The sequence below is a fragment of the Vitis vinifera genome, chromosome 3, assembly GCF_030704535.1.
Source record: "Vitis vinifera cultivar Pinot Noir 40024 chromosome 3, ASM3070453v1".
In the NCBI taxonomy this organism is placed as follows: Eukaryota; Viridiplantae; Streptophyta; class Magnoliopsida; order Vitales; family Vitaceae; genus Vitis; species Vitis vinifera.
This window is the reverse complement of record NC_081807.1, coordinates 10,545,075-10,617,163: the sequence shown is the minus strand read 5'-3', so window position 1 is coordinate 10,617,163 and position 72,089 is coordinate 10,545,075. Positions and strand designations below refer to the sequence as shown.

At 31.1% G+C, this 72,089-nt stretch overlaps 2 long non-coding RNA genes across 7 annotated transcripts; both read left to right on the top strand.

Moving 5' to 3' along the window:
- Positions 1 to 38,580: 38,580 nt before the first annotated feature.
- On the top strand, positions 38,581 to 48,838 carry LOC104878858 (uncharacterized). 6 transcript variants are annotated; one of them, XR_009465407.1, is made up of 10 exons: positions 38,581 to 38,733; positions 39,251 to 39,359; positions 40,337 to 40,409; positions 44,425 to 44,656; positions 44,789 to 44,829; positions 44,911 to 46,125; positions 46,366 to 46,454; positions 46,610 to 46,705; positions 47,275 to 47,425; positions 48,326 to 48,838. It is a non-coding gene; the product is annotated as an uncharacterized LOC104878858 (long non-coding RNA). The 6 variants fall into 6 exon arrangements; XR_009465408.1 differs by having other exon boundaries at positions 44,425 to 44,829; positions 44,911 to 45,458; positions 46,037 to 46,125; XR_009465404.1 differs by having other exon boundaries at positions 44,425 to 44,829.
- A 2,308-nt stretch (positions 48,839 to 51,146) lies between these two features.
- LOC104878859 (uncharacterized) lies at positions 51,147 to 52,305 on the top strand. The gene is made up of 3 exons (XR_785485.3): positions 51,147 to 51,274; positions 51,406 to 51,525; positions 51,854 to 52,305. It is a non-coding gene; the product is annotated as an uncharacterized LOC104878859 (long non-coding RNA).
- The last annotated feature ends 19,784 nt before the right edge of the window (positions 52,306 to 72,089 follow it).

The following is a 72,089-nucleotide window of genomic DNA, read 5'->3' as shown; positions in this document are numbered from 1 at the left end:
TTGTAAAAAATTGGTTAGAAAGAGAATGTGTAAGCATAGGAGAAAGAAGTCAGATAAAGAAACAAGACATAAATCAACAACTTTGTAGAAAATTACATATAGGAGAAAATCTAGATATAGGATGCAGAGAATATAAGTTTAGAAAACCTAAGAGATATAATAAAATTTTTAAGAAGAAAGTCAAGAACCTTTTATAAAAAACGACCATATCAGACAAGGTATAAAAAACCTGGAAAGTTTTGGATAAAAAGAAAAAGAACCTCAGAAAGAAAAAGACAGTGTAAATGTTATTTGTGTGGTCAGGAAGGCCATATAAGACCCGAATGTCCTGAACTTAAAAAACCATTAAATGAACGAAATAGAAAAACCCAAGTAAAAATAAACCTAATAAATGAGTATCAGCTAGATAGTGAAGAAGAAGAACTTATCAGTGAATTAGACTTTGAAAGTGAAAATTCAAGTGTATATAGTGTAGAAGATAGTGAAAATGAAAAAGAAGAAATTTGTATGATTATTGAAAAAGAGGAAAATCAAGCTAAGAAAACCCCTTTAAATTTAGAAAACCTTGTACAACCTTTAGAAAGTAAAATAAAACCTTATAATATATGGAAAGATTTACAAATAATAATCAAAGGAAAATTTTCAAAAGAAGAAGAAGATAGTAGTTCAAAACCTAAGGACACAGAAGAACCAAAAAGTCCTGTAAAAGAACCAATGAATCCTGAAAAAATAATCATACAAACAATAGAACAAGTAAATATGGCAAATAAAGTTAAATCTATTATTTTTCCAACAACAATTAAATTAAAAACCATAGAATTAAAGGTAGACGCAATGTTAGATACTGGAGCCAGTAAAAACCTTTTATTTGAAACCTTAGTACCTCAAGAAGATCAACAAACATTAGTTCAACTAGTAGAGTTAATCCAATACAATCAACAAAAACTAATACTAACCAAGTATATTTCAAACGTACCAATCATAATTAATAACATAACCTTAGTATTACCCCAAACTTATCTTGTACCTACTATAAGTTTATATCCTTTTATTTTAGGTTTAAATTTTGTACATTCTTTATAAGGAGGGATAACAATACAAAATAACCAAATTAGTTTTCATCCTAAAACCACAACAATTGTTTATAAAAACATGGAAAATGTATTAAACAAAAATCATAATGTAACATCTCATCAAATTAGCAAAGTGGAGGCACAAAAGGATAGCATAATTAATGACTACTCAGAACAATTAAGAAATGCAAATAGATTAAAAAACCTTATATTAGAAGCATAAAAAATAGGAATTATAGGAGAAGACCCATAAAAACATTGGAATAAAAATAAGACAACCTGCAAAATACCAATTAAAAACCCAGACTTAACAATAAAAACAGCAGATATAGCATGCAATCTTATAGATACAAAGGAATTCAAAATTCAAATAGAAGAACTGTTACAGAATAACCTCATAAAACCAAGTTTCAGTCCCCATAGATCCTCAGCCTTTTTAGTTAGGAACCATAATGAAGAAAAATGAGGAAAAGCTAGGATGGTTATTAATTATAAAAGATTGAATGATAATACATATGATGATGCCTATAAAATTCCGAACAAAGATTCTTTAATTAATTCTATTCAAGGATGTAAATATTTTTCTCAGTTAGACTGTAAAAGTGGATTTTGGCAAATCAGATTAGAAGAGGATAGTAAACCATGGATAGCGTTTTCATGTCCTTGTGGATTATATGAATGGAATGTAATACCATTTGGACTAAAAAATGCTCCTCAAATATTCCAACGAATGATGGATAATATTTTTGGAAAATATTCTTTTGTTCTTGTATATATTGATGATATTCTTGTCTTTTCATATACTCTTCAAGACCACATAAAGCATTTAGAATTGATTTTTGAAAAATTAATTAGTCATGGATTAATAGTAAGTAAAAAGAAATTGAAATTATTTAAGACTCAAATAGAATTTTTAGGATTAGAATTAGAGGATGGACAAATAAAATTACAAGAACATATAGTGCAAAAAATAAATAATTTTCCAGACAAACTCGAAGACTTAAAAACCCTTCAAAGTTTTTTAGGATTATTAAATTATGCTAGGCCATATATTAAAAACCTTAGTAGATTAGCTGGACCCCTTTATAGTAAAACAAAAAACACAGGGCAAAGATATTTTAACCAAGAAGATATTAAACTTATACAAAAAATAAAAGAACTTGTGAAACATCTCCCAACCTTACATTTACCCTTAGAAAATGAATATAAAATAGTCCAAACTGATGCTAATCAAACAGGATGGGGAGGTATACTTTTAGCAGTAACTAATATAGGAGAAGAAAAACTTTGTAGATATTGTAGTGGAACTTTTAATGATTATCAAAAGAACCTTAGCTCTATGGACTTAGAAATTGAAGCAATAATATTAGTCTTAGAAAAATTTCAATTATTTTTGAACCAAGAACAATTTACTTTAAGAACCGATTGTGAGAATATTAAAAAATTCTTTGAAAACAAAAATTCTTCAAAACTGTCCACCAAAAGATGGATAAAGTTTCAAAACTCTTTAATTGGTTTCAAACCTAAATTTGAACATATTAAAGGAAAAGATAATATATTAGCAGACTGGTTAAGTAGACAAATAATTAATAATGTCGATAATACTAATGATTGATTTCATGATTACAGGAACATGGCTCAAAGAAAACCTACGAAAGCTAGAACCTTTCAATATGGAACCATATGTCTAAACGAAGTGTTGAATCCAAACCTAAGGTTTAACTCTTTATTTTCTCAAAACCTTTTTGAAGAACATAAGGTTATTGTAGATAATTTTTGGTCTCTAAAACCACAGAGTTTTTTGAACCAAAATTTAGAATACGCTTATGGAAAAACAGTGTCAGCTTTAGCCCAACATTTATAAAACCTTCAAAACCAACTGATTGCTTTAGAAACCCAAAAATTCCAAAACCTCAAAATCCAAGAAAATCAAGAAAAAATGATAGAAGATTTGAAAACCAGTACAGTTTGTTCCTCTGATATTACTATATTTCTTTGTTCTAAAAGTTTATCTACTTTTTGGTTAATTTTTTCTAAAGTTTCTTTTAAATTTTGTTGTTCAAATTTTATTTGTTCTATTTCTTTTCTAACAAATTTTTCTTCTCTAGCTAATTGTTCTTTAATATAATCTAGGTTATTTCTTAGCAAGTTATGGTTCTTAAAGTCTTCCAGCTTCTTTTCTAATTCCTAAGACTGTGTTTAGTTTTTCTACAGATTTTATTTGTCTTTTCTGGATTTCTTTTAAAATATCTATATTATTTTGGTTTTCTTTCTGAATTTGTTCTTGTAATACTTCGTTTGTTATTTTTAATTGTGTCTCTACTAAAAATTTTAACTACTTTACCTCTTGGGTTTGTAGATGAGGGTTCATTATCTCTAATATGTTTTAATTAGATGAGCTAGCATATAAATTATCAATATAATATTTTATAATTTCTCTTCTAATTATGGTTTCTGTAGCAAAAAGTTCGTCAAAAGCTTCTTGTATAGCTACTTCGTATTCATTCAAATATTTAAGAGAAGTTAAGTTTTTAATATATGTGGTTAAATCTTTTACAGTAGTTCTTAAATTATGTAATTTATCACAAGTTTCTCTAAATTCTTTACGTTGAGCATACAACCTATTATTAAGTTCTTTTACACGATCATAATCTATATTATATATACCAGGAGGATAAGGAATAAAAGACATTAATTCTTATGACACTAAATAAACAGAGCAAATAAAGATTCAGAATAAATTGAGCAAAATTAATCAGACTTTATATGGGGTAAGATAAAGTTCGGTACTCTGAAAATTAATTTGAATCTACAGTCTCCTTTCCTAATTAATATACTGCAATACACAGAGAGGGGCTCTGATACCAACTTTTCCCATCACCAGTTTCAACAACAGTTTGTTAGTCAAGGTTCTTAAAATCTCTGTTAGCAATGAGAGTTTAATTAAAAAATTTTATTGAATTAAAGTGTGAACACATTTATTGCTAGCATTAAAATAATATAAACATTTCCCATATATGATAATGCAACACTGCAATCCTGTAGAAGTAAAAAATAGTAAATAAAATAAAATAAAAATAATAATATAACACGGATTCGAACATAAGTCTATCATTTCAAAAGAGTCTCTTATTACCATTAAAGTACCAACACTTGATATGATATAAAATACCATTTATTAGTGTTATGTTGTTTATTTCAAATTATGAATGTTGATTTGTGTATAAAATAATAATAAAAATTTGAGGGATAATAAAAGACTTTTTTTTTAATAATTATGTCTTTCTAATTAAATTTTGATTTGTTCAAATATGTAATTAAAGTATGAGTATATGTTACTCACTAAAATTAAATTAAATTCTTTTGGTCAAGTGCAAAATGGTACGAATGAAGAGAACTAAGAGAGTACTAAGGGGTAGAAGACTCTGGTCGTGTTTGGATACACTTATGGATTATAAGAGGGACCCTAACCATTCTATAAATGAACATGTGAATCATGTGGTTAATATGATCAAGTGTTTGAAAGTGGAATATATTTTTCAGTCAAACTATAAAAAGCGAATTTTACAAATGTCATTAACGGAACCTAAGGATAGTTTTAAAAAATATGTGGGAATTCGTTCAAGAAGAGCCTCATGGTTTGACAAATAGGTCTTTTGATGACTTAGTAGCTCTTTTCAAGGAACATTGGCAAATATGCTTCACGAAGAATGTCATTAGATGAACAACAGTGCTTTTTATTTCTCCTAACTTGCGAAATGCAAGTTTTTTGAATTCTATTAGGCATAAAAATCTTAGAGGGTTATGGTTATTGAAAACAACTTCTAGAGTTATAGAAGACACTATGTATAATCCTAACATTTTTTTTTCTTAGTTTTAAGGGAGAAAATTAGTTTTTCTTTTATATATTACATTTTCTTTTATGCTTTGTACATAAAATGTAAATAATTTGATATGTAAGACATGACATGTATATTTATCTTGTTGATGTGGCCTGGAAGAAAAAAAAATTCTTTAGCTCGCATTACATTGTTAAGTTGTATGCAAGATGATCTCATATTGAGTATAGGTATACCAAACTCCTCATGAGATGTGGGAAGCTTTAAAAGAAAAGTATGGTGGACTTTCAGCTACGAAGCAGAGAGAAATTGTAATGAACTTTGGAAATTACAAAATACGACTTAACCATATGATGAAACAACATCTTAGGGAGATGAAAAGAGTGATAAGAGAGCTTAAGACATCTGAACATGTCCTCACTGATGACCAACAAGTTGAGGTAGTCCATTATAGACATCTCTTTTTAAGTGATAGAAGTCCATGCTGACTTGTGAACTGAACCTTATAGGTTGACAAGATGTGTAGAAATAGAGCGTTGGCTATCAAAAATGATTGGATCATCACTTCTCATTTTATATATATATTATGGAAATTTTTTTTAAAGATAAAAAAATTTTAAATAGCATACTCTAAATTTAACTTTTTATTTTATTTTCTATTTCTAATCCAAATAGTCTCCACATCCAGTGTGCCCTATGAATTCACCCACAACAAAAAAACATCAAAGGGCGTAAGATTTGATTTTATAACTAACCCGTTTTTTTTTAACTCTTTAAAAAGAATAAAAACACAGATATGCAAGATATTTCCACCAAATTCAAACTTTCATTCTATGGTTATTTTATGTTTCTCAAATTCTCATAAAAAAAACTCAAGGTTTAAGATTGTCAATTTTATATTCATCTACACGCTGATTTATTTATTTGCATATTTTTCTATTAATTATTTCTTTTTCTTTTTCTATTTCTTTGTGAAACCAAAATAACAATTATATTATATGGAGAAGGAATATAAGTTGAAATGAAACTTTTACCTGAAGTTTTCTTTGGAAAAAGAGAGATAACTTCTCCTCTTCACTTTAGATCTAAAATCTCAATTTTTCTCTAAACTTTATTCCCTATAGTATTTAAAAGTGTATCCAAAACGTAGTTTAGGCTTTATGTATATATATATATATATAGCCTATAGTTCAAAATTTAAGCCCATAAGGTCTAAAATTTAAGCTTTTGGACCCAAAGTTATATGTTTGGGCAAACCCAACCGTTAGGTATGTATAATTACTTAAATAGATAAAAATATTTATTGAGGTATTGTTTACGTAAATTTATTATTTTCTATTTTTAAAAACAACAAAATAGTAATAACTCTCACATAAAACACATAAAATATTAGAACTTTTGACATTTATTTTGAAAGGGTAATGATTTTTATTTTTATTTTTTTACATTAAGGTATCAAAACTTTTTTACTTCCTCCAATTTTAAACCTTTTAAAAATATTTTTTAAGAACATAAGTTTAGATATAAAATATGGTGTTATGTGATAATATATTTGGATTGTTTTCACTTATTTTTTACTCTTTTAAAAATATAATTTTACAAATATAAAAAATAATTAAAAATAAAATACTACGAACTACTTTTAAGAAATATTTAAAAATGTGAAAAGTATGTTAAAAATATTTTAAGTTCTCAAATAAATTTTTATTTTGAAAATATTATAGAATTATTTTTAAAAACTGTTATTATAAATTATTTAAAAATAAATACTCTCAAATAAACCCTATGTTACACCTTATTCTTTTCTTTACTTTTATTACATCATTAAATTGATGTACAATAATTGTGCTCCGAAATCAAACATTTAAGTTTAATTACATGGGTTTATATGATGACCGAATTTGGAGGTTAGGATACTACAATCATTTCATATATGAAACCTAAAGGCTTGAAATGAAAATGACTTGATAAGCTGAAATAATTAAGTTTACCAAAAAGTCTTAACTAGAAATTTAATTTCACATAGAAAATTCATATGACAATTCTCTCAAAAGTAGTAGTAACTAGTTTCAAAACTGAACAAATAAAAGAACTTCTCAAGCCCTTCCTACTTATGTCACTAATCCTTCCTAGAATCAAGTGTACCTAAAAACATTTAATAGAAGGAGTGAGCTCGAAAGCCCAATAAAGGGAAGAGATCAAGTACATTTATTTTTTTTTTATTTAAAAAAATGAAATATAGAATGCTTGTAACATGAGTACAATCATAAGAACCAAACTTATATTACATATGTTATCTTCGAAAATGTATCAAATTGAAGTTCTTAATAAACCTGCATATATTCAATAAAAAAATTTGGTTTTTAATAGAAGTGTCCATCATAGTGGGACTTACAAAAGTACCCATCATAGTGGGACTTACAGAGGTGCCTATTATAGCGGGATTTACATAAGTGACTAGCCATATTCCTTATATGTTGGTGGGCAAAACCAAAACCAATTTAATGATACACTATACATTAGTAACTACCTTACTCGCTAGGTTTTTAAATCATTGTGAACCCCACCAAAGGTCACAAAGGTCAATATCTTTTTCCCTGGTTGACTAGGGCTAGATAACTAGAATGCATATGTAAAGTAAAAATATAATCAAATCAAAACAATTCTCAATATCAATATTTCAAACTTATCTAAACATTTTTCAAATTCACTAATCAAATATAACAATAAAAGTAAGAATTTCATGTTTTAATTATTATTCTAATTTTCTCTTTGTTATTTATTTATTTGAATTTTTATTTTAACTCATAAGGGGTACAAGGGATAAAATATAAAGAAGGGAAATGAAATTTATTTGAGTCATATTTTTATTTTTTACTAATTAATATCTATAATATACATACATCCTATATATAAATCTTAAAATAAAATAAAAATAAAAAGATTGGGTTATAGTAAAAAAAAAATTGCTTTAAAATCATGTTTTAAAACTAGTCTTTAGCTTTAACCCTTGACCTGTAACTCGTTTTTGCTGAAAAATCGACATGTTTTTAGGAGACTTTGTCTAGTCTAAGGGGGGGTGCTACCTTTACACGAAGTGATGTTTTAAAATTCTGGTTTTATTCAAAAAAATTCTACAGAAATTTGATCTTCAAATAAACTATTTATCTTCTTTTCCCTTGTTTTTGAATCACCTGAGAGATTTAAAGAAATCCTTCATATTAAAGTTTTAATAAATATTATTTCAAAATATATTTATTTATTTATTAACCCTATACCAAAATCAAGTAAAATCAATTCATATAGGGAAATATCTAATTTCCATTACTTAGGTTGACTTAACTTGTTTTTCTTAAACAATTACTCAAAAATTTTTCTTAAGGAATTTTAGCCTAATATTTTCTGGCATCCAACCATTTAAATGATTTATTAAACCTTTTATTAAGATTAATTCTTCTATACCTCAAAATCACATTGGAAATACTTCTACAACCTCCATGGTACAAAGAAAAAAAAAACCTTTTACTTTCAATCAACATCATATTATTTTCCAACCCAAAATACACTAACAAAATTTTTCATAACCACTTGTACTAATTTTAATGTTTTCCTATGATAGTTCTATAGTCTCCACATGCAGTGTGCCCTATGAATTCACCCAGAACAATAAAATATCAAAGAGCATGAAATTTGATCTTGTCACTAACACCTCTTTTTTGACTCTCTAAAATGAATAAAAGTATAGATCTACAATATATTTCCACCGGATTCAAACTTCAATCCTAGAATTACCTTATGTTTCTTAAATCCTCACAAAAAAAAACTCTAGATTTAAAATTTATGAATTTTATATTCATCACCGATTTATTTATTTACATTCTTTTTTATTAAATATTTTTTTTATTTCTTTGTGAAACCAAAATAACAATTATATTCTAAGGAGAAGGGAAGGAATATAAGTTGAAATGAAACTCTTTGAAGTTTTCTCAGGCTCCTCTTAATGTGGTTTAGGGTTTATTATTATTATTATTGTTAATTATATATATGATATAGTCCAAAATTTAAGCTTATAGACCCAAAATTATATTTTTGCCCAAACCTAACCCTTATGTGTTACAATTTACATGTATAATTACTTAAATGGATAAAAATATTTATTAAGGTGTCGTTTATATAAATTTATATAAATCTATACATTTTATGTAAAAGTTCTTAGTTTATATAAATATAAGATGGTACTATTTTTTATTTTGCAAATATAAGAAATAAGATGTGTACCCAAACCATCACTAATTAAGTAATTTAATTGTTCTAAAAGAGAAATAAGAAAATAAGAAAGTTTTTTTTCTTCTTAAAAAGCTTTATAAAAAATAAGGAATATATAATTTTAGGAAAAAAAAAATTATGTATATATATATGTTAATGTCTAGAAGTTATTTAACTCTTAAAAAAATTTGAGTGTAGAAAGCTAGATAAGAAATGTTGAGAAATAAAGCTATTAATAGAATTTATGATAAGAACTGTTGAGAAATTTTTGCTTATTTCCCTTTTTTGTTTGTTTGTTTTTATGTGGACCAGCTTGTAGAGATTTAAAGATCTTATGATAAGGAGCAGTCAATGGTATTCAATTGATGTACATTCAACTGTGAATTTGAAGAATGAGATGAATGATAAAATCTAAATTATTGCATGAAAGTATAAATATAAAGGAATATGATATAAATAAATAAACTTAAAATAAAAATAGGATCATAATATAAAACAATAAGACTACAAAATAATGAAATTTGATTAGAAAACAATAAAATCAAAATGAAATGTATGGCAACTATGGAAAAGTTGCTCAACTATAATATCGTAAGTACATGTAATAATTCTCTTTATGATATTTGGGATATGAAAAAATATATTTTTTCTTTACTCATTTCTTTTTCTGGTCATTTTATTAAGAAAAATGCTAATATATTGTAGTGGTGTTTCTTAAAATCCAAATCTAGATGTGGACCCCGCATTTCGACTCATGCGTTTCCCACTCGATGGCGAGCTCGATTTTAATTTGAAAAATGATTTTTATTGATTAAGAAAATGACTTGGAGTCGCCACTTATTTTTGTTTTATTTTTGAAAGGGTAAACAAAATAAGAAAGAAAACCCTAAGTGCGACTCCTTATTTTGGAAAAGGTGATCTACAAAAAATCGGATCGGGCTTGGGGGTCAAGTTACTTATCGAGAAGGTACGGTAAAAGACCATAGCACCCCTCTAAGTCCCTAAAGTCGGGTCTCTACTAATAAAATGAAGCTGACGTGGCAATTGACGAGTAAATCAATGAATATCCTGAATGATCATGCATACATAAGAGTCAAGACATGCATAGACAACGATTAGAGGGAAAATGGGTACATACCTGGGGCAACGAGCCGACATGCGCTATCAATAGAGAGGGTTAGTGCACAATTTAGGAATAATCGCATGTATGTCAGAGAGTAGGGTAAATCAATCACGTATGATAATCAAAACAAGCGATCAATCAATCAATCATAAAGTCACCCATGTTGAGCACCCACCAAAGCCCGTTTATTTAGCATGACTTAATGTCACAGATTCCATTATTCTGGAATTATGAAAAATTCGTTCACGCTTATTAAAATCAAGAGGAGTGGAAGATCGTTTGAAAACCAGAGCGAAATTAAAACTATTTGAGAGAAAATTAGACTTTTGAAATTTAATTGAAAAATTGGAATCTCGAAGATCACTAGAAAATTGGAGTTTTAGAGTTTATTTGAAGATCAGACTCTTAGAGGTTGAATGTGAGAATGTGAATTTTAGAAATCGAATTTGAAAGAGATTGGAATTTTGAAAATGATTTGAGGGTTCGGGATTTTAAAAAAAGATTAAGTTACGAAAATTGGGATTATGGGAGTTAAATTTTGAAAAGGATCAGAATTGTAAGTTATTTAAGAAGTAGAAATTATGAAAGTTGATTTATAAAAAATTGGAAATCTTAGAAGTCATTCGAAGGCAGAATTTATAGAAATAATGAATAAAATAATAGTGATAATGATAATAATAAGTAGTGGGATAAATACGGGGATTGGAGCATGGGAAATTGAAAATTGAGTTCAATGATTGAGATTTTTAAAAGAAACAAATAGATAAACATAGAATAATGTTACTAATTAATCAAAACGATATTTGGACGGATGAAAATGAACAGTGAGATTTGTGAGATTAAAAATTAAATTAAGAAGTCAGGTTTTTGAAGAATTGGACTTTGAATAAATAAATAAATCTAGGATGACAATTCTGCTTAAGGAAAATAACATTTAAATGAATAAAGAAGAATAGTGGAATTTTTAGGGTTGAAAATTAAGTTAGGACATCGGATTTTTGAAGGGGTAGACTTTAAATAACTAGATAAAAACGGGATTGTAATTCTAATTGATGAAAATAAGATTTAAACAAATTATTGAAAAATTAAGTTAAGGCATGGGATTTTCGAAGGATTAGACTTTAAATAAATAGGTAAATAAGGGAGGATAATCCTAATTGATGAAAATAAGATTTAAACGAATTGTGGAATTTTTAGAATTGAAAAATTAAATTAGGGAGTTGGATCTTCGAAGGATTAGACTTTAAATAAGTAAATGAATATGGGATACTAATTCTAATTAAAGAAAATAACATTTAGACCCATAGTAGAATTTTAGGATTGAAAATTAAATTATGACATTGGATCTTTTTAAAGGATTGGATTTTAAATAGATAAATTAATATAGGATGATAATACTAATTAACGAAAATAACATTTAAACCGAATAAAAAGAATAGTGGAATTTTTAGGGGTTTGAAAATTAAGTTCAATGATTGAGATTTTTAAAAGAGATAAACAAGTGTGGAGTTTTCTAATTGACGAAAATAACATTTAGGCGAATAGTGGAATTTTTAGGATTGAAAATTAAATTATGACATTGGATTTTTGAAGGATTAGACTTTGAATAAATAAATATGAGACAATAATTCCTAATTAACAAAAATGACATTTAGACGAATAAGGTTTGAACGGACTATTGAAAAATTGAATTAAGACATGGGACATTGTAGGGTTAGACTTTGAATAATTAGGTAAATATAGGATAATGATTCTAATTGATGAAAATAAGATTTAGGCGAATTATTGAATAATTTAAATTAAGATATGATTTCCTTGAAAGATTTAGACTTTAAATAGCTAGATAATGTGGGATAAATAATTCTAATGGATGAAAATGAGATTTAAACAAATATTTTGAAGAATTAAATTAAAACATAGGATTTTTGAAGGATTAGACTGGATAGATGGATGAATATAGGATAATAATTCTAATTAATGAACATAAGATTTAAACGAATATTTGAAGAATTAAATTAAGGCGTAGGGTTTTCGAAGGATTAGACTTTAAATAACTAGATAAATACATGATGATAATTCTTAATTGATGAAAATGAGATTTAAACGGATTATTGAAGGATTAGAATTATCTTTATTAAATATAAAATAAATCCAGGGACCCATGCTATTCATACCTCCCCTTCCTTCTTCCCAAAGCTCTTTGCCCTCTCCGGGTGTTTGGCTTCCTCCAGAAAAAAAAAACTCCCTCCAGCTCTCCACCCTTCTCCCCTTTTTTTTTGCTTCCTGCTGCTATCTTCCTTGGCAAGCCATCACCAACTTTGCTGTTCACCCATCAGCAAACATGGCTAGCCATCCTCCCTGCTACTTCACGTCCCATGCAGCCGGGATTCATGGTAAGAGAGGGGGTCCCCCTCACACTTCAAAAGGAATGCAATGAAAAATAATAAAAAGAAACTACATCCACTCTCTTCAGGTCCTCACCCAGGGGTCTACACTAGACTATTAAATACATATTGTGAGATTTGAATTGTTAAACGATAGTGCAAATAAATGAAATTAAGGTATTAAAATATAAATAAATGAGAATAAAGCATAAACAATATGACTTAAAAATGTATATTATATATATATATATATATATATATATATATATATATATATATATATATATAGTTTTAGGTAAATACAACTAACCTTAATTGATTTGAAAATTCGTCAAATATCTCACTTATTTTGAATTAAAAGAAAAATGCATAAAAATATCAAATAAGAAGAAAAAAAAAAAAGAGGTATGTCATGAAATTTAAAACCAATAAAAATTAGATATATTTAACCAAAATTTCAAGAGCAATTAATGAAATTAACCCAATATATTTTTGTATTGTAGGTAAACCTTTTTATTAAATGGTTGGAGGCTATAGGGGTTGCATTAATTTATGAAATAAAAAGGGTTTTTCCAAAAAACATAAAAAGTATTCAGTGTAGGCTTCTTTGCTTTCTTCGAAAACTTTAATTACATAATTTTTAATCCCTCTATTAGTAATTATATTAATATAATTACTCTAATTTAAAACCAAATTCATTTAAAAAAAGATTAATTTCATTGAAACCCTTTAAGGTTTGGTGTAAATATATTCTATCATTATTGGTTTTAAATTTCGTCAATTAATATTCCTAAAAAGATTTTAATTAAGTAAAAATATTTTAGATTAGAGTGTTTAACAGTTTTTTAAAAATAAAATATTATTTTTTAAAAATTAATATTTATATATCAAATATGTTTATAAGAATGTTAATTGATAAAATTGAAACCTAAGATAGCTTAGCATATTTATACTAAATGGGCTATCAACGAAATTAACCCTTTAAATAAAAAGAAAAACCTAAAAGTTATTAACTTGAAGAGCTTCAGACCAATATCACAAAAGGCTAACCAAATTAACAAAAAGTCTATAAATCAAAGATGGTGAAACTTAAGCTAATCCAAATTAGAAAAAATAAAAAATAAAAAAACCATTTTTCGAAGATCTGCAGCTAGGTATCATTTCCCATGCAATAGTAAATGTACATGTCCAGTACCCTGACTCAGTCATCCCTTCTAGTTTAAAGTTCCAATAAATACAAAATCAACAAAATCTTTTTCTTAAGTTTCCAATAAAGCTGTTTGAAGCCTGATATGTCCTTCCAGCTTAAAGTTCCAATAAATCGTTGCGTGTTGGGAGGACAAAATTAATTTCTTGGTTTCCAATACGGCTCTTCAAATGCACTCCAGTCAATTCTGAAAATGCCTATGTCCATAAGTGTGACTCTTTCCTATTACATCTTCTCATTTATGGGAATGCGAAAAATTTGTTGTTAGAAGTATATATTAGTTGGTGTCTAGATTGAAAGTAGCCTTTCATCCTGTCGGAGGTTGCAACGCAATGGATTATGAGGTAACCTTCAGAACATGCATCTTCTTTTATATTTTATTTTTTATTTTTTTATAAGTTTTTGTCTTGTTCATGTTACGATGTTTACCAACCAAAAATACCCTCAGGTGTTTTCTCCTTTCTTAGTAAACCCTTATAAGTTTCTCGAGGAAAAAGAAATTGGCCTTGTTCCAGGTATGATGCCGTAACAAAATTAAACACCCATAAGGAATCGCAATTCCAATCCCTAAACAATGGTATGGTAAATGGGACGGTGTGATGTGTGAAAATGGACGCTCCGTTTGAAATGATGAGGGTTTAATCAATAATAACAATTGTGTTTTTAATCCATGTAGGATTTATAATTAAGATAAGGTACTCCGGGGTGATGATAAGGATATGCAATAATAATTAACAAAAATACCCATTTGATTCATTTTTATTTTTATTCTACTACTTGTCACTATTCTTTCTTATTTAACCATTTTTTGAATTTTTATTATTTTTTTTAACTCTTTTATAAATAATTAAAAAATTAATATTATTTTTTATTTTTAAATTACAAAAAAAATTATATTAATAATTCAAAGACCATTTTGGAAAATGCTTTCTAAAAAAATATTAATTGAAATAAATAAAAATTATATTTTACATTTATTTTTATTTTTTACATTTTAGAAGTAAATAATTTAATGATTAAAATACCATTTAAAATAAATATATTCACTATTTTTAATTTTTTTTTATAATAAAAAGTATTTTTAAAGTTTTTTTTACTATTACAAAATAAAAAAGTTTAATTTTTTTTTTTTAATCTTCTTCCTTCCTTATTTTAATAACTTTTTGAACATGACTTTTAGTAATAAGTTATATGAAATGTTATAAATTTGTTTATTAAAGATTTTTTTTAATGATTTGAATTAATTGAAAATTTATTAAAATCAGAAAAAGAAAAAGAAATAAAGAGGATGGATGGAGAGTTTTTATTTTAAGTACTCAATTAAAATGTTTTCATATGACCTAATTTTAGAAGTGAATTATATCAATAAATAGTAGAGATTGAATTTTGCTTATATAAAAGGGTTGAAATGTATATTTACTTATTTTAGATGAAACAAGTAACTAAAAATTATATAGATTATATTTGAGTTTGGTTTTAAAATATTTTTCTAGTTTTTATTTTTTATTTTTTTATTTTTAAAAATAATTTTTATTTTCTATATTGTCTCTTTTTGAAAATACATTTAATTAAAAAATGAAAACTATTTTTAAAAATGAAAATTGAAAACCTTGTTTAGTACTATTTTTTTTATATGAAAAAAAATTATTTATTCATTTATTGCACCACTATACAATTGTATTACACTAACTGTACAAAGAAAATGTATTAAGTGTACAAAGGTGTACAATGCTACCATTTGTGAAAGATTATAATTAATTATGAGTCATTCCTTTATTTTTCTTATCACTCACGAATTGTGCATATATGTCATGCTCTTTATTTAATTCCTGCATGGAAATTCCAATACTTTCTCTAATAATTATATTTGGGGAAAAATTTTTTGACATTAAGTCATTCACCATATTCTCAACTAAACCATTGGAAATATGGTTAAACACTCCTACGTGGACATTGACACATAACTTATGAGGGATATGAAATTTGTGTCATTATACAAGGGTATTACACTAACTGTACAAGGAAAATGTACTAATTGTACAAAGGTGTACAAGATTACCCTTTGTGAATTATTTTAATCAATTTTAAACCACTTTTTTATTTTCCTTGTCACCCAAGGATTGTACGCTTATGTCATGCATTTTATTTAACTCTCACATGGAAATTCTAATATTTTCCCCAATAATGATATTTGGGGGAAAAAATTGATCCTAAGTCATCCACCATTTTCTTAACCAAACCATTAAAAATGTGATTAATACACCTACATGAACATATAACTTATGAGAAATATGAAATTTGTGTCATTGTATAAGGGTATTACACTAACTATACAAGGGAAATGTGTTAAGTGTACAAGGGGTGTACAAGACTCCTAATAGGTTTTATACAATTTTTAAACAACTTGAATTTGACATTAAGACGATTATTGATAATTTTTTTTTTTACCAAACTATGTCATTAAGACATTCTCTACAAAAATCAACACATAGGAAATAAAATTAAAATCAATCATGTTTGAATTGTTCATTATAAGTAAACTAAATGAAATATATATTTTTTACTATTTTTCCTTTATAAACATAATTTCATTGTTATCAATAGAGATTAAAAAAAAATCATATTTAAATGGAATTAAAAATAAACAAAAATTATTTTTATAACATTTTTTTTAAATCATTAATTTAAATTATGAAATTAGTTTTAAAATTAAAAATATTTGTTGTAATTATAGTTTTGAAGATTTCATGATTTTTATTTTATTACTTTGACAAATTTGCTTTAATAAGAAAATATTTATTTTAATGATTTTAAATATTTAAATCTTTATTAAAAAATATTTAGGATTAGTGTGGAGAGCAATTAGGTAATTTTGGAATAGAGAAATTTTGAATATTTTGAAGACTTTAATTCGGCCAGTTACCCTATTTACACTTTCAAAATTATTGGAAGGTTGGTAAATTAGTATTAAAAATATTGTCTTCTTGATTAATATTATATATATATATATGCATGTGAGTGTTTACATTATTTTTGAAATATAAACACCATGTGTCTAATTTGCAAGTTAGAAAAAAAAATTAATAATATTTTCTGAGGTATTTAAAAAGTATTTATTATATGTTCTATAAATTTGAAAATATATCATATTTGATGATACTTAATTTACAAGTTAGAACAAATAAATAATACTAATATTTTATGAGGTGTTTAAAAATTATTTAATATATATGAGAAATAATATAAGTTTGAAATAAAGAATCATATTTAAAATTATAATCATATTTATCAAATTTTTTACTAAGATTATCTTTAATTCTTTTAATATATTTATACTCATTTATTTAAAAAAAATGAAATTTTGATTTTTTTTTTTTTTTGTAAACATGTTCTATTACCTTTCAAGTAAAAAATTAGATAAGTTTGAAAGTCAATAAAAAAAATTAAATACCACTTTCAATAATTTTTAGATAAAATTTTATATAATATATTTTATTTAAATTTAATTTCTAAAGTTTAACTAAAAAATTGTATTGAAAATTTTCTTGTTGTGAGTCAAAATACTTTGCATTAGTCTATCTAGATAAGAAAAATTATTAATATAATATTAGAACTTCATATCTTAGTTATTTATTTCAATAAATTTATCTTTTTAAAAATTTTTAAAATAAAAACATTAAAAATTAAAAAGCTAAAAAGGATATATATATATATATAATAAAGTGAAGTGATAGTCAATTTTTAAATTTTTTAAAATATGGTTAATGTAGAAAATATAAAAAATAATTAAAAATAAGAGAAAAATATAAATGAAAGGGTAATATAAATTTAAAATAAAAAATGAAAATTAAACTAAAGGATAAAAAAATATTTGGATGAAAATTCCCAAAAAATTTATCATTGCTTATAATAAGAGCAAAAAGATTCAATATCTTTAAAAATGAAAAACAAAAAAACGTTATTGCTTTTTATTTGACATAAAATAGAAATATAGATTGGAAGAAAAAGAAAAAAAAGTTAGAAATGAGTAATACTTAATAGGGAATAGAAAAGGGAAAAAAAAACACAAAAAATTGAAATTCACACTCATTTGTACCTATGTAAGGGTTAAGGGTATTTTAGGGATTAATGAAAGACAATATCCTTCATCTTAATTTTCATACTTTGTTTGGGTTTTGAGCTTAAATATGCATGATATATAGACCAAATGTTAATTTTTGGGCCTAACTGGGCCAAAAACACAATTCTCCCTAATCAACATGCCTTAAAAAAATAGGTTTGATTGAAGTCCATGATAAATACACAACCATTACAATAGGGATCCATACACAACTTCAAGGCATGCTCATAAATATAGCCTATTCCAATTTTAGTTTGAACTCTTTCCTATTCTAATATAGCTTCTTCTCATTTGTTCATTGTCCCTTTTTATCTCTTATTTTCAAATCAAGCGTTGAGTATTGACTAGAAATGTTTTAGCCATAAATTTTTTTTTTTTTTTTTACATCCAATTTCTCACCATCCAAACATAGCAAAAACAAAAAACAAAAAACAAAACAAAAGATAATAGAAAAATAATAAAGTTTTTCTCCCTTTTCCACTTTAAGCCATTGAATATAAGTGTTTGAACCTATTAAAGCCTAAACTAATAAATTAAAAGAAACAAAATGAAAACTCCAATGGGTTCTTAGAGTAAAATAATAAATTAACGAACTAGATGTTCTTTCTGTGTGCTGAAAGTTATGTTTTATGGTCATCACTTTCTAGGTGTTTTCTTTTGCGAGAATTTATGATTATCTGATTTGAAAAAGGAAAAATTTTGAAAAATGCATGGTCATTTATAGATCACATATTAAATATTGTGACTTAAATTTTCAAAGCACCAAAATTCTTGTTCTTCCAAAATTAGGGTTTGAACATTATATATCCTTACCTAGAATTCAAAATTAGTTGTATTCTTTGAGATATACCGTTGAAACTTGAAATTGAAAATTTGCAATCAACAATGGCTTATATTAGAAAAATTTAGGTTGGTGTTGTAACCTACCCAACCTCAACTTGAGTCTAATGCTTTCGATAAGTGTAGCTTTTAGTTACTTTAAAGGGATTGCTCTACCAGGTGTAGATGTTGATGGTGTTCTTTTTGATAGCTTTGTAAGTCGTATAAAAAACACTTCAATACATATGCCTGAAGCAATTTTTTTTGTTTATCAATAGATGGTTGTCATAGGAGAAAGAACATCAATAGGAATCAGTGATTCACCATAGAATGTAGCTTGTTATGGTTCATTACTAAAATGATCTAACATGAACATTGATATGGTTAATTTTGATCATTCAAAACCTTCATGATTATATCAATTCAACCATATTGACCACTATGAGATAAACATGAAATGAAACATAAATAAAATTCCTACTACACTCGATTGGCCCTATAAAAGTAGGTCAGAAGATAATAGCTGGCATAATTGACCTCCTGGACGTTTACTTCAATGGTGAAAAGTGTCAAAGGCCAGAAAGTTGTTAAGCTGCCTAAATCAGCCATGCCGTGGTGATTGCCATTGATAATTCTTGTGGTACTTGTCTTTCAACTTAAGAAAAGGGTTGACTCATAATTCTTGGTATATCCTTATTTAAAATGGGTTATTTTGTTGGACTAAGTGGACAATTGATTTGGACCTTGCTTACGTGGCTTTTCCAAGTGGCTTATCCAACTATGAGAGTTGTTAAAGTGTAGAGGGCATTTTTGGAAGGGCCTTAACATCATTATTACAATGTATGAAAGACCATTTATTTTCCCCAAAATCCACTGAATTTGAAAAGTAAAAAGGCAAAGTTTCTAAAAGGCAAAATTTTGCCCCTTGGTGTATGGTTACATAAATTTTCCATTTTTTTTTTAAAGATTTCATATAGTTTGGATATTGTTTAGATAGGTTCATTACACTTAGGGGGTGTTCAAATGATGTCCGATAAAATCAAAATCCAAAAATACTAAAAAAATTAGGCAAGGTACGAAGAATGTAAGGAACCCTCCCTAGTCTCCACTTCTTTGAACTTTTAAAAAAAAAAATTGGGACTTCATATGACTTAGATATTGTTTAGATAAGTTCGTTCAGTGTTTGAAATATCAGTAAACATGGATATATCAGTATTTGGATTTTACGGATATATCGAAAATATTGGATAAATATCGATGGATATTTTTACACAAATATCGGTGAGACAAAAATTATTCAAAATTGATGGGAATGCTTGGAAAACTCCAAAGAATAATAAAATAAGCAAGAATACACATGTTAAAGTTATTTTGTAAGTCTAATTGACATAAATATGGTCAAGGAAAAAAATATTGATAAACATAGATATATCAGTAGATTCGATACTTGGATTTTAAGAATAGAAAATATGAATTTTGGGATTATACACTCAGAAAGTTAGAATTGAGTTAGTAAATATCTGATTTTATTAAAAGAAAATATTTTATACATAAACATAATACATATGACATTGCAATAGTCTTTAATACCAAAATGAAGATTGATGTGATTCCATTATATTGTTAGATGAAAGGAGCCCATCTTGTTGAAGACAATATTCATACCAGGACATGGAGTTTCAATAGTATTGATTGTCAGTACGAACATGTCATGCATAAATTTCTTGAAATCTAGGGTTTTCCCATATGCTTGTTTGAAATCCTTACTGTTGTATCTGATATGGAATGTAGTACCACATTAGTACGGAAGAAGGATAGTTATACCTTTCGTACTCTTCATTAGTGGAACTTGAAAGATTTGGAGGAGGCTGACCATAACTCATTGCATAAGGGGCATAAATGTTGGATTCATTTGATGAGTCATTAAATTGAGTCTCTATACTCATTGAATCAAAACTGGCCAACAATGAGTCCTCATTACATGGCGTCATTCTTCGTTGTCTTCCTCTATATGGCTTTCCAATGCCTCCAACACCTAGACCAGCTCTTCTAGAGTCGTGGTCTTCATCTTGAGTACAATGTGTGAAATCATTTTCACAAGTAAATGCCAATGGTTGTCCACTTTGCTGCTATTGCCAAACATCCCATCCATCATTTCTAGGGTTGCTACCATCATTGGTCTCTTCTCTTCTTGAACCATCATAGTCGAAAGCAAAAGTACCAGCAGCACTAGATTTGCTACTATGTTCAACACTCGTAGAGTCAAAAGAAGGTCGAGAAGTGACTGCCAGTTGAGAAGTTCCTTGTAGAAATGAATCTCTCATGTCTTGGCTGAAACTATCAGTATGAACTTCTTCAGATAACACCTGTTCAACATCAACCCTTACTTCTCGGACATGTGCGACAATTCATGGGTCGGGATTTCCATCTTCATCATTTAAATGAAGAGGTTTAACCTATTGAAACAATTGGTTATCTTATTCTTCACCAACCTCAACTATAATGTCAAGTAAATCGAGGTAATCTTTCTCTACAACTTTGTCATTTTTTGCCTCCACATCACAGGTCTTTAGTTTCATATTATAATAACAAAAAACTAATTGTTGGAGCCTCGGGTAAGTAGGCTGATTTCTTTGCTTTGTATGAATTAAGGTAAATGTGCTCCAATTTCTCTCACAAGTTGAAAATAATGCAGTTTGTGATAAAACCTTGATGGTTAACCTTCTTAATGTAGGAGTGTGGTTTCCATACATGAACCATCATTCAGTTACAACCAAATAAATGATATTAATACTTATATTGGAAAGCTATAATAATATGTTAATGAAATGTATTATTAATTCACAAATAATACTCACCAGGAACCATTTATGACCTTAAAGCAATCACTGCTTGATCACCAAATCCTCTCATTGCATCTCAGAATAATATAAGCTACATATTAAATCATTGAAAGTAAAAAATTGAGTAAATAAAATTCAATTATTTAATTTATATTATAACTCTAATAATTTACCTTATTTCCAAATTGACTAAGACCTTCTGTTGCAAGATCTAATTTTGCAAAGACTGTCTTAAACAACTTGAAGTAGATCAGGATTAGTGCCAACTCCACGTTTATATTGAAACCTTGGATTAAGAAATAATGCTACAATAGTAAAGTAGAAATATAGAATTAAAATATTATGAAAGAAACATATTAAATACCAATAACTTTTGAATATGAATAATACTTAGTTACCTGCTGCATGAAAAGAATGTTTAAGAGTTCTATCCCAATGATCTGTGATTATTTCTAATACCTATTCTTTAGCATTAAGTTGAATGAGGTTCTCTTTCATAACTCAAATCAATTTGTACACAAATGGCATTGTAGGAACAACTTCTGAATCGACAATGTGAAGAACCATGTATATCGCCTCATAGATTAACACAAGCTTTCCCACTATCTCTCAATACGCATGATCAAACATAAGTTTCTCGATTTCTTTTTCGATTAATGGGTCACTTAACTTGTGTTGTTCCATTTATTAATGATAAACACTTTCTTCAAGTTTGCATTTTGTTTTTCAAAAGATTGTCAAGGACAAAATAATTGGTTGCAAATCTTGTTGTTCCAGGGCGAACTATGTCTCCACCACACACCTTCTGCATCTGTGCAAGCAACCAACTATGGTTATAGATGAAGTTGGTTATCTTTTGAACCTTTGTAATCACATCTGCAACACTCGACCTTTTATCGATGTCTTCGAACATTAAGTCAATGTAATGTGTTGCACATGAAGTCCAATAAAGGTTGTATTTTTTCATTAACAGCTTCCCTGCCTTCATGAATGCCGACCCATTATTTGTAACTATTTGTACCACATTTTGTTTGCCAACTTCCTTGATCACATCCTTCAACAAACCATATATGCATTTGTTGTCCTTTATATAATTTGATGCATCAGCATATTTGAGGAAGATTGTGCTACCTTGTGAATATACCATGAAATTAATTATGCTTAATTTCGTGGGCCCAATCCATTAGTCACACATAATCATGCATCCATAAGTCTTCCACTTTTCTCTTTGAACATTAACATAAGCTTCTATGTCTTTGTACTTCATGTCCAAGTACTTGTATTTGATTTCATAAGGAGACGGTGGTTCTATACCCATACCTACCATCCATATATAATTAAAGCATATAAGAACATTTGTGGCAATCATACTTTATAAATAATAATGATATTGTTAAAATGAATACTATTTTTAAAATTATAATAATTACCTGCATATTGTGTACCCATAATCATGTTCTTGAAGTGGTGAGAGTTTGTTTTATTGGGTGCAACACTCTCATATATGAAGAACTTACTGATCAAACGTCCCATGGTTTCCTTGATGGCACCATATTTGAAAAGATTTTTCACATTTTTCTGTCTTGCTGCTAAAGATTTGTATAATGAGGGTGCACTAGGCGGTGATGGATCTAAATATCGAACACTTTGCGATCTTCGCATATGTCTTGTTGGATTAGTTGGATATGAAGATTTACCTATTATAATTATTAAAATTAAACATATATGTTAATTTAATATTATTGATAAAGTTGATAAGAAACAGTAATAATTCAAATTAATATTATACATGTTTTTCTTTTGCCTCTTACAAAATGTTCTTCTTGTTGTTGATTCCATTAAGTAGCTTTCAATGCTTGAACTGTTGTTCTATAAGTATGCCGCTCATGAGGGTGCATGTCAACCAGATACATATACACATCATCATCATCAAGGTTCTTCTCATCCTCCTTATCAGTTACATGTCTATGTCTTCCTCTCATTATGTCTTGCAATTCAGCTCGAATCTCTTTTATATCTGTTGTTTTCTTCTCTTTTATCTTATTTTTTTTCTCTAGAAGTCATCTTATATCTTGTTTCACTTCAGGAGGCATGTTAGGACACTTTTTTGTATTTGAATGAGGGTTTGTATGCGATAGGTGAAATCTAAAACAAGTAATCCCACCACTCTTTATTGTCAATCCACAGTAATTGCATATTATTCCATTTTTGTTCCCTTCCATAGGTGTACAATATTTCCAACAAGGATCTCAACCCATGATACCACTTCCACTTCCACTAGCCATTTTCTAAACATGTATTTTAAATTCCTATACAAAATAATATCAAATTTAAAATTATTAAAGATAAAACATCTAAGAAATTTAATATTAATAATATTCATGAAATTGATAAGAATCATTGCTAATAAAAATTGAAATTAAAATTGAATTATGCATATATGAAATAGATAAACATTACAATTAAATCTCTATATGAATTTAATTTAAATTAAATTAAATTTTCATATTCATGAAATTGATAAGAATCATTACTAATAAAAATTGAAATTAAAATTGAAATTAAAATTGAATTATGCATGGGGAATCCAAAACTTATATTTAATCTAAAAACATCAATTGTGAGTAATTACATTATAATAAGGTTAGTAATAATTTCTAATATTTTATTGCATACATCAAAGTTAAAGCAGATATAGTTTTGACCTTCAATAGAGTTTGACAATATTAAATTTTTCCTCCTTTACAACTATTTATTCCAATGCATCACAATTATCCCAATCATTGGTATTTATGTGTGGTTAATTTTAAAAATTGTAATATCCAAATTTTGGATTCATTACGATCAAGAAGTAGGGACGAGTTTTGATATAATAATGTGAAAATAGTGGTATTCTTTCAAACTATGTTTTTCCTTTTTTTTTTTTTTTTTGTTTATGTAATGCATAATTATTAACACTTTGAAAATGAATCAAGTTGAATTTTGTCAAACCTTCTCCAAGCTTGATGATATAGGGAAAGATGTCTTCCAGTTCCATCTTTGGTTTCCACCCAAGATAATGGGTTATTTATATGACTCACATGAATATTGTTTATCTAATCTATAATGATTACATCATTTTATCAAGTCGGTTTGCATTTCTTCTATTTTTATTAGATGGGATTTTGGAGTCCATGTGATTAAACATATGCAAACATTCGAAAATGGTGATCCCATCAAGGCTCTTAGCATATCAAGTTCCAATCAAATATGTTGGCAAATAGCAATTAATTTAGTGCTACAAGAGGGAAACAAAGAAAAACAAACGATTTTGACTATTATTTGTACAAACACATCTACATAAGCAATGAGAAGATTATTATTATGAAATTTGTTGTTTTTTCAATTTTTGTCAATTGCATCTCCATATATGGTCATTTTCATGGGAAGTAGTAACATTAGAAGACCATATAGGGTCCAACATAATTATTATTATGGATCGATTGAGCTTTCCTCAATTGATAGCAATGAAGTGGTTGATTGGTTCTGAAAAAGAAAAAGAGTTTCCTAAATCCATAAGTTTCTTTTTCTTCAATCTAACAATTATGTAATACTATGTTTATGATTAAACAATATACTAAGTCAGAACATCAACAAATACAAGTACTAATTTTAATCTATCCTAATTTATTCCATTAAGGAATAACAAAAAGCATGCATATCATTTTCATATGGAGTATTGTTTGGATTTTCACCATGACATTTTGTTGTAACAATTTGTTCATAATGTTGAAATTGTGGTTCCTGCACATTGACAATCCATGGTAATAATATACACTTCTAATTTCATTACAAGTTGTTCAACATTATCATTATCCAATAATTATGCAATACTATGTTTATGATTAAACAATATACTAAGTTAGAACATCAACAAATACAAGAACCAATTTTAATTTATCTAATTTATTCCATTAATAAATAACAAAAAGCATGCATATCATTTTCATATGGAGTATTGTTTGGATTTTCACCATGACATTTTGTTGTAACAATTTGTTCATAATGTTAAAATTGTGGTTCTTGCACATTGACAGTCCATGGTTATAATCTACACCTCTAATTTCATTACAAATTGTTCAACATTATCATTATCCAACATTATGCAATACTATGTTTATGATTAAACAATATACTCAGTCAGAACATTAATAAATACAAGTATTGATTTTAATCTACCCTAATTTATTCCATTAAGGAATAACAAAAAAAATGCATATCATTTTCATACAAAGTATTGTTTGGATCCTCACCATGACATTTTGTTGTAACAATTTGTTCATAATGTTGAAATTGTGGTTCCTACACATTGACAGTCCATGGTTATAATCTACACCTCTAATTTCATTACAAGTTGTTCAACATTATCATTAAATAATGCATATTAAAAATGTCTTAGTGAAATGTGTTAATGTGAGGAGAGTACGTTTATCTTTGCACCAAGATCCCATATACATGTTAGATGGTGGATTTCACATACGATTCGCTCTCATTCCTTGTATTTGTAGAGTTTAAGTCATGTAAAGTAATGTGACTTTAGGTATTTTTAAAGTTTATTAAATTATTTAGAAGACAATCATACATGACTTAAAGTTTAGAAAATGTCATGTGAATAATTTAATGAAGCCATCTATTCCATTTTAATGTAACATTGGGAAAATAATTAATGCATTCAAAACCATTATGTTAGTTATAAATGGAACTACAACTAAATATTGACATTTACGAGTAACACGTAAAGGATCTTGCATACCATATCATTATCATTGATACCATGAGGGATTGTAGATTGTCAACACTTTCAAATATTGTGGCCTACTTTTCTTGAATTGTGTCAACACTTACATACCATAAATGATCTTTTACATCGACTACATTGTCTTCTTTTTTGAATATGTGATGCAACTTTGCTTGGATTTCCTTTAGTCTTCACTATACTTGGATCACAAACTTGATGGTGACCTATGGCTCCATCTATTCCTAAATTTTTTCCCTTCAAATTAATATTACAAAGCTCCTTTATTTTCATTATTAAACTTTCAATTTCATTTTTTGGTTATAGAAATGAAGTTAAAGATTGTGAAACATAGTAAGAGAGTTTGTTGCACATAGAACTCAATGAATTGTACCATACGTGTGAACCATGTCATTTTTCATCTCATTCACAGGTGGTGATCCTGGATGCGACTTTGCTAACTCTATCCACCTCTTTAAAATACATGAACTAGGACTTTCTTCTAACTGTTCAACCTTCATAACAACATATGACAACAAGGGATGTCAATAAACTCAAACATCATTCACAAGCATTTTAATGTTACAATATTTAACCAAAATTAGACTTCTCATTTAGAGTTTGGGTGTCTAAACTTAGATAATGTGTATGACTGAAATGTATCCTTGTTTATAAGTCCTACTACAAAGAATAACTTTACATTCTTCATCTTCTAGTGAAATTTGAGGAAGAATTCCTTAGTGTACATATTGGTAGCATGATTTTCAAGGATGGATAGTTTTGTTGAAAGAACAAGTCAAGAATTCTTAGACTCAAACTCTACCTTTGCCTCATTGTGTCGAATTCTTGTTATTGCCTTATCAAATTGTTGTACAAACTCATACAACCACAAAGGAATTTTCAAAAATCAATTTAGATAAGCATTCATACCCTTACACCTTTGTGTGTTTCTCATCTCTCCAAAGAAATTTCCTGGTAAATATGCCTCTACCCACCTTTTTTGTTTCGCATAAACCTCTGTAACCCAACAGTTTTCATGAAGACCTAACTTTTCAATCATATCATGCCAACCGTATTTGAATTATTTGGGATTCCCTCTCATGAACATGCACCTTGCAAAGGTGTTTGTGAAGTCCTTAATATGCACATTTGTGAATACATTTTATTGGAGATAACATGCACTCATTATATGACATGCATCAGGAAGCATTTTTTATCACCTTACACATTGCTTTATCCCCATCAGTTACAATAGAAATGAGCTTCTTGTTCATCATTGTTATAAGAAACGTCTCCAACACCTATTCATATGTACCAATACTTTCATCCATCAATAGCATAAAACCAAAGACCATAGTTTGGTGATGATGATTAAAACCAACCAACACAACTAGTGACTTCTTATAGGCATTAGTTCGATATGTTGTATCAAATGCCAACACATCTCTTAAACATGCATAATCTAATTGATATGTAGAATCAACTCAAAACAAGTTTGCTAGTTGACTTTCTTCATCAATATTGAATTTATAATAAAATGAATGATCCGCTTATGTCGTCCTACATAAGTAAGTCAAAGCCACTTTTGCATTACCATCTTTAATTTCAATTCTATGCATTGCATCAACATGATTATATATATCTTTTGGTGTGAAACCAACATGTTCATGTCCTCCAAATTGTTGGATCATATAGTCCATAATTTGGGCAATTTTAACATCAACTTTTTGCATAACATTAACTTCAGCCTTTTCTGGATTACTTATTGCCTGATGAGACCAAAGGAATTGTGTGTTCATTGCACCAACCAAAGGATGGTTATGGTCTCCTCTAAACTTTTTAACAATTCACCTAGTTTTCTATTAAAGCTAATACAAAAAGCAGTTTGACATCTAACTCTAGTCAATGATTGTGGCTAATGTTGTTGATTCTCATTTTCAAAACACTTTGTTGATTGATGTCCTTCTCTAGAACACACCCACTTTTGAGATACTATATCTGCATTTTTGTCTCATTCCAAATCATCTTTTTGAATACTAAATCCTGTCACTTTAGTGAACATGTTGTAAAATGTTTTTGCTTTATCTATATAATTGAATTCCAATTTGCACACTTCTTCACTTGAATACCATTCAACACTTTCTTTTTCAAAGTTTGTGAATCATGGGTATAACTCCCACCAGTATATGGATCCTCATGAATTTCATTTTCAAGCTGCACTATAAATTCTTTACTCTCTCATTTTTCCATGTCTAATACTACCGCCTAAAAATTTCAAAATAGAAGCATATTATAGTTGTCAATTTTACATTGATGGACTTAGAATATATTGCACCATATATTTTAATTTTTTTGTCTTCTTTTTCAATGCCAACAGATAGTTTTCATAAGAGGAATACAAAATGTTTGTCATTTACATCTAGTGAGTAGTAGTTGAGAAATGGAGTTACTGGTCCCAAAATGGTGGTCGATAGATTATGGCTAGATGGGCCATAATTGTAGCAATGTGTACTAGTTGAGGAACAATATTCGATCGACAACATTGCGGTCGACTAGTTTGTGTGGTATTGTAGATGGTTTTGAATGTGGCAGGGTTTATCAGTTGAGAAACTTTTCCTCCATGGGTACCCACTGGTGTTTTAGGCTTCATGTAAAAAGAAAAAGAAAAAAATTAAATTGAGGATAAAAAAAATGGTTATGTGAAATTTAGTCCACCTACTTTTTTGAGCTAATATAAAGTTCAGAAATATAATTTATCTTTCACAATGAGTTATTTTCCCACAATGAAGGCTAGTAAATAATATGATTTTGATTAATAAGGTGAAACATTAAGCTTACCTTGAGAATCAAAAACTGTACTTTTGGGTTTCTTCACTAGCACAATTTGCTCTGATTTTTTGCTTTCATGGCTTCCATTCCAACACTTCTTCTTTCACACTCTCTATTTCCCTTTAAAAATTTTCTTCTATTAAAACTCCTACCATATGGATGTTGGTTGGTGGATGAATTAATACTAGTTTTTAATATTTTGTCACATTTAGGATATAATTTCTACACCAGTACACTTGGTTGTTGATATTTACCACTTTTGATATATATGGGTAGATGATATTAAATAGGACATTAATAAAAATGAGGAAATTTTTATTATTTTGATTTGTAATGGTAAATTGAAAAATTCATGAAATTTAAATTATTAGCATTTGAATTTTTAGGGGAAAGTTACACCGTTAACAATAACTACAACATTAAAATAAGTTGAATTGAGACTGTTTATAAATAAATAAATAAATAAAAACTATATGCAAATTACTATAAATTAATGATTTGCACATAACAATAAGTTCAATTGGAACTATGTGTAATTAATTAAATTTAAAATTGAATGTATAGGCAACATGTAGATACATTAAAAAAATTCAATTAACACTTATGCCTAAATAATTTAATTATAAATTAAAACTACATCCAATTTAATCAAAATTAAACAATTTACCATTTCAATTAGTTAAATTGAAAGTAGCCAAAATGTAGATTCATTAAAATTTCCTAATTAACACTTATGCCTAAATAATTTAATTATAAACTAAAACTATATCTACTTTAATCAAAATTTAACAATTTACCATTTAAATAACTTGCATTGAAAGTGTGGGTGAATTGAGACACATTAAAATTTCCAAATAAACACCTATGCCTAATTAATGAAATTTTAAAAACTCAAACTATGTCCAATTTAATTGAAATGAAATAATTTACCATTTCAATTATTTAAATTGAAAGTATGGGCAAAATGTAGATACATTAAAATTTCCCAATTAACACCTATGCCTAATTAATTTAATTATAAACTAAAGCTACATCTAATTTAATAAAATATTAACAATTTACTTGTTAGTTATTTAAATTGAAAGCATGGGCAACATGTAGATACATTAAAAAAATTTCAATTAGCACTTATGCCTAAATAATTTAATTATCAACTAAAACTACATCCAATTTAATAAAATTTTAACAATTTACTTATTAGTTATTTAAATTGAAAGTATGGGCAACATGTAGATACATTAAAATTTTCCAATTAACACTTATGCCTAAATAATTTGATTATAAACTAAAATTATATCCATTTTAATTAAAAAAAAAAAACCCATTCTAAGTAAATCACTAAGGTCCATGGTAAACTGATTTGGGGTAGCCACCTAAAACCCTCAACCCATCCATTTTTTCTTCCCAACAACCATACCTGAAACACAAACCCTAGAGCTGAAATCTCAATCCATGGCACCCAAACAAGCTCTAGAGGCAACAACGACCAATAACGACAAAAGGAAGGGACTGGCGATAAAGCAAAATGTTGAGGTCTAGAATAAAGCCACATTTGATAAAGGTATGTTCACTACTCCAAAGTTGACATAGAGATTTAATTTTCATTTTGCCAATAGGAGTGTCATCCCGATTAGGAACATAGATTACTCATAGTTAGGTTTTTTCCAATTTTTCACAGCTAGCTATTGTGTCTATGAACAAACTTGTTTTTCTTAGGGTTGTGAAATGCTTTTACTGCAATATGAAATTCGAAGAAGAAGAACCCATTACTACAAACATTAATGGTTTAGAAATTAAGTTTGATGTTGGTGACCTTTGTAAGATTTTAGATATTCTGAACAAAGGGTTGTGTTTATATGAATCAAAGAAGTGGCTGAAGGTTGATGGTTTCAAACCTACAAAAGTTGTACAAAGGTTGTGTAGCTATAACAAAGCCATTATGACTAATAAACCAACATCTCAGACATTAACTTTGTTGAGTAGGACCCTATAACACATGATTTCTTACACGTTTATCCCCAAAGGTGCACATCAAGATGATGTTTCATTCTTTGAGGCATTTTTGGTTGACAACATTCCAATAGAGAGGAAAATTAACATGAGATATATAATTTTTCAGCATATGAAAGTTTGTCCATTGAGTGAAGATTCCGTCCTCCCATATGAGATGTTTATTACAAAGATTGTTAAATTTTTCAATGCCAATTTACATCAAAAGAGTGACGGTAAAAAGCTAAAGTCCCTTGATACATACAATCTGGCCTTAATGCATCGTAGGCAATTTGTGCATAAGAAAGATGGTTCATGGAGAAGAAAGTCTTTTGTGGATCTTATAGAGGTGGATGTGCCTTCAGATGAGATGTCTTCAAAGGAGGATGATGACAATTGCGATATAAAGGGAGAAGATACCAAAAACGAAATTGCCACTAGATCATAGAGAGGCAACGAGAAATGAGCAAAGGTCGTTGCAGATCATCCCTCTCATACAACTAGAAAAAAGGTTGAGTCTTCAGATAACCTAAATGCCCAAATTAGCTCGATTGGTATGCTCTTAGAGGAGATGGCATTGGCAAATGATGGACGATTGAAATCTCTAGAATGATGAATTGATAGGTTCGAGGAGGAATTAAAATCGGGTATGGAGATTCTAAGGGGCTAGAATAAAGAGATGATGACATTTTTCAAAGCCCAATTCCCACCTCATGACCTAGCCTAGTACTAACCCATTCCTACATCTTGGACTGATTATATAGTTACCAAAGTTTGGTTTTTTTTTTTTTTTGGATAATTTGGGAATGTAATTAATATTATGTATTTATGACTTTGTCTTAGTTATTTGGTCACTGATGATAAGTCATTGACATATATAGGTGATATATTTATCTTAATATATATGGATGGTATATGGATGATATATTTACTTTTACAACATCATTAGATTGATGTATAGAGTAGTACTCCAAAATAAAATATTTAAGTTTAATTTTTTTTTGTTTTTTTTAATATTAGAAATAAAATTCAACACAAAATTCAAGAACTTTTAGACATTTATTTAAAGGGTAGTGATTTTTAAAATTGAAAAAAAAATTACTTTCTCAAGTTTTAAAAAATTTTTAAATGATTTTTAACAACATATGTTAAATCCATGCTTTAGGTAAATTTCTATATTTTATATTTTTTGTTTTTAAATATAAAAGCAAAAAGCAAAAAGTTGGTTTTTGAGCCAAAAACGGCTCAATCGGTTGAATTGGATGAGGAACCGGTCGACCGCTAGCTCAACCGGTCAAGGTCTGGGTCGACTCCCAGCTTAACCGATTGAGGTCCGGGTCGACCCCCAGCTCAACCGGTCGAGGGTGCAAAAAAACTTTCTCTTTCTTCCAAAACGGTTATTCAACCGGTTGAGGTCTGGTTGAGGTCTAGTTAAGGTCCGGTCGATGTCCGGTTGAGGTTTGATCGAGGTCCAACGGTCACCTGCCAAGCATTAAATGCTAACAGCTAGTCAACAGGTCGACCCCCAACTTGATCGGTCGAACCCCCAACGGCTAGTTTGGTTTTTTTCTTTTATAAAAAAGCTCAAATTTTCATTGTTTCAAGAGCTTAACCTTCCCAAACCTTTCTTGAATATATTTGAGCCTTGGAAGAGTGTTTTTTAGTGCATCGTTGTTCTAAAACTTGCATATCTTTAGTGCACCGTTCAATCCTAGTTTTCTTGTATCATTTGAGCTTAAAGTTTTTGTACTGGGATTTTGTGAGATCATTTATTTGTAAATCTTTGAGAGGAAGTTTCTCAAGTGTGGGGTATCTCTTGAGGGGTTGTTCAAGAGTGGGATATCTCTTGAGAAGTGTAAAGGGTGCTTGGAGCCAAAAGTCCAAGAGGGTGAATTGGAACCATAATCCAATTGTATTGCTTGAAGGCTTGGTTTGGAAGCCTTGAATTAGTGGAACCTCAAGCTTGGGATTAAAGCTAGAGGAGAGTGGATGTAGGCCGGGTTGCGTTGAACCACTATAAAATCTTGTGTTTGCATTCTCTCTTCCCTACTCTTTTAATTTATATGCAATTGTCTTTATATTGTTTATTATATACTTGCATATAATTATCTCTTACAATCACATAGTTTAAATTAGAAAAAAGAGACCATCACCCTATTCAGCCTCCCTCCCCTCTCTCTCTCTAGGGTGATTACCATAGGTTGGATTAGCCTATTTTTTCTAACAATTGGTATCAGAGCTAGGCTTCTTATTTAAGACTTAACCATCTAAGAAGTAATGACTAATCCATCAAGTTCATCTCACATTGAAAGTTTTTCAACCACCCGACCTTCACTTTTCACGGGAACCGATTATCCCTATTGGAAAACTAAAATGACTTGGTTTTTTCAATCTACTAATCTTGATTTATGGGATGTCATTGAAGATGGTCCCCACATTCCTTCAAAATTAGAAAATGGAGTGATGGTTCCAAAACCTAAGCATGAATGGGATGAACTTGATAGAAAGAAAGTCCAATTAAATGCCAAAGCCATTTTTATCTTACATTGTGCTATTGATAGAAATGAATTTAATCGTATTTGGCAATGTAAGTCGGCTAAAGAAATTTGGAGACTATTAGAAATCACTCATGAGGGAAACAACCAAGTTAAAGAGTCTAAATCAATATCCTTGTGCATGATTATGAATTATTTTCTATAAAGGATTTTGAATCTATTGTAGAGATGTTTTCTAGGTTCATGGTGATTGTAAATGAACTTGAAGCCTTGGGAAAGACCTACACCGAAGTAGAGAAAGTCATGAAGATCTTAAGGTCTCTACCAAAGAAATGGGAAACAAAAGTGATGGCTATTCAAGAAGCAAAGGATCTCACCAAACTCTCACTTGAAGAACTCATTGGGTCACTCATGACTTATAAGATAAATTTGAACAATCATCAAAGAGTTGAAGAAAATAACAAAAGTATAGCTTTCATGGCTTTAACAAATGATGATGAAGAGGAAGAAAGTGAAAGTGAAAGTGATGAAGAATCCATGGAAGAAGAATGCACAAATGAGGATGTCAACATGTGCTTTATGGCTTTGGAAGAACATCAAGATGAGGTAAACTCCAACTCTAACCATTTTGAATTTCAAGATGTACTCCAAGAATTATATTTTGATCTTGAAAAACTTGGTTTCAAAAATGTCTCTCTCAAGAAAAAGATTTCTTGTATTCAAAATGAGCTCAATGAGCATAATGAAAATTTTGAAAATATTGAGAAGGCAAAAATCTCTTTTGAAAAGGAAAATAAGGAGTTAAAAATTCTCAAATGGCCAAAAGACTTTTGATATGATTTTGGCAAATCAAAAATGCATTTTTGATAAAAAGAGGCTAGCCTACAAGCCTTTCAAAAATCAATTTTTTTTAAGAATTATTTTATAAAGGAAACCTCTAGTTTTTCACCTTTAACTATTTGCAATCTTTAGAGGAGGTTACATTAGTGATATTTGTCCCTTAAGAAAATCCCCTCACGTTCTTCAAAACTCTTAATTATTTTGGATTCCAAATGGAAGAAAGACTAACCCTCTAGGACCCAAAAAGATATGGGTACCATGCTAGAAGGAGGATATGCTTACCTTGAAAATAATGCATTGATGATATTGGTAATGGTATCCCTTCTAAAGCTTAATTTGAAATATCATTTTGCTAACACTTGGTATATTTTTTTGTTAATAATATAACATTTGGTATCACTTTGACAAAATTGGTGTATTTGTTAAACCAAGGTTTAGATTAAAAAGAAGACTTTTTTATACCTAAGTAAAATTAAATGATCATATGCTTGTATGTGCTAAAAGTGTTATTCAATGCATATTATATATTTTTTAAATTGCATATGTTCTCCCATATATTTTTTCCAAATCATGCTTTAAGTTAGGAATGCTCTAAGGATGAACAATCTTTTATTTGGAAACTATTCTCAAATGAAAAAAGGGGAGATTCATTTTCATGAGGAATTATATTTTTGATATCATGTGATTCCCCTTATATACTTTATTGAAACTTTTTGTTGATGACAAAAATGGGGAGAAGTAATGGTAGGTTGCTAACTTAGGAAGAAATGTCAATATTGTTTTAGCAATTCTATTCATATTGATGATATGTGCTTTATTGGTTATATTTGTATGCGTCATATTTAATAATAATGTCTTGCCAAATTGCTAAATTGCTCTTTATGCTATTTATGTTTGATTATATCATTTTGAGCATCCTTAATATACTCCTTGAAGTTTCTAAACTTGAATATTTTCTAAATTCAAAGGAGCATATATTGAGGGGGAGCTTTTTAGCAACCTTGGTTTTATCATCATAAAAAATGGGGAGATTGTGAAACCAAGGTTTGGTTAATCTTGATTTTGATGATAACAAAACAAGGTTTAAAACTAATGATTATATTTCAAGTGTGATTAGGCAAGACGATTTTCAAAGTGGCAATCACAAAGACAAATCAAGCCAAAGAGAAATCATGAAGAAGATGACCACCTCAAAGAGAAGTGTTTTTCAAGACCCAAGCTTCATAAAATCTCTTTGTAAGGTTGTTGGTGCACTAAGATTTTCATGCATTACATTATTTACTTATACACCAAAATCATCCAAGAGTTATTTTGTTTTAAATATTTTAAAAATTGGATGATTTCATGTTTTCAACTAAAACCTTGTGTTAAATGTTTTTCAAACTTGTTTTAAAAGGTTTTAAGTTGAAAAAGTTGGTTGTTGAGCCAAAAATGGCTCAACCGATTGAATTGGATGAGGAACCGGTCGACTGCTAGCTCAACCAGTCGAGGTCTAGGTCGACCCCCAGCTCAACCATTCGAGGTCCGGGTCGACCCCCAACTCAACCAATCGAGGTCCGGGTCGACCCCCAGCTCAACCGGTCAAGGGTGCAAAAAAACTTTATCTTTCTTTCAGAACGATTGTTCAACCGGTCAAGGTTGAACCTTAAACTGTTGAGGTCCGGTCGAGGTCCAACGGTCACCTGTCAAACATTAAATGCTAACGGCTAGTCAACCGGTTGACCCCCAGCTCGACTGGTTGAACCCCCAACGGCTAGTTTGGCTTTTTTCTTCTATAAAAAAGCTTCAATCTTCATTTTTTTCAAGAGTTTAACCTTCCCAAACCTTTCTTGAATATATTTGAGCCTTGGAATAGTGTTTTTTAGTGCACTTTCTTGTATCATTTGAGCTTAAAGTTTTTGTACTAGGATTTTGTGAGATCATTTATTTGTAAATCTTTGAGAGGAAGTTTCTCAAGTGTGGGGTATTACTTGAGGGGTTGTTCAAGAGTGGGATATCTCTTGAGAAGTGTAAAGGGTGCTTGGAGCCAAAAGTCCAAGAAGGTGAATTTGAACCATAATCCAATTGTTTTGCTTGAAGGCTTGGTTTGAAAGCCTTGAATTAGTAGAACCTCAAGCTTGGGATTGAAGCTAGAGGAGAGTGGATGTAGGTCGGGTTGCACCGAACCACTATAAAATCTTGTGTTTGCATTCTCTCTTCCCTACTCTTTTAATTTATATGCAATTATCTTTATATTGTTTATTATATACTTGCATATAATTGTCTTTTACAATCACATAATTTAAATTAGCAAAAAGAGACCATCACCTTATTCAGCCCCCCCTTCCTCTAAGATGATTACCATAGGTTAGATTAGCCTATTTTTTCTAACAATATTTAACTAGAACCTCAACAAAGGTGAATGAAATTAATCATAAAATATATAACAAGAATTGTATAAAAGGTTTTTCTTATTTCTCGTTGTTGTTAGATGGATGGTTTTCCTTGTATGTTAAGATTTAAAAAATTTATGATGTGAAAAAGTCAACCATATTGATATAGTATCATATTAAATTTTGAATTTGGAGGCTTTAATAGATGATAAATATGATTTAATAGGATTTAAAGTGAAAAGTCAACCATATTAATATAGGATCATATTAAATTTTGAATTTGGAGTCCTTAATATATGATAAATATGATTTAAATAAATAAAATAAAGGTAAAAAATGATTAGGATATAAAATAATGAGACTATGATATAAAAGAAAAAAAAATTAAAATATAAAATCAAAAATCAAAATATAAAATATAGAGGGTACAAAATAATGGAACCACAACAAGGTTTAAAAAATGAGGATATATTGTTGATATATCTTCAAATTTTTTGTTATGTGGATCTTGACAATTGTCCTATGGTTCCAACATGGGTCTTTCAGGTACAAAACCAACCTTTGCACCATTGGGCCAATATGTCTTTACTTAATAAGTAGACCTACATTTTATATATATATTGAAAACTAAAATATTAAAATAAAATTTTAATAAAGACATTAATTTAGTTATTTATTTTTAAATTTCATTTAATTTATTATTAAAAACACAAAAATCATGAATTAAATACAAATATAATAACTATATATATTAAGATAGATAAATTATCATTTTAGTATTAAAGTTATTATTAAAATCAAGAAATTATAATTTTAGTATTAAATATATTTTCAAATATCACCTATTAATATTATAAAATATCATAAATTATATATTCATATATCAATTTCTTCGTATCTCAATTATAATATATGTATTATTACTTCTTTTATTGTTTTTTTATAAATTTTTCAATATTTGACTAATTATTGTTTCATCGATATTTTTTTATATGACCCAATATATTTGTAAAATCAAAATACTTTAACAGAACAAAAAATTATAAAATCTAAATGCGAATGCTACAAAATAGTGAAACCATAACAAAAACCAATAAAATCTAAATGCCCCATGGAAAAGGTTCGGAATAAGTGTGATAATTTTCATTATGATATTTGGGATATGATAAATATATTTCTTTTTGCTTATTCAATTAGGAGGAAATGATTTTTCAGATAAATTATATATAAGATGGTATTGTACTTTTTCCTCCTTTGCTTTCTTCAAATGACTTCTAATGTCTTTACTAATAAAATTATCATTTTAATTTAAAACCAAATTCATAAAGAAAAAAACCCCTAAAAATAACTTCAACAACTAACATTTCAGGCCAAATTCACAAAGGCTAACTAATATTATCCAGGGCAATTTTAAATCAAATTCACGTAAGTCCTAAAATCTAATAGAGGAACCTCTTTTTGGTCAACACTTACAGGCTGTTGTCATTTCCAGACAGTAGTAAATGTACATGCCACTGACCCATGAGTCATCCCATCAACGTTTAAAGTCCCAATAAATTATTTGCTTGTTTGGAAGACTTAACACTTTCCAATAAAGCTGTTTAAAATTCACTCCCGTCAACTGTGAAAAAGTCTGTATGTCCATTAACGTGACTCTTTACTCTTGCATCTCCTTCACTCTTCCCGTTGAACAAGAGGAGATTCAAAGAAACCTTTCATCTCTCTTTTTTGTTGGAAGTTGCAAGACTCTGGATTATGAGGTAACCTTCAGACGATGCATCTTCTTATACACTTTCTTCCTTTCTTTTCTTTTTTTTCTTTTTTTTCTTGTGTTTGCTCCACTCTTAGTAAACCCAAATGAATTTCTCAAGGAAAAAGAAATTGGCCCTATCTTCTTCCAGTTAGTCATGATGCAGTAACAAAATTAAACGCCCAAAGAGAATCACTATCTGTGGATCCATTCTAGTTTCTCCTCTTCTGATTTTCTTGTTGCCATCTTTTCAACAGTATGGTAAATGGGACGGTGTAATGTGTGAGCAAGTGATGATTTCAACGAATAGTTCACCATATCTCAACTATTAACCTTCTGGTTTGCTTGTTTGTCCTAGTGTGTTTTCTTTTTCTTTTTTCCTGATTTTTTTGTCATATACAAAAACTAATCTAGGTGATTTGTTTATCGTATGTAATACTAATCCATTATATTTTGTTTCCATGGGATGAAGGCTCTATAAGTTGAGTTGGACTCTTTTATGATTGGCTTTAATGTTTCATGATTAGATTTATTCTTTGACTGTTGGCTGAGAGTGGGATCAAAACATTCCTCAAGCACTTTGGAAGCTCTCTTGAACACGAACTTCAGTAACATTAATGGCTCCTTCGTCTGGAGGTATGCTGTTGGCTTCAACATCTTTTGATGTTGTGATTTAATTTTTATGAATAATATACCTTCCTTTGGAGACTATCTTTGGATTATATATGTCAGGAAATCAATATTTTGATTTCTCATAGGTAGTTTTGAATATTGGACTCTATTACCAATATATCAAGTATGGCTCTCATGTTTTGAAGGGTGTAAAATAAATATACCTTATATATATATTCTTTTTTAGAAAATAAAGAATTTATTTTTGCAAAATGCCATGGTGCCAAAATCAATTATTGAATTTCAGAATTTGAAATTTGGACCATTGAATGTATATGAGGAGATTTAGAATATTGAATAAGGGTATAAATAAATGAGATAAGGTATAAGGGAATAAATAAATGAGACTCATGAAGATGTGTATATGATATTACCTATTTTGTGGGATTCGATGCCTACTGAAAAATGTTTTGTTTGGCATTCTAGATGGATCCATTTTTTATTTTTTTTTATATATAGCCATAATACCCAACTTCTACCATATTTGTTTACTTTAATTTTCAACCCCTTTTGATTTCTTAAAGTTCATTATGGATTTCTGTTGGGACTATATAAAATGTGTTGTTTTATTTTATTTTTTTCTATTAGCTTGCTCTTATGTTTAAAAAGTATTAGTCCAAATGACAATAATAATTATGAAATTAGAAATTATCCAAGTTGGTTATGCTTTAATTATTCACCCAAACAACTACCTTTATGATTTCACTTTAATATGAAAAATATTGTTGTGCTTAAGAAGTTAATATAACCATTTTAGGATGTTAAGGAGGAGATATTAGGAGCTGATTAATCATGAGATGGAAAATAGAAATTTTCTATAAATATTTACATTTTGAATTCTAAGTTTTTTTTACTTTGAATTTTAAACAACTACATTCATTTATAATTGAAAATGATAAGCAATGACATTTTTTCTCTAATCGTTTTTTTTTGTAGTATAGGTTATTTCTTATGGATGAAAATTGTTAATGGCATGAGCAAAGTCGGAAAAAGGCAGGGGTACTTGAAAGAGAGGTATGCAATTGACTATATTTTATACATTTGATTACAATTCAATCATGATTTAATTATCTTATAATTATTTTAAGACATAAAGTAAAGAAGATGAGCAATCCTTAAAACTTAGAATTGAATTGATGTTGAGCTTCTAATAATGAATATTAATATTATGGGCTCACACCTATTATACATTTTCAGACCAAAGAAATATATCAAATTATAATTTTTGGAGGCTTTTTTTTTTTTTTATACTAAAAGTCCAAGACCTAACACTAGCATTAAGCTTTAATGCTATATATTAAAACTTTAACCCCATTAAAACTTTGACCCCACCCACTTATTTGTTGAGATCCAAAATGTTGTGTTTTCTCAAATTTTGGCCCTTGAAAGTAATGTCAAGCACAATTATAGGTTATTGTTAGTGGTAGCAAGTTGTTATGACATGGTTAAAAATTTTGGTCATTATAAGCTATTATTTAGTTATTTAGTTTTGAAGACATGGTTTTGGAGCTAAAGTTTTGACAATTGATTAACCTCTAATAGGGGGAGATAAGAGAGATCTAGTTTTTACTTAAGAAGTATTTAGGAAAATTCTATGGTACCACTTCGATACCATACCGAAAAAATAGTCTTGGCCATTGAAATAATTTTCCTCTCTCTATATAAATAATTATTAATTATCCATGTGTATTTTGATTAAATATCTACCATGGATTGAAATTTCAATTTTTATCAAAGATATTTTATGAATTAAAATCAATTTGATAAGATAAATTATTAATAATTTTAATTATTTCAATAAATTAATGTTAATAGAAAAAGTTGTTATCACATGTTTTTTTAAAAAATTTAGAAATTAAATCTCAAATAAAATATTTTATATAAATTAATTTAAATTTTCATTTAAAATGTAATAAAATTCTAGATTTTTAAATGTTTGAATGATAAAAATTTTAGTATTAGAAAAATTAGAAATGCTTTTTAAAACCACTGTCAAACATATACTTAATTATATTTTACTTCTTTATATATGCAAGGTAATGGAAATAGGATAATATCCAATAATGAAGTTTATTGGTAGATAATATGCAATAGTGGAAATTAGATATTAGAATAAAATAAATAAATAAATTATGAGATATATATGATACTGTAGCATTGCAATCTGTAGAAGTAAAAAATAATAAATAAATAAATTATGAGATATATATGATATTGCAACACTATAATCTTATAGAAGTAAAAAATGATAAATAATAAATAAAATAACAAATAAATAATAATAATAATAATAATGCAACACTCAAACCTAAAGACTCACCTTGTTGCAAATAATGAAATGTAGATAATATCCAATAGTGGAAATTAAATATTAGAATAAAATAAATAAATAAATTATGGGATATATATGATAATGCAACATTGTAATCCTGTAGAAGTAAAAAATAATAAATAAAATAAAAATAATAATGAAACACGAATTCGAACCTAAGTCTATCATTTTAAAAGAGTCCCTTATTATCACTAATGTACCAACACTTGATGATATAAAATACAATTTATTAGTGTTATATTGTTTATTTCAAATTATGAATGTTGACTTGTGTATAAAATAATAATAAAAATTTGAGGGACAATAAAAGACATTTTTTTAATAATTATCTTTCTAATTAAATTTTGATTTGTTCAAATATTTAATTAAAGTATGAGTATGTGTTACTCATTGAAATTAAATTAAATTCTTTTGGTCAGTGCAAAATGGTACAAATGAAGAGAACTAGGAGAGTACTAATGGGTAGAAGACCTTGATTGTGTTTGGATACGCTTATGAATTACAAGAGGGACCCTAGCCATTCTATAAACGAACATGTGATTCATGTGGTTAATATGATCAAGTGTTTGGAAGTGGAATATATTTTTTTGTCAAGCCATGAAAAGAGAATTTTACAAATGTCATTAACGGAATCTGAGGATAAAGTTTTAGAAAATATGTGGGAATTTGTTCAAGAAGGGTCTCATGGTTTGACAAATAGGTTTTTTGATGACGTAGTAGCTCTTTTCAAGGAACATTGACAAATATACATCGTGAAGAATATGCCATTAGACGAACAACGGTGCATTCTATTTCTCCTAACTCGCGAAATGTAAGTTTTTCAAATTCTATTAGGCATAAAAATCTTAGAGGGTTATGGTTATTAAAAACAACTTCTAGAGTTATAGAAGACATTGTGTATAATCCTAGCATTGCTCCTTTTAGTTTCAAGGGAGAAGATTAGTTTTTTTTTCTTTCTATATATTACATTTTCTTTTATGTTTTGTACATAAAATATAAATAATTTGATATGCAAGACATGACATGTATATTTATCTTGTTGATGTGGCTTAGAAGAAAAAGAATTTTTTAGCTCGCATTACATTGTTAAGTTGTATGCAAGATGATCTCATGATTATGAGGTATACCAAATTGCTCATGAGATGTGGGAAGCTTTAAAAGAAAAGGATGGTGAACTTTTAGCTACGAAGCTGAGAGCACTTGTAACGAAATTTGGAAATTACAAAATGCGATTGAACCATACAATGAAACATCTTAGGGAAATGAAAAGAATGATAAAGAGAGCTTAAGACATTCGGACATGTCCTCACTAATGACCAACAGGTTGAGGCAGTCCATTATAGGCATCTCTTTTTAAGGGATAGAAGTCCATGCTAACTTGTGAACTGAACCTTATAGGTTGACAAGATGTGTAAGAATGGAGTGTTGGCTATAAAAAAGGATTAGATCATCACTTCTCATTTTATATAGGGAAAGTTGTGTTTCGCAAGCCCCATTTCCCAATAATATTGTTTTCAAAACCCAAGTTTGCATAACCTAAGATATGTTCACTATTTCAAGAAAAATTTTCCTTTTCATGCACTATATATTGTTTATAATTGCATTTTCGAAAATACCCCTCCATGCATCCCTGTTAGCAACCATCACCCGTCTCCATGTCACTGGAAGTTGTGCTTTTAATAAACACGAAAATCTAAAACTTAAAAGTTATCAAATTTGCAAAACCCACAGAACACCTGACTCGATAAACTTTGAAATTTGGGGAAACTCTCTGTCACTTCCTCTTATTTTGCCTTAACTCGATTTGCATTTTCATGGCTTGTTTGCTCTGCATTTTCATAACCCTCTGTCACTTCCTCTCATTTCGTCTCATTTTGGCCTAACCCTAATGTCTCTTTTCATGAGTTGACTAGTCTTGTAATGTACTATTAAAACTATTGCCCTTTAGGCTTAAATAAGAAATTACGACATATTTGTAATATATTTTCCTTATTTCATGTTGTAGGTTAAGTTACCAAAATCCCGTTACTTGGGAAAAAATTCCAATCAATCATAGATACACTCCTTATGGATAAGAAAAATGTCATCATTGATATGGGATTCGGGGAATTGCTACAGCTTGGTTGCAAAGAGTTGTGTTATGAGCTAATAATGTGGATAGTCCCTAATTACGACATTGCCTACCACCGCTTATGTATGCAAACAAAAGTTGTTGTCCCAGTCACGCCCAAGATGTTAGGGAGATGCTCGGCATCCCGGACAATGATGTGACATTCTCATTTACAATAGGCTCGACACACCCAATTGCACATACGACATTAAAATATTGGAAGATAATTTGCATGATCTACTAGTTGGCAAAGAATTCATGAAGTCCTTTCTCATTTTCGCCTGTGCCACTATCCTTACCCCTAACTCAAAATAAGAAGGTATGCATGACTTGTGGGACACGATTTGGGATAATGATGTGGGGGTGCACAAAAATTGGAACAAGTTTGTTCTTCAATATGTGGAGGATGGGATAAGGGATTATCGTAATAGTTACCCGACATACATTAGAGGTTGTGTGTTGTTTCTTCAGGTATTGCGTTCTCACCTTCTCCACATTAACGTCATGCATCTATCAAATGAATTTATTCTATTGTTGATATTTTAATGTCTTCTCTAACCCACTTATATTTGCTTCCCACTGTACAGATTTTCTATATGACCAAGTTCTACATGACGTCTTTTCAAGTTGAAGTGTGCAATCCACTAAAGGGGTGCAAATGGATGTTCAAAAAGGTTGTGGCAGCAAACAAGTTACATCTACCCTCAGGCAGAGATTTAAACACACAGTGAAAAGGCTTGTCAAGCCAGCCATCATTTTCAAATCCCCCTTCGTCTCTCAATGTGTTAGACTATTTCCTAAAATCAGCCATCAAGAAAGGTTGGTTACTGATTATGCATTGGCGAAAGATGGTGAGCCAAAGTACTTCACATGAATTCATCATCTATTGTTAATGCGAGCATTATTGTTAAAGTTTATGGCTATTGACTAAACGCATTTTTTACATTGCAGTGAGATCTTGTGCGATATGCATGACACATATAATCGTGGAGGTCAGCACAACCAATACTTTAGAAATTGGTTTTTTTGAAGTTTTTCTAAACCAACCCATGATTTTGGTGTGTGTTGTGCAGGACAAGATGCATCTATATCGATTGAGGTTGGTTGTTACCTTGGTTACGAATACGGCAAACAATGCTAGAGAGAAGGTCATGAAGGCATGTTGAATGTGATGTATGGGGGTTGTGCCACTTTAGTTAGTTGCAATTTATGAAATACTACAAGTCGCCTATAAAAGACAATGTCAAAGAGAAGGGAAAGACGTGTTTGTAAATGATCATGGTTTGCTTTATTTGTTTGTTAATAGTGTTTGCCACTGTGCACCAATTTATGCTAACAGAATAATGCACGTTGGGACAACAGTGGAAACATTTGTCAGGGATTATCTGGTGGGATTTGTTGAACTTCCAATCATCCCTTTGTCTTTTATTCCATGATGCTCCATTAACTTTATTAGTCATGCTTATTGTCTTCTGTTTTACAGGAAAGGTTGAGCAGAGCTACAAATTGGCTGATGTTAAGTGCATCAGCAAGGCCAAGTGTGATTAATAGGGGAGGTCATTGATGGCACCTTACTTGCCTGAGAGTGGGGCTGGTGGTGGCGGCAGTCCATAATCAGAAGGTGGGGCCCTCTATGCTATTGTGATGCTTAAATCAGTTTTAGGTTGCACTATTATTATCTACTATATTTTGTTTGTTTTAGATAAAACTACTTCTTAGCTTCATGTCACCTTCTTTTCCCTTCTTTCTATTCTCATGATTATTATTATTATTATTATTATTTTTCTTAATTGCAAACGACAATTGGAAAACATAATTGTTGACAACCATGAAGACACCATGACGAAGACAGGAGCAATGTTACTTTGGAATCGTGGCTGCTGGAAAAAGGGATGTGATCATAAGACATTCTCATCATCACTCAGACTTTATAATATAATTGTTCATATTTTGATTTTTGTTTGTAAATTTAGGCATGCCCAATACTAGAGCTCTCTAAAAACTATATAGATACATCATAATTGGTTTTTTTGGTTTACCATTTTTACTTTGGGAAACCATTGCATACTTCCGATATATTTGGGTTGTGCCCCCTCTTCTGTTAGGTGCTTTTAGATTAATTTATCAGTGACTAAAAAAATACATTGGTATATGAAATTTTGGTTGAGCTAAAGAGGTTACTCCATGACCTCTTTGCAGGTGCGCGGTTCTATGAGAGCCATGCAATATGAGAAACTATTGCCTTGGTTGAAGAACTTGCTTTCTATTCTGCATACTATTTGGCCAAGGTAATTCTGCTATATGAGAGGTGAAGCTAGAATTTTTAAGTTTGTTTCAGAAGCCATCTTTGTCATGTATGTTTAGGAATTCTGTTCGGTATGATATATTTTTCTTTCAACTTCATTCATACTGGACCTATGTTTCTCCCAATGCATTACATGCAGGCTTATTCTTCATTTTGCTTGTTGGTAGGAGGTTAACACCCTTTCTAATAATAGCTGATTATGCTATTACATAATTCATTGCAGTACGATGTGTTTGATATTGGCTTTATAACTACGGACGACTTCACAAATGTAGACATATTGGAAGCAACTTACCCAGCTGTTGCAAAGAGGTTATATAATGATTGGATTAATGGTCCTCTAGTTCCCATAGTTACTAGTTTGCTAGGAAAGGTTCCTGCTATGAAGTTTAATGGTTTCAATTCCCAGTAACTGGAATTTTTGCGCACGAGTTGTAGGAATATGATTTATATTCTTCTATTTGCAGGGTTGGAGATCTGGTGCAGTTACTACTTTGGGTAGGGGTGGGAGTGATTTGACAGCCACATCCATTGGTAGAGCCTTAGGCTTGCAAGAGATTCAGGTACGATCAACCCCCTAGCGCATGGAAACTGAAAGTCCTGTGGCCATTTGCAGTCCTTTTTGTATGTGGACCATGTTTTTTCGGAATTGATTCACAATGTTCTCTAGTTATAATTGATAAGGATGAGGCCGATTTTAGATGTAAATACTTAATATATTTTTATGGAGCAAGGGTGCTTCCCGCGTTCACCATATTGACTTGCGATCCAAGTATTTATCCATGTGCATTGCCTGTACTATATTGTAATTATATTAGAACTTGAAGGTTCTTTTTTTTTTTTTTTTTGAACTATGCCACCAACTGGTTAATTATCATTGGAAGTCATCATTACTTGTTCTGATGATGACCTTTGTTGGGCAGGCCAGAGTATTGTGTTCATATTTGGTGTTCTTACATGTTAATAGCCGGCTCTTCGATCATATAGTGTTCTGATTTACTTCCCTTTAATGTATTCTAGACTTTTTATCCACTCTTACTAAGCACAGAGAGATGACTCTCTATCCATTCTTCATCTTCTATGGACTTCTTGTAAACCTGCTTAAACAATATGGTTATGCTAACGCACACAGGAAATGGCGATTGGTCTATTCCAGAAGGAGATAGCCTGAAAGGAAACAACCCTTCTGAGGCAACAAATCCAATGACACTGCCTCCCAGAAGTACCATCAAATAATTGTGGATTGGAGAGAGTTCAGAGCAGCTCTCTTTGTTCGGGAACAGGTGATGTTTTGTATGGCTTGTACAACTTTAATTTTCCTAAATAAAGGTATAACCATTGTGTAATTGTCTCAATATTTCAATACCACCAATATGTATAAGTGCCTATGGCTTAGAAACCTTCAGTTTCCTAAACAAAATAAGATCAAGGTATAACCATTATAGTATTATAAGTCAATATATAAATATCTAGTATCTACTAGCGACGTTACATGCATGGGTAGTAGAGTAAGGCGAACAACATAAATTAGCACACACACATATGAAAGTTCAGACTTTCCTAACCTGGCAAAATTGAAGTTTAGTGCAGAGTTTTAAGGTGTGGATAATAAGATTATGAGCTTTATAGAAATGTTGGTGTATCTATTAAGTACTGGCTCCTATATGTCATGAACCTATCAAGCATATGATCATATCTTCCCCCATCAAGCATATGACCATATGGATTCTATTACAACTAAATCACCCCATATCAAGCATGGTCACATTCATTATATCATGTCTATATCCTACCCACATCAAGCATGAAAATTTTCATGCTTATGTCCCTCTTTGGTTTCTGGTTGATTGCTAATGCAAAATGAGCCAGATTGTGACGCTACACCAATTTAGCACCAGCTTGAATATGAGTCTACACCAGTTTAGCTCCAACATGCTGGTGAATCTCTACCTGCTTATGCCACATATGAACATCCCTGCCTTGGGGACATTACAGAACTATTCTGCATGCTGTCATGTAGGATAATGGTACGAACCTGGTATGCACTTATCAGTGGAGAGCATAGCATTTAATTTCATCTTTGAGGATTGAGAGATTTTGTAGTATTAGTCATGATGGTACTGATCTTCTCTTGAAATTCATGCTCTATAAATGGGAAAACTTACACTTAAAAATTTTGTCAGGCAGAAAAGGCATATCGTGAGGCTTACAGCGAAGGTGGAACACCCCAAGAGCGTAGTGCTTCCTGTAGGCCTGAAATGGGCCCATCCTATTCGAGGACCCGAGACTGGCTATGTCCTTATAGCCACAATGAAGCTTGATGGGGTACGCTCCTTTGAAAGAACCGTTGTTCTCCTTCTCAGATCTGGAACCAGACACCCACAGGAGGGGCCATTTGGAGTTGTCATTAACCGGGCTCTTCACAAAACGATCAAACACATGAAGCCCATTAATCTGGAGCTGGCAACCACTTTTGCTGAATGTTCCTTGCATTTTGGTGGTCCTCTAGAGGCAAGCATGTTTTTACTTAAAACAGGGGTTTTGACTTGCGATCCAAGTATTTATCCACGTGCATTGCATGTACGATATTGTAATTATATTAGGACTTTAAGGTTATTTTCTCTTTTTATGAGGTGTACGATTGATTATTTAGCTGATATTTAAGATTCAGAAGTGAACTCTTGATGTGGTGATAACTAGGTTTGTTGCCAGTCATTAAAGACGCTTGGTTAGGTTACCCTACACAGTTTTGATTTATGTATGTACTAAAAATGCTGAATTCCTCTGCAGAGCCAATTTGGGTCGTCCTCCCAATGCTCTGCCTGATGGCGAAAAAGCCTCTATATCATCACATTTCTGCTGGAGCTCACGCAAGCAATGATTCATATGAAGCATTGCAAATATAAATAATTGAAAACTCCGACCAGGGTGATTTAATGGATTTAATATCTTAGTTCACTCATGAAAGTCTAATTTAATTTTAGTAAGACAGTGCATAGGGATGCATAGTGTAATTTAAGATGTGTGAGTTTGTGGAAGAATTAGATGTTAAAATAAACACCCTTAATGTGATTCTTACATTTGTATCCACTTAAGGCTCAAAAATTGGAACTGTTCTATCATTTCTCTAACACATACAACTAACGTATTCTAATTACATTTGTACACATATATAATACATACAAAATTGACTTATCTTAGGCTAAAAGAGAAAAACGAAATACAACTAACCTATTGTGATTACATCTGATTTTTAGGAATACAGAATAATTCTAGATAGCTATGCAATCTATTAAAGGAAAAATTAGTTAAACCACTATTCTATCAAATATTACTATTGCAGATAAACTGATTTGGTTTGTTTACTGAATTAAATTTTCAGGTCAAGGTTAAGAACTGGGTTGATGGCAAGGAACATGAAAGTTTAGTTGGGTTAACTGCAAGATTTGGTGCTTTTTGCCTACTGAAGCTCGTGATCATCTCAGACAACCTGCTGTATTTTCAAATCCCCTGAACTGCTGTTCTGAATCTTCTTCAGAGGTTTTGTTTTGGCTATTCCTGATCGATTTTTCCCATCTACTATGTGGTTGTTGAAAATTACTTGGAAGTGTTAAGAATATTATATGTATATTTTCTTAGGAGCTTCGAATTCTATTTGATGTGGATAGAAAACCGTTGGAGTTAATCGTCTTCAAAGAAAATTACACAATATGCCTTTTGAACTTTATAAGAACTTCAGGAAAAGCTTGAAATTTGAATAGATATTTTAGGAAATGATGGATAAAGCATCATATTAAAACCGAGTGCCAACAAATGATTCTTTTTTCAGCTTTGGGCCTCTATTGCTTTGTCAACACGTGGGGATTGTTCCTTAATGGCTAAGGCAAAAGTTGCAGAGTCAGAAGAACTTGAAACATACCTGGAAGAACCTTGGCTCTAATCACCCCTTTCCCGCTCTCGTGTGCTTTTTCACCCGAGCAATTCAGAATCCCCCTACTCTTTTTCCTTTTCTCACATATATATATCATCCCTTAAGACCTAAATTTGTTTCCAAAAAGAAAATTCTCCTATTTCCTTTCTTCTTCTCTTCTTTTTCCTTTTTTAAATCTTCCAATTCAAAAGCAATCTTCCCAATTTCAAATTCCCCTCCAAAACCTTCCAAGGAGAGTCCCACCTTTCTTAAACTCCAATGGTAAGTTTCCTTGTAAAAGCATGAAATTTTTTAAAGTAAATAATTGAATGAATAACTAAATAAGTAAACAAATTTTAAAAAATAAATTAAACAATTAATAAATAAATAAATTAAAGAAAATAATATAAAGAGGAAGATAACAAATAAATAAATAAAACGAGTGATTGATAATCATAAAACCAAAACTAAAAATAAAAATAAACAAGTAAACAAAAACTGAGCCCCTCGAGCCATGCAAACACGCAAGTCATATAAGTCACGCTAAAAAAAGTCTTAATAGGCCCAGTGTGCCTAAATGGGCCTAAGATGAGACTAAGTGGGCCTAACTAAATGGGTCAAGGGTGTCTAAGTGGGCCTAAGGTGCCTAAGTGGACCTAAGTAGACTACCCTAAAAGCTATCTTAAAAATGAATGAAAAGCTTAAGTCTAAAATAGGGCTGCCAAAGGTAGCAATAAGAGGTCAGATAATCCCTCAGCTAAAATCTCCAGGGTGACTCAGAAAAAGGTAAGTCGTACGAGTAATAATGGGCCACCAAGGAGTTATTATGGGGCACCGAAAACGAATTTAAAGACATGTGCTAAAGGGACAAAATTGAGGGTTTACAAATACATACAAAATTGACTTCTCCTAGGCTAAAAGAGAAAAACGAAATACAATTAACCTATTGTGATTACATCTAATTTTTAGGAATACAGAATAGTTCTAGATAGCTATGCAATCTATTAAAGGAAAAATTAGTTAAACCACTATTCTATCAAATATTAATATTGCAAATATTACTAAAGCATCGTATTAAAACCAAGTGCCAACAAATGATCCTTTTTTCAGCTTTGGGCCTCTATTGCTTTGTCAACACGTGGGGATTGTTCTTTAATGGCTAAGGCAAAAGTTGCAGAGTCAGGAGATGCTGCAGCCTTGTTGGTGATAAATGACAAAGAAGGTTGCACTTGTCAATGCACATATTTTATTTGTATTTCAGAATTCAATGTTTTGGCCATGATAGTATCTGTCATTCTATTTTTGCTAATTCTATATCTGATGCCTCTTATTTGTTTTCCCCTTGGTTTGAAGATATTTACAAGATGGTTTGTTCTGAAAATGTTACTATTGTAAACATTACAATTCCTGTCGTGCTGATTCCAAAGTTGGGAGGAGTTACACTCAACAAATGTATAGCAGATGGAAAGAAAGGTGAATCCCTGAGGTTTATAGTTTTATCTTCAGCTTTTACTTCATGATTATCAAATGTGTTAGTTTCTGTGCTTTACCTCAACTGTTGGAACCTTCAAAAGATATTGGATGGTGAATTGATGATAATGAATTTTATAAGTTGAGTAAACAATTTTTTTATCAGTAAAAAAAATCATATGCTCACCTTCAATCACAAAATAGTCTAAGTAAGAAATAACCATGCATGGTCTTTCATTTGAACAGTTAAGAAAAAATACATGTTCCGAGTAAAAATAGCTATACTTGTTTACATTCTGAAAATTTATGCGTATCCTCTTTCCTTTCTCAGTGTCAAGATTGGTTACAATGAAGGATTTTTGAAGAGTTGAAGGTATCCTATACTTGTTTACATTCTGAAAATTTATGCGTATCCTCTTTCCTTTTATTTTTGCAACAAGTTATTCTCAAATTCCCCTAGTCTTGGTGCCCGTTAGGCAGCTGTGCCAATAAAGTTTTCAAAAGTGAGACAAAGACCAATTCATTCAAAGAAGCTGTTTGGGAATTTGAAAGTGAGCTTGGATATGACATGATCATTGACAGGAATTGTAGGCATATTCTGTGTTTACTCAGAATTGGTGCATTTTGGTAACGAAAATAAGTTAGCCTTTCATTCTGGTTGGTTTCTTTTTAAAAAAAGCCAAAACAAAGATGGGAAAAAGACTGAAACGTTTTGATGGGAAACTTGGCTAGTTTAGTGAGGGCCACCATTCAGTATGAAAAGCACGTGCACTCGGTGTATATCTAATTGCTTGCAAAATTTAACCAGTATGGTATGTGGATGTCCTAGTTCACCAAATTTTAGACTCTCTTTATAATATTGGTTCTTATCTAGTTAGTTAAGAACTTTCATGTCAGTGTCCCATGGAAGTCATCACTCCGGTCAATTCAGCAATAATACAAGGCAATTTTTATTTCCAGGTCTGAAATCTTGTGCGGATTCATGCTCAAACAATATTGGTGGTGGTACCACTAAATAGTGAACTTTGAAAAGCGAGAAAGGCCTAGACATGTTCATCTTAAGCCAAGTGACCTTCAATAACTAAGATGATTGCTTTGAAGGGAAGAAAAGGAAAAAAGAAAATTAAAAACATAAGCTGGCCTTGAATTGACACACACTACCCTCAGCCTCCATGAGGCAGCCAGTAAAGGAATATTTGGATCATCATGTATGTCAATAATATATAATAGAAGGCCGAGAGGGATATATATATATATATATAGATATACACAGATAAAATCTTTTAGCTGATTTCTTTCTCAATGTCCCCACCCTTTCCAGCAAGGCTGGTATGCACCATAGAATTTGGAAGGAGATAAAATTTTGCAGTATGCAGCAAATGTGGACCATCTACCATTATTGTGATGATCCAAGTTCTCTACTACTCTCTGTCACCCAATAATTTATAACTATAATTTTCTCCCAGTTGCAAGATTGTGTGATGTTTTTGGGACATGGATCCAAGAGCACCAATTTATGAGTGCATTCGCCTTTAACCTTTCCCACTTGAGCATAAATATTCCCAGATTCAACATTTTAACTCTGAGAAATGATGCCCCCAGGAAAAACCCAGCTTTGATGATTACATCTTCTCCATCATATTATATTCAATATCATATGCGATTTGTCATTCACTGGATTTACTAAAATATGTTTTATTGTGTCTTCTGATTTCTAATAAACTTCTTTTTCAAATACAGAACAATTTTCTAATATATTGGTAATAGTTGAGAAAAAAATATATAGAAAAAAGTGATAGAATGAATTATTAAACCTAGTATGCTCTTTTACCTAAAAAATATTTATTGTATGAATTTTGCTTTGAATGAGCCTTGCAAATGGAAAATGCCATCATTCTACATGAACCATTTCTCAATTTCCTATATACATTTACTATTTAAAGTCAGAAAAGGGTACGCTTAGAAACTAGATCTACAATTGCCATGAACCATTTCTCAACTGCTCTAACTAGATTTAATGGAAATCGGGAAATTCATGCAACATCTAGCATTACATGTTAGCTTAAGTATAAATTTCAAATATGCTAAAATTTAATTTGGAAAGTGCAAAAATTTAATTTCCATACATATAGTTGTTAGCTTTACATTTAAAATAAAATAGATTTGAAAGCATATGATGTGTCTTAAAGGTGAAATTTAACTTGTTTGTTATGACCTTTAATGAACAAATTGTGTTATGCGCAAAACCGTTGAGGGAGCATTTTTAGTTTACCAAAGCTAATAATAATAATCACAGAGGTCATTGTTTGGGAGTTTAGATAAATACAGTACTACACATTGATATTCATAACACATTTCTAGCACCTATGTTAAGCTAGATATTACAATATGCAAAACACATGCTACAAAGAAGCCAACAAAGAAAGTGATTACATATGGATATGAAATAATTTGGAAGGAATGCTGATGATCATTTGGAAGTTCAAACTTTGGTTTGCTAGTTGCGGAACTTTCATCACTTCTCTTCCATCTTGATGCATAGAACACCTAAGCTCGGACAGCTTCCTCTCTAGAAGTATATGATTTGTAAACACTACACAGTATATTTGATTGTTCGTCATCTAATGAATCGTACACTCCATGTCTACAACCGACAAACACTACACACTATATTTGATTGTTCGTCATCTAATGACATAATTGCTGTTGGTTAATATTTGACAATGAAACAAGGAATTAAAAATGAAAATCATAGTATAGAACGTACGTAATTCACATATGTGTCCCACATTCGAGGATAATAACGTATGGTGTAAGGGTTACAAAGGAACGCCCGAGGCTTGGGAGAGGTAGAGTTCAACTTTAGCTAAGGTAGTACCTAGGGTCCTTTAAGGTAGTACCTAAGGGCTATTAAGGTAGTACCTAAGGGCTCTTAAGGTAGTACATAAGATACAGTCCACAAAAACCATTGGTGGACCACTTGAGCACACAAGAGAAGCACATAATGGCACAATCTAAGGGTCACAAAGGAAGGTCTGAGGCTTGGGAGAGGTAGAGTTCAAGTTTAGCTAAGGTAGTACCTAGGGTCCCTTAAGGTAGTACCTAAGGGCCATTAAGGTAGTACCTAAGGGTCTTAAGGTAGTACCTAAGGTACAGTCCCAAAAAACCATTGGTAGACCACTTGAGCACACAAGAGAAGCACATAATGGTATGGTCTAAGGGTCACAAAGGAAGGCCCGAGGCTTAGGAGAGGTAGGCTTCAAGTTTAGCTAAGGTAGTACCTAGGGTTCCTTAAGGTAGTACCTAAGGGCCATTAAGGTAGTACCTAAGGGTTCTTAAGTTAGTCCCTAAGGTACAGTCCCAAAAAACCATTGGTGGAACACTTGAACACACAAGAGAAACACATAATGGCATGGTATAAGGGTCATAAAGGAATGCCCGAGGCTTGGGAGAGGTAGAGTTCCACTTTAGCTAAGGTAGTACCTAAGGTCCTTTAAGGTAGTACCTAAAGGCCATTAAGGTAGTACCTAAGGGCTCTTAAGGTAGTACTTAAGGTATAGTCCCAAAAAACTAATGGTGGCCACTTGAGCACACAAGAGAAGCACATAGTGGCATGGTATAAGGGTCACAAAGGAAGACCCAAGGCTTGGGAGAGTTAGAGTTACACTTTAGCTAAGGTAGTACCTAGGGTCCCTAAAGGTAGTACCTAAGGGCCATTAAGGTAGTACCTAAGGGCTCTTAAGGTAGTACCTAAGGTACAATCCCAAAAAAAACAAGGTTGGACCACTTGAGCACATAAGAGAAGCACATAATGGCATGGTTAAAGGGTCAAAAAGGAATGCCCGAGGCTTGGGAAAGGTAGACCCCAACTTTAGCTAAGGTAGTACCTACGGTCCCTTAAGGTAGCACATAAGAGCAATTAAGGTAGTACCTAAAGGCTCTTAAGGTGGTACTTAAGGTACAATCCTAAAAAACCAAGGGTGGACCACTTGAGCACACAAGAGAACCACACAATGGCATGGTTTAAGGGTCACAAAGGAAGGGTCGAGGCTTGGGAGAGGTAGAGTTCAAGTTTAGCTAAGGTAGTACCTAGGGTCCCTTAAGATAGTACCTAAGGGTCATTAAGGTAATACCTAAGGGCTCTTAAGGTAGTACCTAAGGTACAGTCCCAAAAAACCATTAGTGGACCACTTGAGCACACAAGAGAAGCACATAATGGTATGGTCTAAGGGTCACAAAGGAAGGCCTGAGGCTTAGGAGAGGTAGGCTTTAAGTTTAGCTAAGGTAGTACCTAGGGTCCTTTAAGGTAGTACCTAAGGGCCATTAAGGTAGTACTTAAGGGCTCTTAAGGTAGTACCTAAAGTACAGTCCCAAAAAACCACTGGTGGACCACTTGTGCACACAAGAGAAGCACATATTGGCATGGTATAAGGGTCACAAAGGAAGGCCCGAGGCTTGGGAGAGGTAGAGTTCCACTTTAGCTAAGGTAGTACCTAGGGTCCCTAAAGGTAGTACCTAAGGGCCATTAAGGTAGTACCTAAGGGCTCTTAAGGTAGTACTTAAGGTACAGTCCTAAAAAACCAAGGGTGGACCACTTGAACACACAAGAGAAGAATATAATGGCATAGTATAAGGGTCACAAAGGAAGACCCGAGGGTTGGGAGAGGTAGAGTTACACTTTAGCTAAGGTAGTACCTAGGGTCCCTTAAGGTAGTACCTAAGGGCCATTAAGGTAGTACTTAAGGGCTCCTAAGGTAGTACCTAAGGTACAGTCCCAAAAAACCATTGGTAGACCACTTGAGCACACAAGAGAAGCACATAATGGTATGGTCTACGGGTCACAAAGGAAGGCCCGAGGCTTAGGAGAGGTAGGCTTCAAGTTTAGCTAAGGTAGTACCTAGGGTTTCTTAAGGTAGTACCTAAGGGCCATTAAGGTAGTACCTAAGGTACAGTCCCAAAAAACCATTGGTGGACCACTTGAGCACACAAGAGAAACACATAATGGCATGGTATAAGGGTCACAAAGGATTGCTCGAGACTTGGGAAAGGTAGATCCCAACTTTAGCTAAGGTAGTACCTATGGTCCTTTAAGGTAGTACCTAAGAGCCATTAAGGTAGTACTTAAAGGCTCTTAAGGTAGTACTTAAGGTACAATCCCAAAGAACCAAGGGTGGACCACTTGAGCACACAAGAGAACCACATAATGGCATGGTTTAAGGGTCACAAAGGAAGGCCCGAGGCTTGGGAGAGGTAGAGTTCAAGTTTAGCTAGGATAGTACTTAGGGTCCCTTAAGGTAGTACCTAAGGGTCATTAAGGTAGTACCTAAGGGCTCTTAAGGTAGTACCTAAGGTATAGTCCCAAAAAACCATTGGTGGACCACTTGAGCACACAAGAGAAGCACATAATGGTATGGTCTAAGGGTCACAAAGGAAGGCCAAAGGCTTAGGATAGGTAGGCTTCAAGTTTAGCTAAGATAGTACCTAGGGTCCCTTAAGGTAGTACCTAAGGGCCATTAAGGTAGTACCTAAGGGCTCTTAAGGTAGCACCTAAGGTACAGTCCCAAAAAACCACTGGTGGACCACTTGTGCACACAAGAGAAGCACATAGTGGCATGGTATAAGGGTCATAAAGGAAGACCCGAGGCTTGGGAGAGGTAGAGTTCTACTTTAGCTAAGGTAGTACCTAGGGTCCCCAAAAGTAGTACCTAAGGGCCATTAAAGTAGTACCTAAGGGCTCTTAAGGTAGTACTTAAGGTACAGTCCTAAAAAACCAAGGGTGGACCACTTGAACACATAAGAGAAGAATATAATGGCATAGTATAAGGGTCACAAAGGAAGACTCGAGGGTTGGGAGAGGTTGAGTTACACTTTAGCTAAGGTAGTACCTAGGGTCCCTTAAGGTAGTACCTAAGGGCCGTTAAGGTAGTACCTAAGGGCTCTTAAGGTAGTACCTAAGGGCCATTAAGGTAGTACCTAAGGGCTCTTAAGGTAGTACCTAAGGTACAGTCCCAAAAAAAAACAATGGTGGACCGCTTGAGCACAAAAGAAAAGCACATAAGGGCATGGTGAAAATGTCACAAAGGAAGACCTGAGGCTTGGGAAAGGTAGAGCCCAACTTTAGCTAAGATAGTACCTAGGGTCCCTTAAGGTAGTGCCTAAGAGCCATTAAGGTAGTACCTAAGGGCTCTTAAGGTAGTACTTAAGGTATAGTCCCAAAAAACTAATGGTGGACCACTTGAGCACACAAGAGAAGCACATAATGACATGGTGAAAGGGTTGCAAAGGAAGACCCAAGGCTTGGGAAAGGTAGACCCCAACTTTAGCTAAGGTAGTACCTAGGGTCCCTTTAGGTAGTACCTAAGGGCCATTAAGGTAGTACCTAAGGGCTCTTAAGGTAGTACCTATGGTACAGTCCAAAAAAAAAAGGGTGGAGCACTTGAGCACACAAGAGAAGCATATAATGGCATGGTGAAAAGGTCACAAAGGAAGGCCTGAGGCTTGGGAAAGGTAGAACCCAACTTTAGTTAAGGTAGTACCTAGGTTCCCTAAAGGTAGTACCTTAGGGCCATTAAGGTAGTACTTAAGGGCTCTTACGGTAGTACCTAAGGTACAGTCCCAAAAAAAACAAGGGTGGAGCACTTGAGCACATAAGAGAAGCACATAATGGCATGGTGAAAGGGTCACAAAGGAAGGCTTGAGGCTTGGGAAAGGTAGACCCCATCTTTAGCTAAGGTAGTACCTGTGGTCCCTTAAGGTAGTACGTAAGGGCCATTAAGATAGTACCTAAGGGATCTTAAGGTAGTACCTAAGGTATAGTCCTAAATAAAACAATGGTGGACCAATTGAGCACACAAGAGAAGCACATAATGGCATGGTGAAAGGGTTATAAAGGAAGGCCCGAGGCTTTGGAAAGGTAGACCCTAACTTTAGCTAAGGTAGTACCTAGGGTCCTTTAAGGTAGTACCTAAGGGCCATTAAAGTAGTACCTAAGGGCTCTTAAGGTTGTACCTAAGGTACAGTCCCAAAAAACCATCCTGATATATGGTGTGAGGAAGGATTAACTTTTCAGGAAGATAAGAAATGAATTTGAAACATAAACCGAGGAAAAGTAAAGGTAATTTCTAGTACACCCTTAATTGCTTTTATGTAGTTCTGATGCCTATAGCCATGTTCTTAGGAAGATTTAAATGTCAACAAAAAGGGATACATGAAATAAATTTTTTGTTTCTGATTTAAATTATAAATACAAAACAATAAAAATATAAATGAAATGAAATAAGAGTAAATAAAAGAGAGAAAAAGAGGATGTCTCATTCCTCGCAAACAGTCAGAAACAATGACAACCTCAGAGAGACAATATAATCTTAAAAGTAATTCAAATAAGTATTTGGATGGTTCTGTATACTTTGCACCATGACACACGTGTAAGATTTTTCCCTTTTTCGAGTAATTTTTTTAGCTTGGTGTATATAAAATAAGGCTAGAACGTGAAAAGCGGCGGGTAGTATAAACTATAAAGGATTAGTTGTCATTTGTATTGTTAATATGGTTATGCCTCCACGAGAGGCCTTGCACACGCTCGCCAGGCAGCGAGTGGTTCAACGACCTCTTAAAAATGTAAGAATTGTTGCCGGTATTCCTAGTCCATGCGTTGTACATTTTGGACAAAAATATCCCTCCATTCTCATATTAGATGTTTTCCACGATAATTTCCTTATGAAATTTATTTCGAAAGTGGTTAAAGAAGTAAGAAATCTATTTTTTTTTCCAATTATATATGTTTGCATTTTTTATTTATTTAAAATTAATTATTAATTAGACCTTAAAATTCCATGAATTTGCTCCACCACTTCATTAGAGAAAAATAAAGGTTAGCAAATGCTATTTCCATTAAAGAGATGCCTCTAATTTAATTTTTTTTTTCAAAGTTGTAATGATATATAAAATTGATAAATATTATAATACAAGGAAGAGAAGCTTATATGATTACAAGGACAAAAAGTTTCTAAAATTACGGGCTTGGATGGAGCGCTAGGCCTAATTTTTCACTTTATCAACCCATTCCTTTTGTTATAACATTATAGACCCATTTTTTTTTAGTATATATTTTTCATATTCCTTCTGTACACTTTGCAGTTCACACAAAGCAAAAGCCACTCTGCACATTCATGGTGTGGCTATTTTATGCCCCAAATTTCTTTTGGTTTAAAGTGCTTTGATGCAAAAAAGAAAACAAATTGTGCAAAATGAAGCCTGAATCCATCTATGCAATTTCATTCTTGCAATGTTCCATTATAGAATACACCTTAGCAAGGCTTTATCCCAATTACTAAGAGTTGGGAGTTGTAGGGTATGACTCCTTGCTAACACTCAAACCGAGATCTCAAACTAAGATAAAATAAGAGAAACGATATAAAAAAAAAGGGGATCGCATCCAAAAACTGCTATTATGATAAGCAAATCAGCAAGAACACCAGGAATTTCTCTTATCGCTATGATTCTCTCATGCATAGGAGATGAAGGACACTACTTTGGGCAACTCTCAACTCGAAAAAACAGCTTTAAGCAACTCTTTCTCTCAGGAAAGGTAATAGTTGATTTCAACAACTTTCTCTTAAGACTCTAGTTTTTCCCTTCACTGGGAATAAGCAACTAAATCCTGATTAATGGCTTAAAGGCACTTAAAACAGGACTTAAAAGGCTGAGCCCCCATACAAAAGCAAGAAGTGGAAACCCTGCCCTCGCCCTCAAGACCCAGATTGCATAGAAATTGAACATAACTCAACAGATCAACAATTTTGAATTGGTAACCCATGGATGAAAATAATGCTAAAATTCTCAAATGAATAATAGACATTACCAGAAATTTCACAAATACCATTGATGCATCCCAAACCGTAGTTCCTAAATGCTTCGAATTGGGACCCTACCACAAGAAGAAAAAATTGGTAGCATCGAAACCATAAATTGGCAGCATCGATTCTTTCTTGTGATTGTCTTTCAGCTTTCATAACTTTCCAACATATGAGTCTTTACTAAATTGTGCGTTGGCCGCTGACATGGAGTTTGACTTTTTTTAGGTTCCTGATGTGGACGCTGAGCTGGCCCAAGGGGAAGACATTTTTGGTATGAAATAACACCTCAGACCAGAGTGCATGAAAAGGAATTTTTTTTTTAAATAGTGGACATATCTTGGGTTATGCAAACTTGGGTTTTGGAAAACAATATTATTGGGAAATGGGGCTCCCGAAACACAACTTTCCCTTTTATATATATATATATATATATATATATTGTGGATTTTTTTTAAAGATAAAAAAAAATTTTTAAATAGAATACTCTAAATTTAACTTTTTTTTTTCTATTTAATCCAACACAACATTATTATATTAACAAAATTATAAATTAATTGATATAATTTTAAAAATTGCCTTTTTGCTATGCCACGTAAAAAAATAAGATAAAATAAATAAAAAAGATTTAAAGTAAATAAATTATTTTTATTTGCTAATTTAAATTTATTTTAATTAGTTTAACTCATCGATATAATGATTAAATAATGATTAATTAATTTGACTTTCTTTAAGTAAACATACTCTTAATTATATTTGACTTTCTTTGATATTTTTCACAAGATAATCGTATAAGAAAATATAATTTTCCTTAACCTTAATACTTTTTGAGAACTAAATATAATCTAATACCTTTTGAAAAAGGCTCTATTTTGTTACAAATATTTTCAAACTCATCGCTGTAAAATTCAAAACTTAATTTCTTATCAGTATGCTCACTATGTTGTAGGCTAACAATTGCTTAGTGTAAGAGAAGTTTATCTTATTTTGAGTAGTCTTACTGCATCTTAACTTAGAAAGCCAAATATGTAAGATTTTATATTTGTCACTTAATTGTTTGAATGTAGTACATAGTTTTAACTAGTTGTAAATTACATTCGTAATGTTGTATTTTAAATAGGAGCAAACAATCATTTGAGGAGAATGATCCCCCTTCAAACCCAAAATGTCCTATGGGTTCATAGCTTTATTATTTGTAAGAATATATATATAATCATTTTTATGTGATTTTTTTTGTAGTCAAGAACAAGCACTCACAAGAAAATGAGATAATAAGGAATTGATAATAAATCATGATGTAAGAAAAGAGATAGATATTTGCATAATATGTTTTTTAGTCAACTTTTATACTCTATATGATAACGAACTAATTTAATAATACAGTTGAGAAAAAAGATTGGGAAAAATGGCAATCCCTTTCAAATGGAGAGAGAAAAAAAAGTTCTTAGAGAAATCGAAAAAATGCCCAAATGAATATATAAAACAAAAGGGTAGAAACTCAAAAAATGCATCAAAGGTAAGAAATTCAAAATTTATGTTTCTAAATTTTGATAATAGTTTCTTTCAATTTTAAATATATATGTGTATGTATATATATGACTTGCAGCCGTATCTTCACACTCATTGTTCACTTGATCGGGTGTATAAAGTATTTCAACACTTGCAACCTAATCAAAAGACGACTATACAAGAAATAGGGTTTGGAGGTATTTTAGGATTGCGATGTACTAAACTTGATCATAGTTTAAGTCATTGGTTGGTAGAGAATTTTGACACTCTTTCATGCACATTAAGTGAGCATAATACTTCCATTTAATTATCCCCAATGGATGTTGAGTTAATTTTAGGTTTGAAGGCTAAGGGAATGGAGGTAGATATAGAGAGATGTACAAGTAAATGGATTGATTTATACAACATGTATTGTGATGGGAAGGGAAAATTGCCATTATTGATGTTAGAAAACCAAATACAACAAGAAAAGGATTGTGGAGATGAATTTAAAATTTGTTTTGTATTATTTGCTTTGGGTGCCTTGTTATGTCCAACAATGAAAGTTAGTGTCAAGTGTTCCTTTCTCCATCTCCTTGAAGACACTGCATCAATAAAGAAGATAAACTGGGCCCAAATAGTATTCTTCTTCCTTGTAAGAGGCATAAACGAGTTTAAATCCAAGAAATGAAGTAGTGGTATTTTCGAATGTTTATTTTTTCTAATGGAAATACACTTTTAAAAAATTTGAGATATTATGATATTTTTAACAATAATAGAGTGTATGATATATTCAACTCAATAATTATTTTGGAATTTATTTCTTGAAGAATTTCTACCTAGACCACATTTTCACAAAGAAGGGTATGAACTTACATTGTAATGCATATGGCCCTCGTATAAATGAGTGGGGAGATGATGAGGTTTCTAGGGTGAAACGTCAAATAAAAAAACTTGGAGGTTATGATGATCCAAAGGTAAGATACATTTACTAATTCAAAAGCTTTTTTTTATTTTTTTTTATGTGATGTTACAATTATAATAAAGTTTATGGATAAATTATAGGCCATGATATGGATTATAAAAAATGGGCAAAGTGTTGATATGGAGCAAAATAATGGTGCGAAAAATGAAAATGATGAAAAAATGAAGGTGGTTGAGAAATATGACAGAACAATTGATCATAAAGATGATGATATGAGAAATGTAGAAGATGGTGATAAACAAGATGTAAAAGTTCATGAACAACAAGAAGAAGGGCATAAGGTACTCTTTTATATTATATTTATATACATTACTTTATTCATCTTAAACTTTTTTTTTTTTTTGTCATGATATTGGACATTTTTATTTGTTACTAGGTTGAAGAAATTTTTTTGATGGGTATGGAAAAAGCTTTTGAGAAGTTGAAAAAATTTGTTCTACAAACAAATGTTTCTCATATGGATGAAAGTTGTAAAGAATCAACTTTTAGCGAATTTGAAGAAAAATATATGGAATTGAAACGTTTGTTTTTTCCTATGAGCAATGTTGTGGTAGAAGAGAGATTGAATGAGAATGACTCATGTGGTGGCATGGAGTTACATGTTTCTCCCATTGTGAACAATCAATGTAAAAATGAAAAGGTATTTGCATATTATGAAGACCTAGTTTTTTACAAAGTTCTATATATACATATCTATATATACTAATGTTCAAATACATGATAGGTTAATATTGATGTTCCATATGTTGAAAAACAAGAACAACTAAGTTCAATGATGGTGCTCCCAAGTCAATTGAAGAAAACACGAACAACAATGGAACACAAGCCTAGTAAATTCAAGGTGTCACCCTACATTCATCAATCCAATAAGATGAGAAAGTCTAAGAGATTCCAAAGCATAGTTATTGGATCAAAAAAGGTAGTAGAGGTAAAATGTTACTTCATTCATGTAGTTTTTTTTTAAAAATACTTAATAATATAGTGACCAATAACTAATGCTTGTTAGAGATGTTTTCAATATAGACAATCCCCATGTCCATTTTGTTGAACGTGGAGGATTCACATTCCTTGAGTACACTTGAGTCTCTAGTTGTTGCTTGTGTTTGATGTTTCATTGGACAAAAGGTGTGTAAACTAATTATTTTGAATATACTTTATGTATGTCATGTTTTAGAAGTTATACTTATTAAATACCTTATATTTTGCAGTGAACTTCTTATTAATTTTCAATATGAGCATGCAAATTGAGAAGACTTCATGACTTTAGGGCTTAGACAAGAATTATTAGATGTGGTGAGTAATACAAGGATAAACCCACTTCTTATTAATTTTATTACATAATTAACAATGTTAACTTTTTTGTGTTTAATTTTTAGATCATAAATATATTTGCATACAAACTCAACAATTTTGAGAAAAAATTCAAAGAAATACAACCCACCAGATGCTACTTACCCACCACATTTGTGGTATGTTCATCCATTATATTTCTTATTAAAGAAAAAAAAATCCAACCTAATAAATATTATGATTTTTTTTTTGCATTGCAAATAATCTTGTATGGTGGTAGAAAATTGTCAAATTCTACCAAGATATTCACACATATTATCAAACACATGGATGAAATGAAGGATTGTGATAAGATACATATATGAAGTTGTATTCATATCATAGTTGTAAATTATTATCAATGCTAAAATGTGTGTTTTGTTTAGATATACATCCCGATGCATGATACATGTTTGGATCATTGGTATTTGTGTGTTATAAATCTTGATCAATGCAATATTCATATATTGGATTCATTACCATCAAGAGAAAGGGATGACATGTGAACTACATGTGTGAGAACAATGGTATGTCTTATATTTTAATCAATTTTATTACGTTTTAGTGTTGGTTGTTACCTAGCATGTTTTAGTTTGCTAAAAAATATAACGATATGAATTAGGTTGAAGAGTGTTCACACTTTTTTAATCTCAATGGGCATGACGAGAATTTATCAAGTTTTCCCATTGAAAGACCTAAATGGGTATATGTGTAAGACAATGGGTAAGCAAGCATAACTATTTTTTCAAATATAATGTGTTCAAGATAATATTTCTATGTACTAACTAGATAAATTTTGACTCATTTTTTTGTTAGGTGGGAATGTGGAGTCCATGCCATTAATCATATGCGAAGACCCAAGTTCATGGACTCAAGTTCAACCCCTTCCCATTAGACTCTACACTTACAAGACACAAATTGGCAATTGAATTACTGTTTGATGATGAAAATAGTGAGAAAGCCATAATACTAGATAAAGTTCACAATCATGCAAAAATAAAGAGAAGAAGAGTATAGAATACAATCAAGAGTTGATTTTTTGTCTACATCATTTTTTGCATTGTAGTTCTAATTGGTTTTGATATAAAAAACTTGATCCTGAAAATTTGGATGTAAAGTGGTTCATGGTGATCTACATTGAAAATATTTACAATTGTACATAATATTTTAAAAGAAATCCATATGACTACATACTAAATGCTTAGGAACTTCATTCAATATATAGATATATGATATGTGGTGTATATAAGTTATTCTGACTCTTACTTGGTTTGTGAAGTAATTTGGTGGATGTAACCCGAGTCATGAATCATATAAGCTTGTTTCTGGACCATTCTGAAATGTGCCAAGTGTTGTTTGTAATATGATGTAATTTTTCAATTACTCTCATAAATAATATTTTGCACATCATAATAAAAATTACTAAAAAAATGTTAAAATTACATTTTGAGAAAATTCATTTGTCTCATGTCTTGATCCACCTTCCATGTTGTGATTTAGTAATGAAGGCATGTCCCTCCCGTATTAACATAAAGAAATCAATTTTTTCTTTCAACCAATTTAACCAAATAAAACTAACTATAAAGTGAATAATTAATGAATTTAGTGAATGCGTGTTTGAACATACCATTTCTTCAATGTGGATGAATGCATTGTGAGTATTAACAAACTCTGGGCATTTTCGAACAAAGTGTCATACTTTCTTACATTTCCCACAATGCTTTGGTTTCTTAAATTTGTCTTTTAAGGTACCTAGATTACCTTTGGTCTTCACAATGATAGGATCTCGAACATGGTGTTTTGTAGCTTTCAAATCTTCCTGTTCACTTTCTTCCGCTAATTTTTTACAAAGTTCTTCAATTTGACAAGTGAGTCTTTGTATTTCACATCTAGCCTCTTTAAAAGCTTTTTTCGATTGAGATGCAAAATAAGATATCCGTGAGCACATAGAGCTGAGTGCACCATATTGTATGATGTTAGTCACATTACCTTGACTTTCATTGTCATGATGAACTTGGACCGTTTCTTTTGCTAACTTAGACCACCTTTTCATTATACAACTCTTAGGTATTTCTTCAAGGTGTTCTATCTTCATTAAAATAGTCATGTGGGGACATGGAAAACCAATTGACTCAAACATCGTACAAGTACATTTCATAGACCGATCACTATTACCATAACATACTGTCCAAAACTTGTTAGGGCTTCTAAACTTGGTCAATGTATGGACATGATAACCTCCATGATTTTCTGTACTAATAGGGAAAAACAATTCCGCATTCTTCATCTCATCCTTAAATTTGAGAAAAGATTGCCTTATGAAAACAATCTCTGCATATTTCTCAAGTGCATAGAGTTTGGTTGTTAGAACAACTGAAGAATGGTGTGTCTCAAACTCTATCTCTGCCTCATTATGATGAATACGTGAGAGTGCTTTATCAAAATGCTTCACAAACTTAAACAACTTCAAACGAGTTTTAAGGAAATGATTCAAGTATGCATTCATGCTCTCACGCCTTTGTGTGCTTCTCATACTAACAAAAAAATGCCCACTTAAATAAGCCTCTGCCCATCTAGAACACTTAGCATATATATATATCTATCACCCATTTATGTACATGAAGATTAAACATTTCCAACATGTCATTCCATGCACATTCAAATTCTTCAATGGTGCCTTCCATGAACATGCAGTTAGAAAAATGATTAGTAAAATCTTTGACATGGACATTAGTGAATGCATTGCATTGATTATGCCAAGCACATAATCGATGATAAGAGTTTGGAAATATCCTCTTAATGGATTTACGCATTGCTTTATCCCCATCAGTAATAACAAAAAGAGGCTTCTTGTTATTCATTGCATCCAGAAAAGTCTCCAAGACCCATGTATAAGTGCTAACACTCTCATCTACCAATAATGCATATCTAAACACTATAGTTTGATGGTGATGGTTAATGCCAACTAGTATGACCAACAATTTTTTATAAGCATTAGTTCGATAAGTTGTATCAAATGCTAACACATCTCCAAAACAAGTGTAATCCAATTTACTTATAGAATTTGCCCAAAACAGGTTTGCTAAACGGTTGTCTTCATCAACATTGTACTTGTAATAAAATGATGGATCCATTTCAGACTTTCCACACAAATAAGCCAAAGCACCCTCTGCATCACCATATCTCAAATGAACTCTACGATCAACATCAACATGGTTATATAGATATTTTTTTGTGAAGCCAACATTGTTATATCCACCTGATTGTTGCACCATGTAATCCATAATTTGGCTAGTTCCCATGACAACATCTCTCAGTGCATTCAATTGAGCCTTATCTGCATTTTTCATGACCCTATGGGATTGAAGCAATTGGGCATTGTTTTGTTTCACTAAAGGATGATTATGATCGGCCATAAACTCTTTCACAATCCACTTGTTCATTTGTTTGTTAAACCCAATCCGAAATGTTGCCTCACAACCAACTCTAGTTATTGCCTTAGGTTCTCGTTTTCGATTTTCATTCTCCAAACACACTTTTTTTCGATATCCTTCTTTCGAGCAAACCCACTTACGAGATACTAGATTTTGATTCTTATCCTGTTTCACATCATCATTTCTAACACTAAATCCGGTAACTTTAGCAAATAAATTATAAAATTCTTTTGCCCCCTCTATTGAGCTAAACTCCATCTTCCATACATTTTCAAGAGTTAAAACATTCAAAATCTTCTTTGAAACTAGTATGGTCTCTTCATCAATCTCAATTTTCACATTGCTATCATATTGGTAATCAAAGTTTCATCGTTCAAATCAATGATGAATTCCTTTCCTTTGTCTTTGTCCATCGTATCCATGAAGGAACTGAAATATAAAAGAAAGAGTAGTTAGAAAATTGCATTATCTAGTCATACTTGTCATCAATATGGTTCAAAAAAAAATATTTTTATATCATTTTATACCTTGTTTCAAATGTTTCATATGATTTCTCAAATTTTTTTATGTCTTTTTTCACCTTTTTTTTATAATAAATATACGAGTATTATTTTATAATCCCTAAATATGTTCATACATTTTCTCATAATGTTCGTACCTTCTCTCACAAAGTTTGTACATTCTCTCACAAAGTTCGTACATTCTCTCACAAAGTTCGTACCCTCTATCATAAAGTTTGTACCCTCTTTCACAATGTTCGTACCCTCTCTCACAAAGTTCGTACCCCATCTCACAAAGTTTGTACCCTCTCTCACAAAATTCATACCCTCTTTCACAAAGTTTGTATCCTCTTTCACAAAGTTCGTACCCTTTCTCACAAAGTTCGTACTCTTTCTCACAAAGTTCCTACCATTTCTCACAAAGTTCGTACTCTCTCTCATAAAGTTCGTACCCCATCTCACAAAGTTCGTACATGTGGACCCCATATTTTAGCAGGATGCGTTCCCACTCGATGGCTAGACTCGATTTTTATTTATTTGGTGAAAATATGATTATTAGAAAAGCGTTGGAGTCGCCACTTATTTTTGTTTTATTTTTAAGGGAAAACAAAATAAGAAAGAAAACACTAAGTGTGACTCCTTATTTGGAAAAGATAGTCTATGAAAGACCAAAGTCGAGTCCGAGGGTCAGGTTCCTTATTGGAAAGTTACGGTAAAGACTATGACACCCTTTTAAGCCCCTAAAAATGGGTCTCTACTAATTAAGGTGAAGCAAGCATGACAATTAACTGAGAAATCAATGGATACCAAAATGATCATAGATCAAAAGCAAGTAATGATAATGAATAAATAAACAAGGTGAGAGTGAGAGCGTACCTTGGCAGTAGGTAATAAAGCGTTATCATGAAATAGAGTTAGTGCATAATAATGAATACAAAATATATCACATGCATATCAAAGAGCAAGACAAAGATCAAGCAATATTCATTAACCATAATAGTTGACAATCAGAAGAGGAAACTCATACGTAGGGCCCCCACCAAAGCCCAATTTATTTTGCATGAATTAATCCCACAAATTCCATTATTTTTGAATTATGAAAATTGCCTTTATGCATATTAAAAATCAAAGAAAACGAAACAAAATATTTTAAAATAAAAAAATTGTGAAAGTGCTTACATGAAGGGAAATATAGCAAGTTTTATTGAAAAAAACGATATTTTATTTTTTGACCTAAAATCTTAATAAATGATGAAAAGTTACAGAATTAAAAATATTTAAAAATTGGAGTGAAATAAAGATTATTTGAAAGAAAACTAGAGTTTTGAGAATTATTTGAAAATTAGAATTTAAAAAAAAAAAATTGAAAATGGGAGTTTTGAAAATTAAATTTAAGAATTGGATTTTTGGAAATTAAATTTGAAAGAAATTAGAATTATGAAAATGGGAATTTTGAAAATTAAATTTGAGAATTGTAGTTTTGAAAAATTATTTGAAAATGGAAATTTTGAAAATTGGAATTTTGGAGAATTATTTGAGAATGAAATTTCTTAAGAATTAAATTTGAAAATTGTTTGAAAATGGAGAATAAAAAAATTCAATTTGGAAATTGGAATTTTGGAAAATTATTTGAGAAATGAATTTCTTAAGAATTAAATTTCAAATTTGTTTGAAAATGGAGAATAAAAATTAAATTTGGAAGTTGGAATTTTAGAAAATTATTTAAAGATTAAAGTTTTGAAAATTAAATTTAAAATTAAATTTTGAAGAATTATTTCGAAAATGGAAGCTTTGAAAATTAAATTTGAGAATTGGAATTTTGGAAAATTATTTGAAAATGGAAATTTCAAAATTAAATTTGAGAATGGAATTTCTTAAGAATTAAATTTGAAAATTGGAATTTTGGAAAAGTATTTGAGAATGGAATTTTGGAAAATTACTTTAGAATTGAATTTCTTGAAAAAAAAATTAAATTTGAAAATTAGAATTTTGGAAAATTATTTGAAAATTGGAAGTTTTGAAATTTGGAATTTTAAAAATTATTTGAGAATGAATTTTATTTTTAAAAAAATATGAATTTTTTTAACATCAAAAGATGAATGAAGAGGACATTTAGGTTAGTGCATTAGAGAATGTCCATGCATAGCCACGTACACGTGGGGGCTTTGAGTGCAAAGGTAGGGTTGCATGCCAAAGGTGGCTATGCTAGCTACTATCAAATCTGAAGGGCAACCCAAACCCGAAGCATGTTGACTCCTTATAGGCCTTTCCGTCTCCTCAAACCGCAGAGAAGAGTTTTTTTAGATGGTGGTGAAGGAGACCTGAACAAAAATCTTCATTTTTTTTTTAATGGTATGTGTTATGCCTTTTCATCGAAACAACACCCAAGAAAACTCACTCAAGTTTCTCCAATTCAGAAATTGGCATGGCCTTTTTTTTTTTGGGGGGATTCTTATTGTCAAACTTCCTACCAGCCTTTGAACACATTGCAACCGGTTTCCTAGCACATCTGGATGGGCTCCTACCTTTTGAAGCTTTCTTCCAAGTCAAGTACCCATTTCTCATTGTCATGAATCTTGCATGCACCAAGGAGGGTTTCTCAAAGAGTTCCAAATCTTCATTTGGCTGTCCATTATAACCATACCCAGAAAATCATAACTACCCATGCCAAATACTTGAAAAGCTAATGGTGTTGGATGCGGTATTAAAGATAAACTTGACTCTCACAGCAAGCATCGTCTTATAGTGGTTGTGCAACACAACTCTCCATAGCTGAATATTCACCATTTTCCACTAGTGCATGAACTCTTCATGCTTGAGGGTGAACTAATACTGAGTTTCTGCTGATATGAATCTGCAAAGGAGCTACATCGTTTTACCAGCTCCAAATAAGAGGCGCGGTGACTCCAAATATTACAAAGTGGTCATGCAAGTTGAACCCACATATGTGTGAGCCTGGGATGGAGTGGTTGAATGGAAAACTATGAGAGAATTACAAAACTTGAACTTTCATCCTAGTGTGAGGGGGCCTGCCAAGTATTAAAAATGCCAAGATAGAGAACAAATAGAAACTGGCCATGCGCACACTGAAGTGGCCATGCATGCGGGCTGCATGCCCATGGGAAAGAATGGAAAAAAGAACTTATGGAGACATGAATGGAAGAATGAGTGAGGGAAGTAGTGAGAGAGATGGGTTTCATGGGTTGTGTAGTGGTCGTGAGGTGGCCGTGTGGTGGCCGTGTGGTGGCATATGGGCTGTGTAATGGTCGTGAGTTGCATATGGGTTGCATGCGGGTTATGGGATGGCCATATGGTGGTCGTGGGTGAGCTGTGGGCTATATGTGAGTTGTGGGATGGCCATATGGTGGCCGTGGGTGAACTGTGGGTTGTTTATGAGTTGTGGGATGGCCGTGAGCTACATGTGGGCTGCATGCAGGTTGTGGGATGGCCATGTGGTGGCCGTGGGTGAGCTGTGGGTTGTATGTGAGCTATGGGATGGCCATATGGTAGTTGTGGGTGAGTTGTGGGTTGTATGTGAGAAATATTGGAAGTGAAATGAATGTGGATTAGATGGTGTGGTTGGGAAGCATGATGATGGGCAACTGATATCAGTGAGTGCAGTGTTGGAAATGAACTGAAGATAGAGGGCATGGTGATGAGTTTGCGGAGTGAGAAGGATGGAAAAATGGGTACGGTAAGAGTGAACGAAATAGACATGATGATTTCTAATATCATCCAAAGTTTCTAAGTCTTTCACTATATATAAAGCATTCCATTCAATATGAGGTACTCGAAAACCATTAAATGAGTCAAGATGTCCAACAAAAACACCAAGTATCAATCCAAAGCCTCTCACTGGTCCATTTTCTATTTCTTCATTGTATCAAAGAGTGAACAACATGGAGGGTGGCGATATAGTAGATTAATGAGATCCACATAACAGAGCACAAATGAAAGAAATAGAAAGCAAAAATGATTT